Below are 54,548 nucleotides of genomic sequence, written 5' to 3'. Positions count from 1 at the left end.
TACGTGACTTTACCGAAAGAACCAAGAAGACCGAGATGGCGTTTAAACGGGCATCGCGATGAAGGAGGGTCATTGGAGGAAAATGAGTTCATCTCAAAAACAGGAACGCATTAAAAGGAAGCGCGTGCTACGATAATACACGAGATAACCACACAAGGCGTACACGCACACATGCCCAATGTTACAAGGAGAATGATACCCCGCCCATATAGCTTGAACGGACTGTTGGGGCAAGTGCTGTAAGCGAGCGTATATCTATGAAAGGCCGGCACGGTACACGAGGGGGGTTGGGTGTGGTGGGGTCAAGTGTGGGGGTACACCCACATCCTCCATGGTGTTAGGCCAGAGTGGAAGAGTAGGCCAAATACCATCTTGCTGGGGGGGCTCTTTATAGAGCACCGTATCGTGGAATCTCTGTTCACCAGCAGTGGCGTGAGAAAGCAATTTCAGGGACGGACCCTTCACTTTTTAAATAATTTCTAGTGCTCGACGGTGGGGTAGAGAGTGGGCATTCCCAGCGGGGTACACCGAATGCCCTCCAGTGAAAGGCCGTTCCGCCCAGCACAGCCGTGGGGCATGCAACTGGCACGCTCGGCTTGCCTGCCGTGTATATATAGACACGCAGTGCGTATTCTACACGAGTTATTTAAACTTTTTGCCAGGTCTTCTTCTTAGTGAATGAAGGCCGCAGAGCTGCGTGGTTTTGTATACGCACCGTGTACACAACAACTGTGTGTGTGTGTGTAACACACACACACACACAAGTGCTGTTAGCGAGCACCTATGAAGGCCGGAACGGCACACGAGGGGGTGGGTGGCCAGCACCACGCCCCGGCTATCTTTGTCTCCCCAGTGGCAAGCACCGGTGACGATTATCTGAACCGGTCCTGGGCCTTCCCTAGGTCGACTCAGCCTCAAATGAATACCCGGTGCGATGTGTAAACATCGCCACTAGGGAGACAAAGGCGGCCGGGCGTGGTGTTGGCCACCCACCCCCTCGTGTGCCCTGCCGGCCTTCATAGGTGCTCGCTAACAGCGCTTGCCCCTACACAGTCTGTTAAGCCTATAAGGGGGATCTTTGTCTTTGTAAACACACAAACGTACGAAACACATCACAGGACGAACACACACACATGTACGCACGATACGCATGCGTGCAACCGGCACCCCCCCCCCCTTGCCGGGAAATGGAACAGGCCACTGACAATCTTGGGAGTGGGGGAATCAGGCGGTCGGGATTTGGGTTGGGTAGCTGAGGTGGTGGTCGCGCTAACGTTGCATAGGGCTAGCCCACCACTCCCATCACACACACACAAGACAAAGATACCCCCGTGTAGCCTGTAACAAGACTGTTGGGGCAAGTGCTGTTAGCGAGCACCTATGAAGGCCGGCACGGCACACGAGGGGGTGCGTGGCCAACACCACGCCCGGCCAACTTTGTCTCCCCAGTGGCGATGTTTACTACACACCGCACCAGGTACCGTACTCATTTGAGGCTGAGTCGACCTAGGGGAGGCCCAGGACCGGTTCAGATAATAGTTACTGTTGTTGGCCGCGAGCGGGAATCGAACTCGCTACCCCACCGCTCCCATACTCTCATCACCCAACGCCCTTACACAAACACGCGAAACGGAACTTGTGCATCTCACACAGACGACTGCCTACGCTCCCGTTCGCCCACCATGCGTATTCTACTATGAGGTCACTGGCGCTCGACAGACTGGAGACCCCACGTGGCATCTCCGCTCTCGGGCCGAGCATATCCAATTACGTTCAGTGACCGATCAACCCCACAGATTATATTATCAGTTCCTTTGCTCGAGAAATCGGACCGAGTGAAAATTGTTGGCCGGAGTGGGGGGGGGGGGGGTTAAAGTTGTGTGCCGCTGGACGGGAGGTGATGGGCGGGGATTGGTGACATCATCGGTGCCGTCAGCCACGCCCCGATGGGCGCGGCTTGTGGGAGGTTTCCCGCATTCGGCAGGAGGATTTTGGGCGGTCGCTGTTTTTTAAAAGGAGCCTCAAGTAATCGACCACAACAACAAGTCAGTTATAACTTGTCGATTGATCGGGTTGACAAATTGTCGCAACCATCGGCCGTGGTCCGAACCTCGATGACAACCGTCTCAGCTCGTGAGCGTGATGGCGTACACGCCTGTGGTCTCGCGTGCTTTGGAGGCGAGGGCTTGTGGCGGATCACGAAGCTCTGTGAAACGTCCAAACCCGCTGGGCTGCACGGTGGCCGGGAGATGGCAGCAGCATCTGCACCAAACATTTGCCAACACGCCAAACGTTACCGAATGGATTTAGCGAAACATTCCAATGCAGGAGCCTCCTGTAAACGATCTTCATACTCGGTAAGGCTTTCCTGGATAAACAAAGGGAATTATTGTTATTATAATAAGTGGGGGAGGGGATAATTGGCTCATTAGCAGAAGGGTAGTGGGTGGGTCGGGGGAGAGTGGGATACCGGGCTTAGCCGACACTGCATTCGTCAGCGACTGCAAGCGCAAGCACTATGTGTACCCGACCACAATTAAAACGCAGAACCACACCAAACGTTCGCCAACGTTCTAAACTTTATTTTAAAACCGCGGAGCAACGCAACGCACGACAGAACGGTTCCGAAACGGTGGTCACGGCGTTGGGGGCCCCACGCACCGCTACCTCCCAATTCCAGCGTTCGGGAGGATTTCACAAGCGAAGCGAGAGTGGCCAACCCACCAAAAGACCCTGCCCCCGCCTCTACAACAACAAAAAACGCTCGCCTAAACTCCGCGTGTATCCCTTGCGGAATGTCCGGGGGGAGAGTAGGGGGGTGTCAAAACTGCGGCGAGTCAACGGCCAACACACACGGACACAGCCGGTGGCGGTGGGAAGATGCGGCCGTGAAATTTCCACGATCGAAAACGGTGTCCCCCCCACCCACCCACCGAGGTTCGCCGATGTAACTGGTGCGATGTTTGCACACCGCACCGGATATTCGTTTGAGGCCGAGTCGAGCTCGGGGAGGGAGAGCCCACGACCGGTTCAGATATTCGTCACCGATTTGAAAGGTGCGCAAGTGACCGATAGCCATCGACGTCACCGCCGCTGCTTCCTATGGCGGCGCACGACGATGTCAAGGCGTGGCACCGAACGCCGTCGTGAGATTTCTGACAAAAGTACAAAATATATATATTTTCTAAAAATTATAATGTAGAACTATTACGGTTCGGATTAGGCAACACGATTCGCCCTCGCTCGCCACTCGACGTGGAGTTGTCCCGATTCAATAGCCGGACGTCTTGACGCTACCGGGGTTAATGCGGCGCATCTCGTGGCTGCTGGGCTCGTGGAAGCGACGATTTCTCAATCTGCAGGTCCAGTGTCAAACGCCGTTCTCCGTTGACCAATCTTGTCTGTTCAACCACGATGCAAGTCGTTAACACCCTGCACGCACCTGACGATTACTAAATACGTCCCACGCGATGCGGATAACGCAGATCAAAATCATGACAGAGGATGATGCTAATATGGATCAGGGTACACCTTTGTCACTTTAAGAGACTGCATTAGGATTCTATATTCGATATGGAGCATCGTCGTTTAGAGGATCTTCATCTGTATTTGATCAAATACAGATCTCCCCCTTTTGACATCAGGACGTGTGCCGTATTGTCGAAAAATATGTTAAAAGGTCCAAGTTTACAGCCCTGAAGCAGTGATGGAAACTACACATTGCTAGGGCATGGGCAAGGCTATGCGTAACACCACCACTGTGGAACTACCCCACAAAGCTGGCGGGCCCGCTCGCTCAACCTACCAAGCCGCGTGGCATTAAATAAATAATAACACACGCATCATATCCCGACGTAAAAGAGGATACTCTTTGGTTCTTTCGGTAAAGTCACAAAAGTAGAAAAAAAATATTTGTTTTATTTTAAAATTTTCCACCTACATGACTTTACGGAAAGAACCAAAGGGTACGGATTCCTGCAGTCACGAAAGCTTCAAATCAAGGGTAAAAGAGGATCTTTCATTTCGAGCATCTTACTCAGAGGGCACGGGACACGTATGCAAAACCACGCGGCTCACGCGGCGTGCGTGTGCAAAATGAAGTCATTTGTAAATCAAAGAAACAAGAATGGCGAACCATGGACATGCCGCAGCGTGGTGGGGATCATGAGCGCCTCGGTCTGGGAAACCCCCCCCCCCATCCGACGGACACCGATGGTACACAACACGCGCACACCGGTGACTGACGCTCGCGCGCGACAACGCCACGGACGAACCGATGCGTACAGGGCCCTTCAATCCTCACCGAATCTTTTCGGGCCCCGCTGCTCGACCGGAGATGGCGCGCGACTTAAAAGGATTTGCGTTAATTGGACGCTTGATTCTGAGCACCGGCTCAGGTCGGCTTGTGTCACGCAGGGTAGTGGGGGGGGGGCGATTTTGCAACGTGGTTTTACCGAATTAAAGATTCTGCGAGAATTTTTTTTAAAAGTTGGCTAATTTGGACCGCAACACGCTCGCAACGCAACACGTGTCCCAACCCAAATGACATCAGGGGATCTTGAACGTCCACTGCACAGCAGACGGCGCCGTAGCTACGGCTCGTACACTCGCAGTGTATGAACCGGGGCCGCCGTTGGGTTCCGAACCACTGCAACCAGCGGTGAACAACGCTGCCGGCTGCCGCCCCCCCGGCCACTTCGAGACCGCGCAGCGCGAGGAAAATGCGACACGTAAACTGCTGAGGCTCGCAAGCAGTTACCGGGGCCGCTGAACCAGAGCGCAGACCCAGCTGAAGTAAATCCCTGGGAGTGTCGCCGCATGTCTAACGGAGGTGACGGGCCGCGACGGGGGCGGCGGGGGGGGCGGGGGGGGGGAGGAGACCGTTGGGCTATGATGTCGCGACCGCGGGAGTCGCCGGCGCCGGCACGGCCGGGGTCGGGGCGAGCGCCGGCAATGCGTCGCCCTGCGCGTGCTTGCGCTCGGCGTTGGCCGCGAAGAGGGCGTCCATCATGCCCATGGCGGCGAGCAGCTCCTGCTGGAAGGAGACCTCGCGCTCGATGAGCTCCGCCAGCTTCTCGAAGCGCTGCGCCACGACCCGCGACTTGTGCAGCGTCGAGCCGTAGATGTCTGCGGGCGGCGCGGGAGGACAATCTCTGTTTGATTTCGATTTAAAGCTTTCGTGACTGCAGGGATTCATCTTCTTGGTTCTTTCGGTAAAGTAAAATAATAAAAATAAAACATAATAAAATAATTCTCACGACGTTTCGGCCACAACGCAAGCAGCCGTCCTCAGGTGGAGAATAGGTCTGTCGAGAAGACATTCTACGTGACTTTACCGAAAGAACCAAGAAGATGAATTTCTGTTTGCTTTACTCGTATTCATCACCGCGAGCGCAACCTTGCATTCTTGTTTGTTAAAGTCTTCTAAACATTTCCTGCAGTTCACCCGTAAACATAAGGAACATCATAATGACTTTGTAAGGAGGGTAAACGAGCATAGCGACAACAACCAACAAAAATAATCAAAGTGGGCTTCAGCGGGACACATTGTTTGAAGGGATTATGGCCGAGACGACGTCACTGCGGAGATGGAGTAATGAAATCGGCTGTTATATCGCAGGACTGCGAGAGATGGAGGGTGGGGGGGGGGATGGCATAGGGAGGCCTTCATCCAGCAGTAGATTTATCACGGCCGACGACGATGACAATCAAGGCTTTCATTTCCACATTTGTACGACAGAGTTCTTCTAGACATGTGGCCGATTTCGCGGATTCAAAAAACGGTGTCTGCCCGCACGCCCAGCGAAGCAAGGGTTAACGGGCGCAGGTCGTCTCATTTCGCCGCAGACCAAACACTTGACGGATACCGAAGCCGGGGGCGAGGCGAGCTGTGGCGCGAAACCGCGAGTCGGTGCTACGTCTCACACGTCATTACAACCACAGGGAACACGCTGCAGAAAACGCACGGGGGGATTCACCAGTACCAGACAATGCCGCCCAGACCAATCGAACCGAGGTCGGCGCGGCTGGCACGTGCGGCGCGCTTCCCACGAGGTACGCGGAGGCACAAGAGCACAAACGAGATGCTTGACACACGCACGACGCACGCACGACGCACGCACGACGCACGCACGACGCACGCACGACGCACGCACGACGCACGACGCAAACACGACGCACACATGACGCACGCAAGTGCACGGCCCCTTTGTCAATCCACTGCTCGACGGGGGCGGGGGGACGACGACGACGTCTCCCTGCCTGCCTTGTGGGTCCTACGAGCTATGAGATCGCACAATGTTGATTTATCAAAGAACTCGCAATCGTCAATAACACTGCGGCCTTAAATGTAAAAAAATATCGATATGATCGGTGGCGTTTCAGGCTATGGCTCTTCTTCACAGCGTGTGTCAATTGTGCCTCTGCACCGCTGCCAGCGTGGCATCGCTAACCGTTGCCTTTAATATTGATTTATGTTCGCTGTGTTTTTACTTCTTCTGTACAACGGCTGTTTTTGCTTTTGATTTCTCTTTGCCTGTGTTTGTATCCGATATCTTGTTTGCTTCGTGGCAGCATATTGGTTTTTCATCACCGCTCTTTGTAATTTTTGTGGCTCGGGTCACTGTTGCAAATGAGACTCATCCCGTGGCCTCCAGAGTTCTCACCTGCTTAAACAATGAGATCAACTTGAAACTCTAGTTTTTAACACACCGGTTAATAATGATGATGTTAATTAACGTGCCAAATTTTGCAGACAATTCAACAACTCAGAGGTGCGGAGCCAAGCTCAGGGCTGCTCGAAATCCTGACCGAACAGACAGAGGCCTTTAGACGTTTCTTCAAAGTCAGGAGTGCATTCGATGTTGCGGATGTGCAAAGGGATACAGAGAGTTCCACACAAAGGGGGAGGCAGCAGAGAACCGCCGTGAGGCCGTGACACTTCGAGACCTTCGGTGTCCGAAGCTGATTCTGAGTGATGCTGCGTAGGGTTCTACCACGAGTTTCAGTGCAAGGCGAGAGTAGTGAGGCGAGGTACGGCGGTGGAGGCGGGGAGGGTAGGAGACGGACTCACCGATGAGGGCATCAGCAACCGTGGTGAGGACGGAGGAGAATCGTGGGTCCAGCATGTTCCTGCACGCGCATCAGAAGCACCGGCGACGCAAGCGAGCGGTCGTCGACACATTGGTGAAATTTCCACAATGATAGAAAATGAAACAACCCTGAAGTACCCACTTGTACCCCCTAACACTCCGCTACGAGACTTCTGTGGGCAACGGTCAAACCGAAACCGTGTTTTTTTTTTTAAGTCACAGGACGAGGGGGGAATGTAGCCCATTTACGTGAAAAACTACATTTCCTAGAATTTAATGGATTTGGTAATTGGTAACTGTGCCGAGAAGTTGAACTTGTTTCGCGACAGAACCCGGTTCCTATCTCAATCTAGTGAATTTACCGTCGAGAAATGCGCGTAAACTCATGCTTGATGTCAAATGGCAGCGATTTGACGACAGAAAATTTGCAAGTGTAGTTCATCCTATCTTCGTAAACCATTTTTCTATTCTCGTTATTTTGTTCTATATTATTCTCTTGTTTTGTTCGGGCTTACGTGCGATTGGGCTTGCACGCGATCGAGTTTCCACGCGATCGAGTTTTACGTACGGTCGACCTTACGTGCGATTGTTTAAATCATCGAGCTGTGTAACTCTCTCTGTCATTTTGCCGTCACTGCCGACCAGCTTGGGCCGGACACCAATGTCCATAGACCAGGTATCTGATTACACAGACGGGCGTCTATTAACTTAAGACACTTGGGAGTTTGCGCGCTCTCCCCCGGGGGTCGCGCGGATTAATTAACATCGACAGGTGCCTATGAACATAAGACGCTTAGGCACCTGTAAACGGTAAGCAGGAGAGGGCAACATTCAAATTCAAACCGGGGAACTTAATGGTAACCAGCTGGCGCCCTGACCTCCGAGCCAGCTGGCCGCTGAGTCTTGTTTCTTCCACGCACGCATGTATGGAAAGAACACGCAGACGCTTCGACCCCCCCCCACCCCCCAACCGGAAGGACAAAGCCAACGTCGCAGTCACGTGGGCTGCACTGCCCCCTATAGGCGCCAGCCCCAGCAGCCCCCTATTAGAGTAGAAGCCGGATGTTATTGTTACCGTCACCCCGCTTGTTTACCCCCAGGAAAGCATCACGAGTCACGTGACCCAACTCAAGTAGGGTCGTGTCATTTGTTTAGCAGTGTGGGGGAGGAGGGGCGATGATTGCTACGTAAATTTTTTGCAAGTTGGCAAATTTGAGGCATAATGGCAGCGATTAGCACAGTAGGACTTGCTCCGTAAAGTTGTTATTCTTTTATCTGTGCGTGTTTGTATGTATGTGCGTGTGAATTGAAGGAGGCTACTGAGCAGTTGGAAGCAGTCGTCCTCCAGCAACAACGGAGAGTAGAGAAGAGGAGCGACACTCACAACAACAAGCGGAGCACTGGGCGGATAAAATGCAGCAAGCTGGCACAACGCGGGGTACAGCTGGTGAAACGATGAGTCATCTCAGTCAGCCAACCCATGGCACCTGGGTCTGTCCCGAGACCTCGTCAGCGAGCCTTCGACACTTCACGTGGCCTGGCACAGGCGCCGTGGTGACTTCACCGTCACTTAGTGGTGAATGGCGGGTATTGGTGTATTGCCCCAACACTCTGTTAAGGCTACACGGGGGAACTTTGTCTTTGTATTGTTGAAAGTGAGTATGTTTGACTGTGTGTGTACACTCATAGTTGGCACAGTGGGGAGCACAGGTGGTGCATCTCTCAGTCGTATCAGGCAGGTAACCCACAACACCCGGGTCTGTCCCGTGACCTCTTTGTCAGCGAGCCTTCGGCACGTCACGCCGTCTCAAAGTGCACCTAACCCGGCACAAACTGTCCAGTGACATCACCACCAGTTAGTGGCGAGTGGTGACTGTTGTTGTTGTACACTTAAACGTGTATGTGTGTGTGTAGAATGTGTGGGGAGCGATAGGGTAGTGGTTAGCGTGCTATGCTGTGAACCTGGTTACCCAAGTTCGATTCTCGCTCACGGCCAACACCAGTGATAATCATCTGAACCGGTCCTGGGCCTCCCCTAGATCGACTCAGCCTCAAATGAGTACCTGGTGCGGTGTGTAAACATCGCCACAAAGGCGGTCGGGCGTGGTGTTGGAGACCCACCCCCTTCGTGTGCTATGCCGGCCTTCATCGGTGCTCGCTAATAGCACTTTCCCAAACAGTCCGTTAAGGCTATGCGGGGGATCTTTGCCCTTGTTAGTAGCACGTCCGTGTGTGCGTGCCCGAGCGTGTGCGTGCGCCCTCACCGCAAGAGGAACGCGAGCAGAACCAGCAGCTGCTGCTCGTCGCGCCCGGCGATGGCGCTCTCCAACGCCTGCCTGCGCGCCAGCTCCGCCATCACGCTCACCGTCACCTCCGGGTGTCGCGACGCCACCTGGGCCTGGCGGTGGCGGCGGAGCAGAAAGACACAAACGGGGGGGGGGGGGGGGGCGTGAGCGTATGGGATCGACGCGGGGGAGCCGCGGCTTGCCATCTGCCGCCTCGGGAGGCAAGGGTCGATCATCATAATATTATCTCCAGTCACATTTTCTTCAGCCTAGGGAACCCCCCCACTCCACCGCTCCGATGGTAGTTGGTCCAAGTGCGGCACAAGGTGCGACTCTGCGCCAGCCTGAAAAGTGCGCATCAGTTTGCCAGTGATGGGCAAATGTTGATATTGATTATTCCAATTAAGCAACCTGAGAATATTCGTGTACAAATTTTCGGACAACTATGCCTGTATCTATTTCCAACAGTGCGTTGGAAGACGTTTGTGAAGTTCCGAAAGCAACTGGCCTGCGAGGTGGCCAGAAAATGTAAGTAGAGCACACGGGGGGAGGGGGTTTGTGAACCCATCTGTGTGGCCCCCTTCTCCCCTCCCCTTGCGCCTGAAGCCCTGGCTTAGTTGTTACCCTGTCCAGGACTCTTGCCTTGCCTGGTGGTGGTGCGGAGGGGGGGGCTGGGGGGTGTGCACGCAGGTGTAGAGGTTTGTGCGTGCAAGGGCACAGGTGTGTGTGCAGGTGTAGAGGTTTGTGCGTGTAGGTGTACACTGGTACCTCGAGAACGGCGTCCAGTGCGTGCGAGTGCTGGAAGGTCCTGAGCAGCTTGTCGTACTTCTGCTGGTGAACCCGCGCCTGGAAGCTCACCTTGACATCGCCCTGCAGGGAAAACCGGGAGGACGCACGGCACTCTGGCTCGCTAAACGCGCGCACTTCTAGTTTACGTTCGATATGCTTTTGACCAGGCGAGAGAGACCTCAAAGAGACCAGGGCAGAGCCTCTTGTCGGCAAGAGTTAGCCGAGGTCACCGAAACGACAAAAGAAAACGACACATCAAGTGACAGCAGCAACGATGTCAATAAAAAAAATATATAAAAAAATATTCTACCCTTCCCACCCGGGCCCCGTCACACGCACACACGTGAACAGCAGGGCACGTGCGTACGTGCGTGCGTACGCGTGTTGTGCGCGCGGAAGTGGGAGCGCATAGCGCCACGGACCCGGCAGCCAGAGTTCGATTCCCCGTTCGCGGCCATCATTGGTGACGAAGGACTTAACCGATCCTGGCATTCTGAGCCTCCCTCCCCAAGTTGATTCAATGTGAGCACCTCGCACGGCGTGTAAGACATCAGCACTGGGGACACAAATGCCGCCGGGCGTGGAAATAGCCAATCCACCCCCTCGTGTGCTGTGTCGGCATAAATTACGTGCTCACGAGCGGTGCTATCCTCAACAGGGTAGGGTTCTTCAACTGATAACCCCACGGCCAGGTGTAGCTCGCAAAGACTCCTGGGGTCTGGTCATGTGCAAGGGAAAAAAATTGTAATAAACAAGTTTTTTTCAATGCACACGCTTTTTTATTTGCATTCAAAAGTAGAAAATACATTCTCGTGACCCCCAGAATTAATCAAATTTGATGCGCTGAATAAAAGTGAGTGGGGTGGCTTGCATAAAGCAAATGAAACATAGAAAAGAAACCACCAACTTTTATTCACCACATCAAATTGTATTAATTCTGGGGTTAAAATAATTTATTTTCTACTTGAGTGAAAATAAAAGTGTGTGCATTGAAATGCATTTGTTTTTACTGTGAAAAATAAGCGTAACTTAAAGGCCTTGGTTGCTGAAGCAGAGTGCTTGCAGTGAGGTGGGGGTGGGTGGAACTTGACATTAATCTGGGATTGGACTGGGAGCTGGTGAAGGGAATTGGAGTAGCGGGATGACGTGGTCTCATTTATGGAGACGGGTCAGAAGTATGGAAGCGGTATTTTGGTTCATCCAGACTTTGGAGACGAGCAATTTCGGTGGTGCCAGACATGCAATACGTCATCTGACCGACCCCCTGCCCGAGCGACCTTCACCACTTGTGACCAAAGTGTACCTATACTCTTAGTTCTTTCGGTAAAGTCACGTAGGTAAAAAATGAAATTAAAATTATTAATAAATTAAAAAAACACGACGTTTCGGAGGCAACACAAGTCTCCGTCATCAGGTGGGACCGTCACAGCCAGATTTGCTGCATCAAGTGAGGCAGGGATTCAAGATGCAAGCCGTACCTTCTTGGGCAGGTAGTCCTTTCCGCGGACGTAGTAACGGTAGGAGGCGCTGCGACGGCGGCGAGGCTCCGGCTTTTGGCGCTCCTCCGTCTTGCGGTTCCGAACGCTCAAAAGCCCATTGGTCATCCCAGCCACCAGCGTCTGGTCATCCGGCTGGGGTGAGCAAGGAAACCCAAAAAGACAAAGACACACACACATTCGAACAACAGCAGCCACCTTTTGACACTGAAGGGATAGCAACATCACCACAGGCTGGGTTCAAACACGTACACTCAGCCACGGTTGGCTACTACTGTGCAAAAGAAGATCAACATACGTACATACACTCAAGTATACAAAGAACCCCCGTATAGCCCTCAAAGACTATTGGGGCAAGTGTCTGTGTATGTATACTCAAGCAGAGCGCTATCCATTACACTACCACTCCATACATAAAGACAAAGACCCCCTGTATAACCTTAACAGACTGTAGGGGCAAGTGCTGCTAGCGAGCACCTATGAAGGCCAGACGGTACACGAGGGGGTGGGTGGCCAGCACCATGCCTGACCGCCTTTGTCTCCCCAGTGGCGATGTCTACACACCGCACAGGGTACTCATTTGAGGCTGAGTCGACCCAGGGGAGGCCCGGGACCGGTTCAGATAATCGTCACTGGTGTTGGCCGTGAGCGGGAATCGAACCCGGGTCGCCAGGTTCATAGCGCAGCGCGCTAACCGCTACACTACCGCTCCCACAGGCACGCACACATAAAGACTCGCATCAACGAGTCAATGTTTTGTTGCACTTGAGTGTTGTTAGCGAGTGTCTATTGAGTCCCATGCGGTATGGGGGCACTCACAGAGATGCCGAGGCTGAGGATGGCAGCCGGGTAGTCGAAGCTGTGCACCGGCTTGAACGTGGTCGTGCTCAACACCTTCACGTGCCTGCTCGCCACAAAGACAAAGGTCCCCGTATAGCTTTCACAGCGAGTAGGGGGGGCAAGTGCTGTTAGCAAGCACACAGTAAGGCCTGCACGGCACACGAGGTGGGTGGTGTGGTTAACACAATGCCCGGGCCGGCCTTTGTCTCCCAAGTGGTCAACGTATTGAAGGCCGAACGGCATGGATGCGTCATCGCCGTGTGGCTCAGCGCGAGGGGTCGCGGGGTCGCGGGTTTACGGGTTCACGGGCAGAGGGGCGACCTGTCAAGCGAGGCGGTGAGCAGCCGGTCGCCGGCGCCGTTGAGGGTGAGCGCCGTCACCGTCTTGTGGTGGTGCCGTAGGCAGGCGAGGAGGTGCCCTCCACGCATGGCGTCCCACACCTTCACCAGCCGCCCGCCTGCGCCCACGGACAGCCCCACGCAACGATACGGTCAAGCGCCGTTACACGCGACGTTCGTGCGCTGTCATGCGACACACGGAGGCACGGGAATTATAACAATGACTGCAGGCTTGAGGGCATATTACTCCGGACTTTTACGCGATCGTGACCCGTGTTTGCCTCTTGGATGTCTGCGTTGTGTATTTGCGTTCTTGAACGAATCAGAATAATGACGTGCAAGTACGACGATGATAATAACAATGATGTGTGTGGGGGTACAATGCTGATGACGATGAAAATGCTGAGCGGGTGCTACTATCACGACGATTAATGTGCGCGTGGTCTGTGACGACGATCACGATGATGTACGTTGGTGTTGGCGGGGGGGGGGATACGACAATGACGGCGATTATATAACGACAATGACGATGGTGCGATGTGCGCGGAAGCACTTGCCGGCCGACACGTAGAGCCCCTCGGAGGGGAAGGCGAGCACACTCTCGACAGGGAAGCCGTGGTCCAGCGTCAGCACCGCGTCCGGCTGCCGCACGTCGAACACCCGCACCATGTGATCGTACGAGCCTACCGGAGCGAGCAACACCGGGACATCAAGGTTGGGTTCACAATCTGAGCAACAGCCCTTGGTGCACCGCTGTATTCTGGTCTGCTCGCAGCCTAACTGGTTTGGGAGTCTCACAAATAAAATAAATACTTAGGTTAATTAGGAATCGCCGGTCAAGCAACTGGGTCGCAGGCATGGGTAACCACACGTGGCCCAAATGTGACTCCAATTACGAAAATATTGTCGAATCACCGACAAAGTACACATTTATATTAATGTAAGTGTAGGAGGTGGGTGGATAGGTGGGTAGCTCAGGGGGATAAAGCTGTTGGAAAGAGCACTGCTCCAGCAACACTGCGATCCAGGGGTGAACATCAGGTTTCAGCCACCCGTGATGAAACCAGGTTGTGTCCAGTGTCGTGAGTCGCTCGTCTTGGCCCGGTCACATTCAATTTAGCTCTCCACTCCATTGGCTAAAATCCAGCTCCGAGAATTAATTATACCATTTTGACTTTCAAGTGACGGCCATGGCTCTCATATGGTAGGGTGGGTGGGAAAGCGCTGGCCCCTACTGACCCAAGGTCACTTGCAACGATACCTGAAATAGTTCTGTGATATCCGCTTTTGGGGGTCATTACCTGAAATACAGGACGTTTGTACTGCTCTGCGAGAAGTCCTAATGGGTATTTAATTTCATATGATGCACGTTAGGACAATCAGGATGAAACTGGGAAAGAAAATGACGGATTTTTGTTTAAGGCATTAAGGGGAAAAATATTTTAAAATCACCGATGCATTTTCGGCACGATATCAGACATTTCGTTCCACGTGCTGCTGAGAGCTTCTTCAGGAACAGAAGGTTATTTAGGAACTTAACGATCTCCCAAGGACGTACATTGTAACATCAGGCATCATGCCGGAAGGCTACACACGGCACGGACGCGAACACTTAAAGCCGGGCAAATCGTCGCGTCCGTGCGAGGAGCTGTTGCACGCACCGGTGATGAAGAGGTTGGGGTTGAGGGTGCACGGGTGCGCCGACCGCACGTAGTCTCCGTGGCTAGCGAAGGACAAAAGCTGCGCGCCGGTCGCCACGTCCCAGAGCCGCGCTGTGCAGTCGTCCGATCCCGAGAGCACGCGCAGCCCGTCGCTCATGAAGCACGACACACGCACCGCACTGCTCGCACAGCAGGGTGGGGGGGGGGCAGAGGTCAGAGCACCGCGAAGCATTGCGCGCTTCCCACAGCCGTCTCAAACGCTCCCCCTTCCGATACTAGGAAGCCACTGGAGCAATGCACTGCTATATCTAGATTGAAAACTCCTTTCCTTAGAACTGCTTTTTTTATTTTGTTGTCCTTCCCCCGCACCCCTGATTAGCACGGTTGGCTATATACAGTGTGAAAGTTCAACATACAAACTACTACTCTATACTACACTACTGTACACTACACCACTATACTACATTGAGAACTAATTTCTTTAGAACCGCTTGTCGCGTGTTAGTTTGTTGGCCTTCCCGCACACCTCCGATTAACAAGGTCCGCTATGCCACGGCGTGAAAGAAGCTCAACATATAAAACAAATATGGTACGCAACGAGACTCCGCCGCGCCGAAGCCACGAGACTCACGCACCGCTTGTGCCCGTCAAAGCTACGCAGCGGCACCCGTCCCTGCGCCTCGAACACTCGCACCACCCCCTCTTCGCTGCCGGCCACCAGCAGGCGCCCGTCGGTGCGGAACGTTGCGCCGAAGGCCACGTCGCGGAACCGCGTGAACGTGCGCTGAGGCTCGGCGGAGTGGGCCGCGTACACGTGCACCTGGAGGCCGAGCAGGCCACGCAGAATCAAACAGTCAATCGGTAATCCTTCACAAAAGGCAGGTGAGACGGTGTTGTACATGAAAAAATAAGAATAGGTTTTACCCTTTGTGGCAATAAAACCGGTGTTAAGATGTTAGAACAACAAATAGAAACCTTTTGCAAGGAATCAAGTTCACGTTAACTACACGTACTTGTGGAGGACATGCAAGCAAACATGCTCTGATAATGTTATACACACACACACACACACGTGTACCTGCCTTGTGCGCGAAACACAAATCTGTCGATCAATGAATTTAAAATCCTTTTATTTCATCTAAGTAAGGCCGAGCTGTACACGTGCACAACATCAATTAATTCTTCATTTTAGTCAAGCGAGAGAGTGCCGAGACTAAAAGCCTCTTTTTTTAAGGAAGACCTGGGCCACAAAAGTACACTGGCGTTATCAAGTAAATGGTATACAGAGACAGAATATGAAGCAAACACAAATATCAGGACATTAGGCAATCAACCAACGATAAATAATGTAACCAGATGATCCTAGGAGAGAGAGCTTGTGACAGTATGTGTTGTGGGGAGGGAGGTCGCGTACCCTGGTAGAGGCGGACACGGCGAAATGGTGCGGAGCAGTCGGGGAGAAGTGCACGTGCGTGACGGCGCCATACTCGTTGATCTGAACCGGACTCTGTACGAGGACGACATGGCGGCGGCAGCGGCGGTGAGGTGCGCCATTATGAATGAGGCACGGGTGTCGCAGAGATACACAACAAGGATTCGCACGGTGAATCTGTATCAACGCGAGGGTAAACAGGGTGGCCGGCGCTTTGCGAGCGAGGTGGCAGACCGCGACAATTCAGATCTTCTCTGGACGTCTCATTGCATTCCATCAGTATAAATACAAATTCTGATTCTAAAAAAGATTAAGGTACGGCCCTACAATTGAGATACAGCAATGAAATCAGCTGGTGTGCAGGAACTCGGTGGAGTTCTCCGTCGCAAAACTGAGAGATGGAGACAGAATATGGAGGTCTTCATTCAGCAGTGGATTCATTCTGGCTGATGATGATCATGATGATCATGATGATCATGATGAATGGTAACTCACCCGATAAGCCTTCCAGTAGAGGGTCTCGCTGCTTATTTTCTCACCAAGTTGGGGGATGTTCTGAATGCGAGTTGGACGAAAAGAACCCATGGCGGCTATTCTGAACACGAAACAAACACAAAACAAATATGAACCGGTAACATTCTGAGCAAGCTTCGCATTTGCAACATTCATAAACAACCACGGCAGTCATCTGTGAGCAGACCTGGGGTCAATTATTATTAGAATTACAAAGGCAATGTAAATTACATGTACACTCACACTTGGATTGCGCAATTCATTACGAATTGCAATTCATTATGAATTGCACAATTTCATTTGACCTCAGGCCTAACCTGGGCATCTGCCCTGTATCATTGATAGCAGCAGGCACTCTCGATCACCTGCTTGATGATGCCAGTGGAGCCACACAGTTTGTTTTAAACTTCAAACCTAACACGAGATGGATGTGCACATAACCTGCCCCACTTTGTCAGGCCGCTGCTGTATGAGGACCTTCTCATAGCCGCGCAGGTCTTTTGGGGTTATTTGGCCTTACTTCACCTCGCCGGTCAATGCGAGATTGTGAAGGCGGGGAGCATAAACGTGGTGTTCCCAATTGTACATTGCAGCTTAACTAAATTGGCTAAGTACTGCAACTATCACGTATTCCGGGATGTACTGGTCACCGCCATGAGAATGTGGAACTTCCACCGTTGGCTCAAAATCGCTCTACCTTCTTGGACTCCTATTGGACATGGAAATGTTTGACTTTTTGATTTGCCGTCTAAAACAACGGCTTAGTTAAAAGTGTTAAATACAGTACAGTACGAGAGTACAGTGGCACTATCGATACAACCACTTGCACAAGGCAAATGTATTGATTTTCTCTCAAATTTAAGGCTCGATTACGCAAAATTATCTTTTCTCAGGTTTGAAGCTGGTTACAAACGTTTTATTAAAGTTAAACGACGAGACGAGTTCATTCAGCGAGAGATACCCTATTCTGCTTAAAGCCGGTGTACTGTACAACCTCACGTGGCCTCCTGTTTCGCGTTACATTTACCCGTTATTTTATTTCCGAAACACAAAGACACACAACGCATACAAACGTGTCCTTTTCTTGCACCACGTACACATTCCCACTCGAAAACAAACAAAAGACGCGATGCTGTGTATAAAGTGACCACGCGAGACCGAACAGTGGAGCCTCGGTCTTACCTAGCGACCCTGCCGCATTCGGTGAGAGGTCCCCGGCAGAGCTTGGTAAGATTCGCCGCCCCTCACAAGGCCGGGGTCCGGGCTCCGCTACTCCACGTGTGATCGGCGCGTGGAACGCCGCGTAATGACGTCACTCCCCGTGCGCGGTTGCGTCACGGCACCGACTTACTCGTGCGTCGTGACGTCATCGCGCTCGGTGTGATTGTTTTGCATATCGGTCACTGCTGGTTTCAACAAGCACGTGCTCGACGGGATAAAGCATCGCTTTAGTCGTTAATGTTTTTATTAGCATGTATATGTTTAAGTTGATTTGCTGACCTTTGCTATACTTTGCACTCATACCGTCTTTTTATTATCCTGACCCCGTGTCCCCACTGGACATCTGTGAAAAGGAGCTTTATAACTAATCGGATTCCTCCGGTATAAATACTAATTCTGATTCCAATTCTTGGGCGTATTCTCATTCGACTTAGCTCAAGAGCCCACCCCCCTTCATGAGCTACGCTTTTGGCCTACACTTCCACACTGTAACAAAGTTAACTCAACACACTGGCAGGACATCCGCAGAGGTGGTAGTCCCCACAGTTTTCCCCACCATATGATAACGTGCTTGGTGTTATCCATTGATAGTGCCGAGTGGACAGCCTGTGGAGGCGTGGCGGGGCTGATTTTGATTGCCGCGCCTGGAGATGGGATCGACCCGGTGAGCTCTGGCAATGCCTGTTCAGTTAGCTCATATTGGTAGGAACCTCCTGGTTACACCAGCCCACAGGGGATTATTGTGTCCGTCCGTCCGTCGTGCATCCAAAAATGGGAGGGGTGGGGCTGGGTGGGGAGGGGAGGGTGGGGAGAGTGGGGCTGGGTGGGGGAGGGTGGGGAGGGGCTGGGTGGGGGAGGGGTGGGGAGGGGCTGGTCACCCCGTGGTGCCCTTATAAAACTCAACGTTTAACCTACTCACGCCGGCTTGTGCCCGCCCTCACAGTCGGGCATATTTGCGGAATACACCACGCCGCCGTTGACCCTGGCCATTGACCGAGCAACCCAACGTTCCTACCAGCTCCCTCCGCAGGAATGTGTTTATACCACGGCGGCTCCCTATAGCAAACTGTGCAGAAAATAATATATACACATAGCTGCTAGTTAGTTGACTATTCATACGCCTAATTGAAACACGGTCAGCAGCAAACATGTAAAATTGTAATTATCGCCACGGCCCCATGGTGGAAAGTGCAGTCGACAACTCTTGTAAAATCTTTCTCTCTGGCCGCTCTGCTCACGTGCTATGAAACATAACCTATTAAATAGACTGGATATATTTCGTTCTCCTTCAAAGGCCACAAAGTGCAATTTAAAATCAAGTAGAGTTGTTTAGAAAACACGACGTACAACAAAGTAGGCAGAAAAAAAAGTCATGTTTGGCACCAAAGGAAATCAAAAACAAATATATATTTTAAAAGCCATGCAGGCAAATGAACATCAAATAAACTAAACTCAATTACCATCATGTCACTAGACACACACACACTTAAAACAAAAATGCTCGTGGACATCTTCCAAGACACACCATTCGTACAATCCATTGGCAGTGTGCGGTTTTCGCGAGTGTGCAAAATTGGTGGAAATCGCTCAATCAGTAACAAGCAATCTCGGCCGAACACAAACACCGACAAACGCCTTCGATTCTTTAACGGCGCCACCTAAAAATCGTCACTCCACGTTACCGCGCCGAGGGAACACAGGCAGGAAAATGTCGACACCACGCCAAAAAGTGTATCTTGCCCGCAAAACATCGCAGAAAAAAGGCACGACTCCCAAATCACGCCTTGTGTACGTGCCACGTCACCGCCACAGTTTGGTTGTACAACGCTCTCAGCCTTGTCAAGACCACCAACTCAAGAGAGAGAGAGATGGAAAGGTCCGCCGAATGTTTGCGAACATTTTTGCTTTCTTTGACGGGGGTCCCCCCCCCCCCACCCTTTACAGAAAGTGTTTGACGCAGGGTGGTGTCTGGCACAATTCAAGTGCGACCCGTCACACGAAAATTCTCACACAGCGTTGGGAAATCTTACAAGTGGCCGTCCCAAACCCCACGGCTCCCGCGCGGGTACAGCGAATGGTTTTTCGAGCATTGGCAGGAACTCACCTCGCACACAACTTCCTTGCTCTCGGTCACATCGAGACATTAGTGTACAGTAAAAGAGGGGTGGAATTATTCACCCCCCAACCCTGGCGAGTCGATGAGCATGCACCGCGATTCAATTCAAGAGGAGTCTTTTTTTACATTGTGGCGAATTCAGTGCTTCGAGTGGATGATGAGGATGACAGTCAACCCCATTAGCCGATATACAAATAGCAAAAAAAAACACGTAAGATTCGTACGCACGCAATAAAATGCAACGTGTTGAGGTTAGGAATCGATAATAATCGATTAATGATACATGTTTACACCACGAGTGCAAAGCCTGCTCGACATGGTAACATTGATCTCTTGACTATTGTGATACCAGGCAGGAAATAGGACGGTGTCTGATCGTACAAAGTCCTTTGAATACACCTTCACCTCTGCTATAGCAAAAAGGACAATAAAACAAATGAAATAATGATCTTGATTCAAACGCACACAACACTGGCCATGCATAGACTTGATATTGCTTCATTAATTATGAACACAGTGCGAGCACTCAAAGTTCAGAAGGAACACACGCTCATGCATCAGACCAGGGAAGGGATGGAAAACTTATAAGTGTCCCCACTCACTGGCACATGACGAACTCACCAGGTCGGCCGATCAAAAGACACGGGCACAGTTCCTTCATCCAATGTATCAAGCGAGTGGTTGACGTGAAAATGTTCGTGGATGCAGCGTTCACAGGCAAGTAGAATGTCTGTTGAAATGTAAGACTCATCTTGAGTTACGCTTAATATTGGTAGACATGCAGCACTGCAGTGTGTCGAAGCATGAAGGTAGTGTTGTCAAAATAATTTTTCTAGTTTTCTTAAAGTCCAAAATCAATAGTATTGAAAAGTGTGTTCACAGAAACAAAGCAACGTATGAAGAGAGAACGTGCCTAGGTATCAGACCGCGAGTCGAAAGTAAGGTTGAAAGTGTGAAACCAGAAATGTAAGCAAGAATAAATAAAACATTTAATCACCACTGCCCCATTGATTTTAGCGACACAGCCTTGCACGTGAAAGTGAAACACTCGGGTATAGGCGTGAACTGATAAACACACGTACTCGCGCAAAAGGAGGGATGTTTCTTTAAGTTAGTCACTGTGAATATGCAACTCAAATCTTGCCCTTTCAGCTGCAGAAATGAACAAAAACACGTTTTCCCCCCAAATTCACAGCATTCCACATTTGACAACTGTGTGTAGGAGAGGACTATACGGGAGAATGGGGACGGTGTATCAGTCCTTCCGTCCTCTCATCCAATAGCGGCAGTAAAACCTGCAGTGTCGGGCACGTCCAAGGTTTCGAGTCCGTATGATCATTGATGGGAGGGGGCTACATGACCGCACGCGTTTGCAATCTGAAAAATCTGCAAGCGCGTTATCATCGTTCTCAGCATCGGCAAGCGCATGTTCATCTTCACGTGCCGCGCTTGTGCCGATCGATACCAGGCATATCGCTGCCATCTTCATCACCACCACCACCGCTGCAGTTCACACTTACGGAACACTTTCCGGGGTGATAAAGCGAGTCTCAAATCACACGACGGGGGACCGCGCGCGTGACATTCCCATCTTGGCTCTTCATTAGTCCGTTACGTGTTAAGCATCAGCAGGAAACACAGCGGGGGGGCAACAAGCCGCGGTGGAGGGGCGACGACACAAAAAATAAAATCACGTAGAACCGAGCGATAATATTGTGGCCGACCCATTTTACAACAACGCAAGGCTTCTGCGACAGCTGACAACCGGCAGAACGAGACATTACGAGCAGACAGAAGACTTCAACAATGACGAGCTCGATGTCCACCACAGGCAGCCGGTCCGGACAGTCGAGGCTGTCGAGACTGTGCACGCTGATACGGACGCCACCGCCCCGGCGGTGGCAAAAGATGGTTGGAGGTGTGGGGGTGGGGGGGGGAACGGTTGGGGCCGGTCACGCGGTCACCAGATACTGGTGGTACATGAGTCCAAAGAGGCTGGTGGTGAACCAGCAGGCGCACGTCCACCACGTGAGGAAGGAGAGGATGCCCCGGTAGAGCGGAGCTGCGAACACGGCGCGCAAGCTCTGCATCGTCACCGCCACCTGGGTGACTGCCGCACCGGCATCGTCCACCAAACCCTCCGATGACGGGGCCTCCGCCGATGACGACGCGGATATGGGAGGTGGCGGCGAGGTCGTTGCAGCCACAGGTACGGAGGAGGGGCCCACGGGGATGGCAGCAGTGAAGGATTCCGGGAGAATTACCCAGGAGTGACCACCTGTGCACGAGGAAAGTTTGAGGCCAATGTTGAATTCAAAGTGCTATTCAATTGTCCAGCCCATGTTACCTGTCGTGATGATGGGGATGATCATAGCGCATCATGTGCTCCGAAAAGGGTGTTAAAGACCCAAGGATATCGTGTATATCACCCCACACGAACTGAATTATTTCAACAACAACAACAACAAAATAACAAGTCTTATTATTATGATAATAGCCTCTATTTACCCATGAAAGTATCACTGAGATTCAAGACTTCATTGAGGACGGTCCTGTATTGGGATGTTTGGTCAGTGTGGGAGGAAACTGGAATACCAGGACAAGACCCAGACATACCATGCGGTCACACACCCTTAAGCGCCACACGTACAGCCGAACAAACCCCTTGCTATACCGCCATCTCCTGACCAATTTGAAACTCAAGTTATCCACGTTTCCCTTTTAAATAATCCATGAATCTCAATGCGGCATTGCTTGGCTAAATCAACGACAATGGTTCAATCAAACTTAAATGTGCAAGACACACTGACATGAACTGCACGAGTCTAGAACCAGACTATTAAAAGCATGCCTGAAGCTGGGTTGGTGGATCGCACACAGATGGAAGAGGTCACGTGCACAAGATACTTAACTGAAGAGCTGGGCGGTGGTAACTATAAAAGGCAGCACAGCAAGTAGAGTAGTAGGTCTATATACGCTGTGTGTGCTCACACGTACCAAGGGTCTTGAGCAGAAAGACAAGATTCAGCAAGAGGACGAGTGGCGCCAGGTACTGCAGGGCGATCACGCACAGGTAGTAGAACACGCGCGCCACCTGCGTTCACAAACAGGACAAAAGCAACCCCCGCCCCCCCGTGTAGTCCTTATTTCATTTCTTTCCACTCTTATCCAACTCTTGTCGTCAAGTGCGGATTTTAAGGGATGGGTATGGGGGGGGGGGGTTTAAGAACTGGTTGAGATATCACTCGCCGCCGATATTAGCCATGGCCGGGTATTGAACTCTGGTGGCAAGGTTCATAGTGGAGAGGAAGAACAACTGCTCCGCTGCTCCACCTGTCTTTTAAGAAGGGGCTGATTCCCCAACCGGGCAGCTGTTGGTTAACGGAGTTGCACACGCCTCGACACTCCCTATAAATAGGCGGTCTGTTTATGGTCATGGCAGTAGTATTGGCTGACCAGCCAGTACTCAAACCTAGGATCTGTCACAGGCTTATTGTCAATGGGTGACGAACTAGTTACTAAAACAACAGATTCATCCAGGCCGAAACAATCCACGATATCCGTCAAATAAAAATTATAATTGTGGTAGTGCAATTGGCGGCGGTGCATGAGCACCACTAACAAAAACTCGCATTCGTCAATGGCACCTCCAATTAGCACGGTTAGCTACGTACTGTGCAAAAGAAGTTAATGATACTTTGGCACTGCCCTAAAAGGAACACAAATATATCACAGGTGATGTGTTGGCCAGTGACCCTTTTTTTATGCCGAGGATTCGGCAATGGCATCGCCGGCTGCAGAGACGTCATCTACTCCACGTTTTCCCTTATAGCCCCGAGTCACTGACAAGCGTGTTGCATCGTGCCTGTTAATGGATTACAATGAATAGCTTTATTTATCTTCTTGGTTCTTTCCGTAAAGTCACGTAGAAGGAAAGTAATAAAATAATAAAAGTAAAACATAATAAAATAATTATCACGACGTTTCGGCCACAACGCAAGCAGCCGTCCTCAGGTGAAAACCAGGTCTGTCAGGGAGACAGCGTCATTCAGACGTCATTCAGACGCTGTCTCCCCGACAGACCTGGTCTTCACCTGAGGACGGCTGCTTGCGTTGTGGCCAAAACGTCGTGAGAATTATTTTATGTTTTATTTTTATTATTTTATTACTTCCCTTCTACGTGACTTTACCGAAAGAACCAAGAAGATGAATCCCTGCAGTCACGAAAGCTTTAAATCAAAAAAGAGCTTTATTTATACTCTGTGCAAAACAGTCAAATGCCTGGCAAATATCATAGCTTGGAAAGTACAAAGTCTCATCAGCAGATTGAAGCAAATGACACTTCACGACTTCATGATCAGGGCTCCTCTCCCAAGCTGCCCCCGCCCCCCGCCTCCCCCGCCCCACTCCACCACCCCCTAATCAGGGGGTCGAAGCACCCTAACGCACCATCTTCTGCAGGTCACGCGTCCCGATGCGGCCAGCCTCGCGCTTCATCCGGTCCACTCTCTCCCGCGCCAGGTCAAGGTAAGCCTGCACACAGCCACCACAACCAGTGTCAGCCTGAATCCACTGCTGCGTACGAAAAGCCGCTCAAGTGCTGAAATTCCATCACTCTGGCATGCGATCGCATTTTGTCCCCTTGTGTTTCTATCTATATTGCCACTCCACTGCAAGTTTTGTTAATCAGTGCCCTTATTGTTGTATTTGTTCTTCAAGACGTTTCCATTAAAGTTTTAAGTGATAATCAAATATGCCTAGTGTGAGATGAGTCTCAGCAAATGAAAACATAAAATGCTTTCAACATCAGCCCTTTGACAATAAAATTATGGATGAAGGCCTCTACACACCGGGCTGTTTGACCATATTGGTTGTTCACCATCAAGCGAACGACACATTATCGTGGTATATCCATGTCCATAATTAAAAAACATATTTTCACGAGGACAAAATCAAGCACATTTACAGCTTACGTTATTTAAAGATTTTAAAAAAATATTTCCGATAGGAATTTTTAAAATCCCACTTAATCCACAAAATCACAAGCCAATTGTATAAAAACAATGCAATGCTTACGGTACTGTTGTACCGTGCGTTATTCGGCATGCCCAATAATACATTTTTTACTAATTTATTTTACTAGATAAGGCCCACTGACCAATATAGTTATTTTTCAGAAGCGACCTAGCCACAGATGATAGCTCAACGACGTAGCTTACCATGCAGAAATTGATAGCAGCCAAATACTCTAAATGCATGTCGATTCTAAATGTGAGGGGAAAAACCGGAGAACCCGAAGAAAAATCCACAAGAACACGGGTAGAGAGACACGCAAACTCCAGATATACAGGCGTCAGGGTCGGGATTGAAAACCACGCCCTCCTGTATACCAGGCGAGGTAGTTATTATCTCGCCACTGTGGCGGACAAAATCGGGGAGGAAGCGCTCAATTGGCCACGTGATCTCGAAGACGCTCCAAAGCTGGGCTTCACTCACGGTACCTGCAGGTGTGACCGCGTGAGCAGCAACCGCAGGACACACAGCAGCACGACGGCCCAGAGACGCACGGAGTCAAAGCCCTCGGGCGTCAACCTGGTGGAATTAAGAGATGGGCGATGTGAAACGATAAAAAAAAACGCACTGCGACGGAATCGCCTATCATGCAAATATTAGCCAATTCAAAAAAAGGGGCATGTCACAACCAGTGGGGATTACTCGATCCATGGATCGATTCGCAATGAATCAACACGGTGGTTAACCCACAAATTACACTCGACTTTGAGCTGGCTTCCAGATCGACTGGGTAGAATGAATACAATTAACCTCGATTCATGATCCACAATACCAAATACGGGCAAAGCCATGCCCCTTCGGGCCACATCACGCCAACTTTCAGAGCTCTGAGTGGCGATTTCGTCGGGTGTCCGATTTTATTGTACTGCACGACAGCGCCAGCTCACTCACACGGGCCCGGCTCCTCGCGCTGCAGCCCGGCTCACGATGGCCGTCCGCCACGAAAGAGACGGATGGAATTCGCCGTGACGGTTTTCGTTGGCCCGATCGTCATTTGTTTCGCAGTGAAATTGTTTAGAGCGGCGAGAGTTCGACGAATTGATGGGTGGCGAGCGTTAGGCAAAGGGGGTGAACGTCCGAAAAGGTTCAGTTGAGCGTCACGCGAGTGTCAAGTCACCGGGTCCACGGCACGTGCCGCCTACGAAGAATTATGACCGCGCTACCGTTGTATTGACAGCGTGAGTGGCGAGGGTACCCACAGGTGCAGTCTCTGTCCACGGCCCATGGGCATATTCATGAGGTAGTCTCGCGCTATGGGCTTCACCCACAGCAATGCCACAAGCAGCGGCGCCAGGAAGTTCAGGTGCAGCATGGCCCTATGTGCACACACGCAGGCGGCAATACATAAGGCAGGGCTCGTCAACAGGTGGCCCACAATCCAGATGTGGCCTGCAAAGATTCTTGAAGTGAACCGCCACAATACGGTCCAGCAAGACGTACAGCTCCACATTAGTGAGATGAAAAGAGAGAAACGAGACGGATGTAGACGCAACCAACGTTATTGAGATGAAAGAGAGATAAACAAGAGACAGATGAGAGACCTGGAGACAGAGTTAACTGTGGGGACAGGAATCTCACCCAGATGTCCCAGTTTGTAGCACAATGCACTCACCAATACAACATTGCTCCCCCTCCACACATGCACACACACACAAACATGCACACGTGCTTTCAAACGACTTCACTCCACAATATTCCCCCCGGACTCCAGACCCTTACTGCATGAACGGCTTATGGGCGTAGAGGGTGAGCGCGTCCAGGTGCATCTTGGCCAATCGGAGTCCGGGGAAGGTGAGAAACGCTCCAATCACAGCGCAGAACACGGCCAGCACCGCCTTGAAGGTCAGCTTGGAAATGGGTCCACTGAGCAGCAGGATGGGAGGGGCGGGGGTGGAGAGCGGTTTGGATTGAAGGGCAGTACCCAGGAGGGCAAGGCTGAGGTTCAGACTGAAAGCCTTTCAAGTAGAAGCCAGTGCCAAGGCCAGTCGTGGCCTCGGTGCTCTCGGCCGGGCCGATTAACGACAGCGAGCAGAGTTCACGTTGCAGTACAGAACTACGAAACCTCCCCACAATAAAGTTCTTAGAAAGCAATATTTTTTTTCGCAGATAAATTGAGCAATCCCATCAACGTTGAGAAGTTTGTATGGCGGGTTGTTATTTTGGCAAATTACACCCGACGAGTTCGAATCACGGCCCGAGTCTTCAAAGTCCCTGGACCGAAGACCTCTTGAAGCCAAGGTCAAGAACGAGAACTGAATTTTTTTTTCTTTCGAGGGCCCAAGGCCAGAAGGGCAGACGAGACAAGGGGAGACTGATTAATGAGTTTTGGCCCAGACCATTACACAAACTCCGGTTTTCTTCGCAGAAGATTTGTCTCGCCATAGAACAAGGAAGTTCACTGCATCGCCCACTTTCAGATGCGCTTCGCTTCTGCGGCCGTCTGGAATGCTCTTCCTTCTGATACTAGGAAGCCACTGGAGCTACACACTTTTACATTTAGATTAAACTCATTTCTTTAGAATTGCTTTTTGTGTTTAGTTTGGTGTCCTTCCCCCGCATCTCCGATTAGCACGGTTGGCTACGAATGGTACGAAAGAGGTTCAACATGCAGATATACAAGTCACAAGTCCCTTTTTTGCACTCACGCTGACTCCAGGCCCTGCTGATGCAGAAATCCAATGGCATTTTCCGAGAAGTTTGTGAAACCTGCAAGGAGTAGAAGACGTCACTCACAGAGGCCTCTTGCAAAGTGGAACAGACTAAACAAGGATTGGGTGTGGAAACGATAGCCATAATGTCCGCGTTAATTATCCGTGTGGAAAGTCTCAAGACTTTTTAAAGAGGGTCTTGAATCAGGATAATTGGCCAATTTCAACATCAGCCTGTCGATGGAGCTCGTGCAAGACGTTGAAGCAGTGTTGGCGGCAGCTGTTCTCCAACAATGGGAGGTGAAGGAGCAATACTCGAAATGAGCAGAGTGCCAGGGGGCTAAAATACAGCAAGTTGGTAGTGGACATAACACCTGCGCCTCTTCCGTTAACACTTTAGGTGGCCTCCGAGTTTTACCTAAACGAGCACGAACCCCGTGGTAACCTCACCACCACGTGTCAAAGTTGTTGTTGTGAATGCGTGTGTATGTGTGCGTGTGTATGTGTGCGTGTGTGCGTGTGTACCTTCGTCCAGCCCAAACTCCAGGAAGCGCTCGCTGACGATCAGCGTGCCCATGGCCTTGACGAAGAAGAAGAAGCCGAAGGTGACGCACAGTGATCGCTCGCCACCGCCCTCCGCCCCGAAGTACTGCCCCGTCAGCGAGAAGAGCACCTTCCTGCCGCCCCCACCGTCAAGGAAGACGCAAGAACTACAACTCAACTATTAAATACATTTTCATTTTACCAGGTGAGGCCCACTGAGCCGTACAGCTCTTTTTCAGAAGTGATCTGGCAACAAGTGATAGCTCAACGAAGTGGCTTAGCGTGTGGAAATTTATAGCAGCCAAATACTCGAAACGTGCGTTGAATCTAAATGTGGAGGGAAAACTGGAGGACCCGGGGAAAAATCCACGAACCACAAGCAGAACATGCAAACTCCAAATGTACAGGCGTTAGGATCGGGATCGAACCCACGGCTTCCTGTATACCAGGCGAGGTAGTTAACATCTCACCACCGTGGCGCCAACTGCGACCCCGCGATCCCCACGACACAAGACCAAAACATCTATAATCGCCCGACCTCCTGCACTCGACATCTTTCTACCCTGCTAACACCACGAGATCCGTCTCCCTCCCCACTACTCTCTTGCTGCAGATTATTTTCTGGTGCTGTCCATCGTTTTCATAAAGTATCCAAGCCTGTGAACTCCTCGATTCCAAATTCTCATCCCGGTCGTAAAGACTCCACCGCAGTGCAGAGGCCGTCGGCCATAGGTGGGGATACAGGCAGAACGCGAGGCTGAGCAGACACCAGACCAGGCCCAGGTTGAGCTCGCCGGCCGGTGCGGCGACTGTGTAGTAGGCCTCGGTGAGCACGTAGACGAGGGTCGCGTGCACCGCAAAGTCCAGCAGCCACTGGTACTCGGAGTAGTAGTGCAGCACTGAACGGGGGAACAGAGTGGCAGGCGGCGGGGGGAGACAGAGTGTTTAGTTAGATGCACTCTTCTTTCTCCACTCACACTGGGTCAGTTGGTGCGAGTACGTGTGGGTGTGTGAGTACACGTGTGTGAGTATGTGTGGGTGTGTGAATACGTGTGGGTGTGCGAGTACGTGTGGCTGTGTGAGTACATGTGTGTGAGTATGTGTGGGTGTGTGAGTACGTGTGGGTGTGTGAGTACGTGTGTGTGAGTACGTGTGTGAGTATGTGTGGGTGTGCGAGTACGTGTGGGTGTGTGAGTACGTGTGGCTGTGTGAGTACATGTGTGTGAGTATGTGTGGGTGTGTGAATACGTGTGGGTGTGCGAGTACGTGTGGGTATGTGAGTACGTGTGGGTGTGTTAGTACATGTGCATGTGCAAGTACGTGCACAGCCAGGAATGTTGCTAGCACCGTGCCAGATTCAATAGATACTCACAAAAAAAACAGCTCTTGCTCCACCAGCCTGTTAAATGGCTAATGAACAATAATTTGTATAATGTGTGTGTATGGGGACCAGTGGTTAGAACACGGTGGTGAGCACACCCATTACAATCTCGGTCATGACTAACGTCAGCTGAGAGCGATATCTGCCTGCGTGTGCGCGTGTGTGCAATAATCATGGCAACCCGCGTTAAAACGTCTGGCGGTGCACAGCACGAGCGACAAGGGGGTAGCTTTAACTTGGCCCGGGCAACCGAGCCTCAACAATGAGCACCTGGTGCAGTGCGCGAGTTGGCCAGATGTGAACCTGGCCACACACACACGCTCCCCTTACGGTTGACTTTAACAGGTGCTTGCTCACAGCACGTGTCCCTTGAGTCTGCATGGCTGCACGGAGAACATTTGTGTTTATTTGGTCTCACCCAGTGCGTCCATAGGAGACACGGGTTTCGTTTCCAGCTGCAGCTCAATGTCCTTGGGCACCGTTGCTGGCTTCCCGGCAGTCCCATTCTCCTTCCTGCACGTGTGTAAACACACACAGCAACACGCGGCATACACACACACAAGACAAACATCTCCTGTTTACACTGACGGGGGTGTTGTGGAAAATGCACAACATCAACAGCCACGATTCGTCATTGTGGCTGTGAGGTGTAAACATACACACACACTTTTCGATTTAAAGCTTTCGTGACTGCAGAGATTCATCTTCTTGGTTCTTTCGGTAAAGTCACGTAGAAGGGAAGTAATAAAATAATAAAAATAAAACATAATAAAATAATTCTCATGACGTTTCGGCCACAACGCAAGCAGCCGTCCTCAGGTGAAGACCAGGTCTGTCGGGGAGACAGCGTCTGAATGATGAATCTGAGGACGGCTGCTTGCGTTGTGGCCGAAACGTTGTGAGAATTCTTTTTATTATGTTTTATTTTTATTATTTTATTACTTCCCTTCTACGTGACTTTACCGAAAGAACCAAGAAGATACACACACACATATATACAGACAAGCACACACTAAACAAATGTCCCACGTTTAGCCTCATGGCAGAGGTGGGGAACCTATGAGATTTCATTTCAGATGGTCAGTGACCACATAAGGCTTACCACCTCTGAACGTTTGCATCTTATCTGCACTAATTGGGTACTAGTGGGATATATTTTTCTCCTTCCAATGAAACCGGGGTTTTAAGTGAAGCACGCTCAGTCTCTTCCGTCGCTGCAAGGGACTCTTTATACTCCGTCGACAGAGACGTTACTATTCGTGCCGTTATCGGATCATCTGAAAGTCCCATTGAGCCTACCATAAGGAAAGAGGTTCTCTGGCCCCAATCCGAATTTGAGAGCATCACAAGATGCCGAACACACCATTGTGCACCACAGGGAGTGAGGATGCACACAAACGAGATATATATATGGGGAAAAAAGACATTTAAAAAAACGGGGCATTGTCTTGACCTGGCACAGAAGCACAAGATCCGAAGCCACCAGAGGTATATTGGATAGAAGAATCCATCCAATGGGTTGCAGTAACAAATTCACAAAGATAACGATTTCCCCCCCCCCCATCCCGCTAATAGCATGAACAGACTGTTGGGGCAAGTGCTGTTAACGATTAGCACCTACGAAGGGCAGCACGGCACACGAGGGGATGGGTGGCCAGCACCACGCCCAGCTGCCCTTGTCCACCCAGTGGCGATGCTTACACACCGCATCAGGTACTAAGTCGACCTAGGGGAGGGCCCAGGACCGGTTCAGATAATCGTCACTGGGGGAATGGAACCCGGGTCGCCGGGTTCGTAGCGCAGAGCGCTGAACACTACACTGCCGCTTCCCACAAACCCACACAAAAACCCACGCGCGCACACACACTCTCTCCGTACCTGTCCTTCTTGAACTTTCCCTTGGGCACTTGCTTCCCGGCCAAATTCATCAGCTCCTCGTCTGAAGGGTGTCGGTAACGCACCAGGCTGCACGTGTGTGCACATGTGTGTGTGTGCAAGAAGGAATGGAACAGTTGTAATAGCAGGACACCCACAGCACGTACAAACAATACATGTACACGTGCGCATGTCCAATTTGTCACTCCACTGTTGGCGGAGGGCCTACCCACACCATGCAAGCTGTGCGGGTCGTTTGACCATACTTCACCATGCTGGTGAATGCGAGTTAGCAAGGGAGGAAGCATAGAAAGTTCAGTGCAACAACAGATGTTGTGGCACTGCTCTCTGCTGCCCACCATGTTAGCCCTGCAGCAGCCTACATCAAATTGCTGCACGGGGTGGTCACTCATCCAAGCACAACATCCAGGCTTAATCCCTCTTGGTTTCTGAGATCCTGATTATATTGATCACGTTCAGCTTGATTTGGCCACGGGTGCGCACAGAGTAATAACATTACTTTTAAACAAGCTACCGACGAGGGTGCCACTCGAATTTCAAGTTTGCTATTAGTCAAGGTTACGCCTCCTGGATTTAGCACTGGGAGTTTAAATGCAATATCTAAATATTTCTACTCTTTGGTTTTTTCGGTAAAGTCACGTAAGGTAAAAAATAATAAAAAATGAAAACGAAATTAAATGACAAGTTAAATAAATTAAATTAAAAATCAAAACAACTAAATTAAATCACGACGTTTCGGAAGCAACACAAGCCTCCGTCTTCAGGTGGAACCGCCACAGCACAATTACTGTAATGAATAAAGAGAGCTGTTTAGAGAACAGTGATTATATAGGGTAAGAGGGGGGGGGAGCCAAGGAGTGGGGGGGGATTAGCTGATTAATAGTTAAGATAAGGGTAAGTGTAAGACAAAATATTTGCTGCACACTCAAAAGAGTTTGAACATGAATTCCAGTCAATACGTAGTGATGGTATAGGCATAGATGCAGATAAGATGTGGAGGGGATCCCTGAGCAAACCTGTAAATATTATCAAATTTGAATGACATTTTCAAGCGTAGCAGCAAACGTAACAAATTGCAAGGGTGCAATTCCACGAAAACTGAAATTGAGTGGCACCCTACCACTACTCGCTACTCTTCTATTACAGTTGATGATGAGCACGTGAGAAGCTAGAGATCGTGTACCAGGCCAAACATGAGCCGGGTGTGATTCTGTACGCACCGTATAGGGTTTGCTACTTTTTGTGGATCTCTCACATTGAATGCGTGTGTGCACGAGAACAGGAGTTCGATGGACGACAAATCGAAGTTCATTACACGCCAGCACAAAACAACAAAAAATACGCGACGGCCAACACCGACACACACCCCCCCCCCCCATCCAAAACGATGTTTAATATTCAGCAAAGCAACTACGAAGACGCACACACAAGCGCTGCTGCAGATTACATAGCCGCGTTAACGACCGTGACGAAAATGGACGGACAATTTATTTTTCCTTTCAAAAACGAGCAGCCACCGCAAGAACTTCCGAGGATTTTTACGGGGTCCCCCTCATGAGCGCTGCATAACCAGCACCTGGTGACATGCGTCTGCTGACAGTTTGTGCCGCTCACCACAGCTGCCAACTTCTTGCCTGGAATCTGCAAGCGTGAGCAAAGCGAACATCGGGGGGGCCACATTTGCCCAGCACCCATCGAGTATCTTCACCTCTTGTAGCCATTCTCAATCCACTGCTGGCCTGGCTCGAGGAGCTTCTCAATGCCCTCTGGTCTCGTGCGGCAACGCCAATGCATCTCGCTTCACGAGCATTGCAAAATGTGTGGATGCCGCCCCTCGGTTTATTTTCCTGCCGGGTGCATCCTGCTTGAGTCCGCTCCAACTTTCCTCGCGGTAAAAGCGTTGCCTACGTGTGTCGCTTTGACATCGGAGGTGGGCGGTTCTCTCATTACTGCGGCAAGAGTTGGGGAAGCGAAGAGGATGGGCCACGGGGGGGTGGGAAGGGAGGATGGGGAAGGCGGTCGGCGATTCTCACCTGCCATTGCAGAGCAACCATCGGGCGAATGAGAAGTGGGGGGAGAACTTTTGCAGGAGGCTTGCCACCACCATGCTCAACACGAGCTGCACACCTATCACACCCTGCACCACACACACGCACGCGCACAGATTCCTTGGTTTAGCCATACCGATTGGCTCGGGCAAGCGCTGTTTTGAGGAGCACTTGTTAAGGTCTGCGCACAGCACACGAGGAGATAGTGTGTCTAGCACCATGTCCCACCAACATTGTCTCCCCACGTGCTGATGTTAATACACAGCACAGGCACTCATTTGAGGCTCAGTTGACCTAGGGTAGGCTCAGGATAGGTTCAGATACCAATCGTCACTGGTGCCATCCATGGCCAGGAACCGAACTCGGTTTGCCGTAGCACCCGATTCATTGTGCCCCCACTACCTGTAGATGATCTCCTCACTAACGCTGTACTATTATGTCACAAAAAACAAGAAAATCCCACTCCCCTCTGAGACCAGCGTGAACCAGTTCAACTCACCCTGCCACACGATCCCGCCCGCACCTTACAAACCCAGAAACACATATAACAACGGTGGCTTTTACCTTCGCCCTTCCAAAAACACAACTATGGAAACAAACCCTTATACGGGCTTCCAGGGGCGTGATTACAATCTGCAGTTTCAGCAAAATGTTAGGAGATTCAGCGAGGGTGTTTCTTAACCTTCTCCCTCTTGACGTTTACGAAGTTTCTGTGAAGACTTCACCGCCTACTCTTTGACAGGCAAATTGGGGACAAATTTTTTTGTATCAATAATAAACGAGAAGGAATAGTTTCGATCAATTACACGTGACTGCTGAAAGTGTGAAAGTTACATCACAACGTTACGCTTTGGTCAACCAGGCACGTGTACAATGCGATCAGCATCGTCACGTGATACTGGCCTACGTATCAGAGTAAGTGTTTGTTAGTGAGAACCTATTGAAAGCACCCCAACCACACACGATCGAAGGGGACAGCGCAGCAAAAGACACCACGTGATTTTGCAAAGCAGACGTGGAATTTTAAACAGGAGCTCTTTGGAACCAGGATCAATAAAGACAATATTTTTCACCGATTACATATTACTATAAAACTTTTGTGAACACATATATAAATGTTCCTCCAATATTATTCTTAAATGAGAATAATTATAGGCAATTACCCTTCTGCAGAGAAACATTGCCCAAAATCCTATCCACATTGATATATTTGGTTATAAGGCCGTGTTAAATCGCATAAACGGCAAAACGTGGTCAGTTTTAGTTCGACGCGTTTGTACACCACTAACAATGCGGTCGCCTAAAAATGTTCAGAGTAAAATAAATTGTCTCCATTTCCAATCCACAAAATGGTTGAAGAAGGCCTCGCTATGCCATGTCGGCCGTGGAGGCTTATTGACTCTTTACTTCACCATGCGGGCCGGTGAAGAGGGGGGGGACTGGACCGGCTCCGACATCACTCACCACCAATGTTACATGTGTGTGTATGCATTCATGTTGAACTTCTTTCGCAGCGTGCACAGCCAACCGTGCTCATCGGAGGTGCGGAAAGTGTAAGATGGGAATCGAACCTGGGTCACCGGATTCATAGCCAAGTGCACCAATGACTGTGCGACCAATCCACCCCATTTCAAGAGTATAACTCTGTTGTTTTTAAACTGGGAACAGCTAAATCTATTTTCAAGCAATGAGATTTTGCATCCCACCCAAAGGAGTGTTTTGTATTTGGGTGTTGGCACCTGTACACAAGGATATTAAGATAGAAAGTTCAGCGCAACATAAATCAACGTTGCAGTCATCACGCACACGCTGGCACACGCTGGCACCGTCACTCAAGGTGCACACAGCGAGTCGAATGACACTGCACAACCACGCGGACGTGCAGTGGCCACTAAGTTAAACACAGGAGCTGAACACGGGCAATACCACTCATATAATACATATATACATTCATGTACAGAACAGGCATTACATGTATATATAAAGAGCTAAACATAGAAATAAACTTCCAGGCAGCCAATGACTTACATATATTTACACACACCCACACACACCCTTGCACCTAAAACACACACCCCCACTCACACATGATGTTGGGCCAAGTGCTGATGGCAGGGATCTATTCAGGCCGGAACTTCCAACACCCCCCCCCCCGCATTGCACGCCTAATGCACGTGGACCTACATACACATCCCCATTTACTTGTCGAATTACACAGCTACACCTCTGCATAGCTACACACATACATGCCCAAAGAATTACTTAAACACACTCCTATTTTGCTGCAGACAAACCTCGTGCAATAACACACACATCCGTAACACTGACCTACGCAAATCACGCATTCCCCCATACTTACACATTTCACACACACCCCAATCACTTTCACCCATACACACCCCCAAACCCCCCCTTCACAATACCACCCTCATACATTGACTCCGACTCGGCTACACACATTGACGTCCCCCCATACATTGACCGACACATATCCACACACACCCCTACACAGATGCCCGTACCCCGACACACACATACACCGACACACACAAAGACACACCCATACATTGACCTCCACTGTCAAACATTGCCCCCTACTTTCACCTTCACACAACATCTCCCATTCATCGTCACATCGACAGTCCCACGGAAACCGACTCCGCTACGCCACACAACTTCACATCGCCCAGACATTCACCTACACGCACCCCAACACATCCATACACCTCAACATATCTCGATTATCACCATACATCGGCACACGCCACACACGGCCATTCATTGACCTACGCTATCCCCCCACCCCAATACATTCACCGCTGCACCTACACACACACGCACCCCGACACTCACAAGGAGGGAGACAGCTGCCAGTCTAACCCTGCTGCTGCTGCTACTGCTGCAGCTACTGACTGACTGCTCTCACCATGATCTCTTTGCAAGCGTTCCCGTGCCCAGCGCCGATCTCCCCGTGCCCAGCGTCGATCTCCACGTGCCCAGCGTCGATCTCCACGTGCCCAGTGTCGATCTCCCCGTGTCGCTCTCCCCGTGCCACTCTCCCCGTGCCGATCTCCCCGTGCCCAGCGCCGCTCTCCCCGCGTCCTCCCTCCTCCTCCTCCACCTGTCCCTTGGGGCTTCAACACTGAACCACAATTCCCACCACGCATAGGCGCGGAGCGGCCCGGTTCCCCGGCGCCATTGGTCCGCCGGTCACCGCGTGCCGTCCGCCCGCGCCAATGGGAGAGCCGCATTTGCTGATACGTGTTGGGAATTGTAAGTTGGAGGTCGCGCGGGGGGCGTAGGACCCCCGGTTCACGCTTCTCTCGCCCCACCCCCCCCCAGCCACTGCCGCGGGGCTGTTCGCAAAGCTGGCTGAAGTGCCTGATTAAAATATATACTTCTCGTACAGAAATTATACTGATTACAATTTTTTTAAGTTAAACACCATCATCATTGTAGTTTCCATTGAGCATATTAGTTAATGTTATTTCAATATTTTATTTTAATATTATTGTCTCAAGTATTGGGATCACGTTGAAATTTACATTTATCTGCTGCATGTCATCCACCTGCTGCAGTATATATATCTCAGTTTGTTATACTGTATTACATTAATATATTTAATCCTACAGTAAATGAACATCATGTTAATTTCATCAACATGTTAATTTCCACAAGGTATATCGTACAGTAGTAGTGTACAGTGCTATAATTTAGTGGGCGTGGTTATGAAAAAGTAGGCGGGGATTGCGCGAGTGGGCGGAGCTGACGTGGCTGACATTGGCACATCACTGGCACATCATTGGAAAATCGCTGAAATATCACTTAGCACATCGATATCAGGTCACTGGCATATAATTGGCACATCACTGGCACATCATTGGCACATGACTAGCACATCGCTGGCAGATCATTAGCAGCTCAGGAGCCTATTACTGGCACATCACTGGTACATCATTATAAAATTACTGGAATATCACCAGCACATCACTGGCACATAATTTACCCATCACAGACACATTGCAGACACATCACTGGCATGTCACTGAACAATCGCTGGCACATCAAAGACATCACAGACACACGTATCTCTGGAGCCCCCTACTGCCCACGTGGCGGTGAATGTACAATGTCACTTTACAGCGTCACTACTGACAGTGTTACTATGCACAGGCTCACTGCAGTGTGCCACTATTCCCAGTGTAAGTATTAACACATTCCTGCGGAGGGAGCTGGTAGGAACGTCGGGTTGCTCGGTCAATGGCCAGGGTCAACGGCGGCGTGGTGTATTCCACAAAGATGCCCGACTGTGAGGGCGGGCACAAGCCGGCGTGAGTAGGTTAAACGTTGAGTTTTATCAGGGCACCACGGGGTGACCAGCCCCTCCCCACCCAGCCCCACCCCTCCCACCCCCCACCCAGCCCCACCCTCCCTACCCAGCCCCTCCCCACCCTCCCCTCTCCACCCAGCCCCACCCCTTCCATTTTTGGATGCACGATAGACGGACGGACACAATAATCCCCTGTAGGCTGGTGGAACCAGGTGGTTCCTACCAGTCGCTTCAGTGTGCCACTATTCACAGCGTAACTATTAACAAGGTCACTAGAGTGTGTCACTATTAGCGTCACTATTCACAGCGAAAGTATTTCTATTTTGTCAATAGTGTCAATTGAGCGTGCCACCATTCACGATGGCACTATTCACAAGGGTGACTATTAACATTGGCAATAGGGTCAACATCAACCGTGTCACTTGTTCACAACGCCATTCACAACGTAAATAGCTATAGCTGCAGTGTCACGCGTGTAAATTGTTCACAACGCCACTAATCGCTGTACCACTATTTATCTTGAGCCAGGTCTCCAACCTGCTGAAGAGAAACATTTTAACAATGGGTTCGCACCATTTAATATATTTTTTTAATGCCATGCGATGTGCTTCTGCGTTGGAGCGAGCGACTTTTAATTGGAGGGTTGCGAGTTCAAGTCCTGCTTGTTGTTGTTGATTAACTCAAGGCCATCCAATGTCGACGAGATTGAGTTTCCACGAACGAGTGGTCAGCAGTGGTCGTCTTATCCACGGACTCCACAACATTCCACAAATCTGGTTGTCCGCCTGATGAAGCTAGCTGTAATTACTGGAAAAACGTCGTACTCAAATTGTAAACGTTGTGGCTTGGCTCTCTAACACACCGGTGTTGCTATACTGGTAACGAATTGGCATATTCTGTTTGCGTGACAAACCTTACTAATTGGCTGTGTCGGGTGGTGTCGGGTTTAACGACACATTTCACCCAAAAAACCCTCTATTATGGGAGATAAGAAGCCAAATGCCTCGACGCGTATTTGAGCAAGGACGTCGTGTTTGTGACCTCGTCCATGAGCTCGCCGTGGACTCGACGGCGAGTTTTGTGCACCACTTTAACTGCAGGAGCAATACTCTTTGTTTTTTTCGGCAAAAAGTCACGTAGGTACATTTTTTTTTAAATAAATGAAAAACAACTAAATTCAATCACGACGTTTCGGGCGCAACACAAGCGTCCTTCTTCAGGTGGGGACAACGTAGCGAAAGCACAACCACTTAAGTGTGTCACATGAAGAAGGACGCTTGTGGTTGTTGTTGTTGTTGTTGTTTGACTTGCATCCCACTGGGATTTTTGCACACAGTGTTGGTGTACGGTGTTTTTTCTGCAACATTTTGCTGTCTTTTCTTGGATTTTCTGTTTGCACTTAGTCACATAGTCACTTTAAGATGTTTTCTTGTTCATGTTTTTGTTTTTTGTTAGTTGCGGTTGCAACCGATTCAAGAGCCGAATGGCTCACAGGGCTATACCTAATAAATGAACTTGAACTTGCGTTGTGCCCGAAACGTCGTGATTTAATTTAATTGTTTTTCATTTATTTTATTAAATGTTTTACCTACGTGACTTTACCGAAAAAAAACAAAGAGTATGCATCCTTGCAGTCACGAATGCTTCAACTCTAGAATGCAGTAGCGATGTTCACACGCGTGGTGGCAATGTGAGAGAGGCGAGACGCAGCCGACGCAGGCAAGGGCGTTCATCACGAATCACAACACATAACAATAAAGGCAGCACATATCTTCCACAGGCCTGAGTAGCAGCCTTCTAGACCAATTACTACTTCCATAGCCATTTGTTTTGAAGCCGGCTTACTACTCTTGGACCGAGCTGTAATTGATTTTGGGTTTGGCCACGTGGTAGTTTCATGCCACGATTATTGTCATTAAACCGATACAGCAAGGCTGAATGTCAGGCCAGGCCCAATGCTTGACAATTGTCATTGCGAATGAGCTGACATGTTTTTTTTGATACTGCAAAAATGGTAAAAAAAAATAGAAAGAGATCAACTTATTAACAAACATAACATTAATATTAAATTATATCAAATCAAAGGATTATTCTTAACCTTTCTGCTCACGATTATGGTGAAACATGTAGATCCATTTATAGACACCCCACTCCATACTGTGCAGAATTTGAAGCGAAAACTTCGTTTTATCCCGAAGCCTCTACCCGTCTCGCACCAATCTCAATGCACTCCTTAAATCTATCAACAGTCTCCCCTGTGAGAGTCAGAGCCGTCTCCGTCACAACACTCAATCACCTGTTGAGAAGAAACAAATGAAGAGTCATGATAAACCAGTGTGGTATCTATAAATGGATCAACCCTGTGTTCCATTTATATGTACACTATTAAACTAAACTACATTTTTTTATTTTACCAGGTAAGGCCCACTGAGCTACGTAGCTCTTTTTCAGAAGCGACCTGGCCACAAATGATAGCTCAACGAAGTGGCTTATCATGTGGACATTGATAGCAGCCAAACACTCTAAACGTGTGTTTCTAAATGTGGAGGGTCTATGATAACGCATAGACCTGGAGAATAATCCATGCGACCACGGGGAGAGACACGAAAACTCCAGATATACAGGTGTCAGAGTCGGGATCGAACCCACGACCTCCTGTAAACCAGGCGAGGTAGTTCACATCTCGCCACCGTGGTGCATTTGAGAAACATGACAGACTTGGACCAGATTTGAATAATTGACACTCATAAGTTGATCATAGCCTATTGGTGGACAACTGCCGTTTTGCGGCGTCTGGATGCGATCGAAAGCCAACATTTTTCATCAGCTGGCCAAACATCCCAATAATATTCAACCATCCTGAAAACAAATATTTTTAAGACTCCATGAGGCTTCCGTGGGTGAATCAGTGGCAGTATCGTAATTAGTAGGTCAAACATACCGATTAAATGCATGGTTTTGACGGTTAAAACAGTTTGTGGGTTTGGACAGGGCATTTAGCTAGAGAAGGGTCGAGAGTGAAACGCGTCCCCAGAGGATGTCAGCTGTGGAGATGGAGCGATTAAATCAGTTTGCGTGCAGGCGCTAGTTGGATTATTACATCGCAGGCTCATGAGAGATAGCCTTGGCTTGGCAAGGCGCTTATCTAGCAGCGGACTGATCATCGCCGATAACGATGATGATGATAACGCATAGCACAATGTTCTTAAATTGCTTGCGATGAGTGTTCTCAAATTGCTTGCGATGAACACAACCACACGCAGCACATGCGTGGGCCACCCGACCCACGGGAGATATAGCAGCGTCCTGGGAGACCGTCAAATTGGGAGATACAGCCACGGTGGAGACACACGTGGTAAAGCTGGCGAAAAAGCAAGCAAGCAAGATACGAAACGAAGCCAAACACGAATTCCATCTTCACCTGAATTCCATTGGTCACGGCGGGGCCAGCTATTGTGCTGCCTGTCTAGCCACAGTGCGGCTGCCATCTCCACCCCTGGGCCAATGCCCCCACCAGTCTGACCCCTGTCCCCCCCCACCCCACCAACACGTCCCCTCCTCGCACAAAGGTTACGTTGGGATGAGAGGCTCCGGCACTGGCACGCTCAGCCTTCCCACGCCACCACGATGCCCCCCTCAATCCCTGGAGCTTAACCCGGCCACCCCCCTCCCACCAACTCCACCCCTCCCCACCATCACCCCCCACCACCCGCCCCATCCTTTACCCCCATGCCTCCTTTTTCTCAACGGCCTTGACAATATTCGCCACCTCCTTGCATAATACAGACGACGCGCACACACACACACACGCACGGGCGTGTTTGTGTGTGCGCGCGTGTGTGGTTGTGTGTGCATGAATAATAGACGGACGCATTGCTCGAGTCTGCATTCTGTAATGGGGAGGTGCCACCACCAGCAAAACGACCGTCGGCTGCATAACTCTCTGTCGCCGAATTGGCGAGCGTGTGAATGGTGAACGTTTGAGAATCAGTGGCCCCCAAACCTTCGTTGCGTGGACCAGTGGTGGTCCCCGCAAAGACCACTCGCGAATGATGGTCAGAGATGCAACGGTTGTGTATGTGCCCCGCTCCTCCGCCACAATTAAACCATATTTCTGAATGCACATTGCACACCTAATTAGGTTAGTCAGTGGAAATCAAGGTGATTGTTTTGATGGATTTTTTTTCATAATTACTGTGCAGCGCTTACTCTAGAGTAGTTTTCAGCTATGAAAAAAGTATGTTATTCGTGCGTGATGATTGGTGAAAATAATTTGAGGGTTGATGGTGCTTCAGCGGCTTTCAGAATGGTTGGGGACTGCTGTTTTAGATGTTCATCATGTCAGGAAAGAATAACTGAACTATTTTTTATTTTATGTTACCAGGTAAGGCCCGGCTTAGCTATATGGCTGGCCACAACTGATAGCTCAACGAAGTGCCTTATCACGTGTAAATGTATATCAGCCAAATACTCTAAACATATGGAAAGCCATTCAAATATGTATACACGTGTTATTTTAATTGTCAATTTTCAATGACAGATGGTACTTTTGTTTGCATATTTTTTAACATATGTTTTTACTAGATGGGGCACGTTCAGGGTGACATGGTCATTGGCACGAGGGACAACATTTACAACGGAGTGGAGACCGAGTGGAGGTAAGCAGAGCAGAGGAACGCTCTTCCTTACGATATTCGGAAGGCACTTTTAAATCTCGATTGACAAACTCATCTTTTTAGAGCTTCTTTTTCATGTTTAGTTTATTGAATCTTCCCCCGCACCTCCGATTAGCGTGGTTGGTCACGCACGGTGCGAAAGAAGTTCAACATACACACGGCGGAAAGGAACGGCAGCAGCGAGATGACATCGCAGAGTTCGGAGGGCACGACTGGACAGGAGAAACTAAGGAAAGGAGATACGGATATGAGAATGAAGGAGAGTATCTACTCATTTATTGTGTTACAACATTAAACAAAAACTGAACTTTTTTTTTTACCAGGTAAGACCCCACTGAGCTTTATAGATCTCTTTCAGATGCGACCTGGCCACAAATGATAACTCAACGAAGTGGCTTATCACGTAGAAAATAAATAGCAGCCAAATACTTTAAACGCGTGATGTTGATTCTAAATGTGGGAGGGGAAAACCGGAGAACCCGGAGAAAAATTCACGAGACCACAGGGAGAACATTCAAACTCCAAATATTCAGGCATCAGGGTCAGGATCGAGCCCACGACCTCCTGTATACCAGGCGAGGTAGTTAACATCTCGCGGCCGTGACGCCCACTGCTGTTTGCTCATAAGTCAATTTTTCAAATGCAACTGTAAATGTTCCCATGGATTTCTATTCTAGTTGTGCACATGCATTCGTCTGAAAGCACACGTGAAGAGAGAACAAACACTTTGCCGCATTTTGTCAATGACACTTCTATTTCATTCTATTTGGCAATTTGGGAGTGACCTCATCCCCAATCGCCACCTCACCTAAATGTCAAATTGCTTTCCAAGTTAAGTGATTGCATTACATTTATATATAGACTGTACTGTTTCTAGATTTGAAGCTTTCGTGACAGCAAGGATTCATACTCTTTGGTTTTTTCGGTAAAGTCACGTAGGTAAAAGAATAAATAAAATAAAATAAATGAAAACAACTAAATTGAATCACGACATTTCGGAGGCAACACAAGCTTCCTTCATCAGGTGTACTGTGTTTGTTTTTGGTATCATATGTATTTTAGTTTAGTTTGAATTTAAGGTTGCTATCATTTAAATACCTTTTGCACATGCAAAAAATCGATATGAAATGCTCAAATCGATTTAACTTTGCCGTGTGTATCCCTATTCACTTTCTACCACCCTCCTTGAATGTCAACTTTTCCCTTCAACGTATTGCATTTTAGAACCTGCACGTTCGCCACGGTTATGTTTTCCGTTGATGATGTTTGACCTGGCATTGTAACTTGTCGAACTTAAAGCTGTTTGCTGCTGCGATGAACGATCCTGAGAAAATCACGCCCGACGTGGAGATGGAGCGATGAAATCAGCTCGTGTGCAAGGTGCCGGGTGGATTGTGACATCGCTGGATCGTGAGAGATGGCCATGGCATGGTGGAGACCGTCATCCAGCAGTGGATTGATCATGGCTGATGATGATGATGAGTAAAGCAATATCTATGTTCATGGGTTGCATCTGTCGCCTGAACGGCAATCGCATGGGGGACGCAATAACATCACAAAGCACAGCAGACATCTTTCACAGAGTTCCATTTTAATGGTCGTTTCATATTTACAGTTGATATCTATACGAGTGAGTGACATGCATAGCAGCCGGGAATACTGTGTATATCAAGTAATGCACAATGACCCAGACATATTAATAAATATCATTCATTTATCTCAGAACACCTCATTGAGTCTCATGACTTTTCATCAGGAGAGTCCAACACTGGCATCATTGACCAAGTTCGTTGAAGATGAGTTTTAACTAAGGGCAACTCAAGATATTTCCATGATACTTGTTATTATTTTCTCATGCTCTTGGCTCAAAAAACCGGACTAAGTCACTTTTAGGATTGTTAGGGTTCATCGTTCATGCTTATTAACTGACAGAGCCAGACTAAGAGAAATGTCGGGTTCCTAAAATTCAGTGTTAATGGGTGAAGCTCATGGAACCAGACTCACGAAGATAGCTTAGAAAGCAATGTGTGGTGTATGTTTTCAGGTTGTCAGAGCAAAAGAGTGTCAAGACGTCTTAAACGCGTGTTTAGACAGTGATGAATATCCATATTGTGGTCTACGCATGCACGTAGCACAAACACAATTACACGCCATATTTGCATCAGTGAGACCACGTGCCTGCAAAACTAACTTTAATCACTCTCTCAAGTAACTTTTTTTTAAAAGCGTATAATATTGAAATGCACCAGTACACATGATTTAACAACAATCGGAATTTTTTTGTTTGTAGTGAAAGGCGGTGTCTCGTCAGTTGACCAGGCCTCATTAATTCAGAGGGGCCGTTCACAAAAGTGTGAGCGTGACAATTCTAGAGAGTCAGAAAATGTCATCACAAGCTCGGGTACAATGGGCTTCTCCGAGATGACCAGTGGTCAGTTGGCGTTTATTGGAATTCATGAGACCAAAAAGCATGCGTGCGTGCGTGCGTGCATGCACAACTTATTTGTTTTAAACGTTAAGATTTTACATTTTAAGTAACGTTTCTTATAATTTTCCCAATAAAAAAGGATATCATCTGGAGATTCTTCTCGTGGGTTTTTTTTTCACCACAAAAATCTGGAGATTCGAATATCAACCCGATTAAATTTCGATTTAAAGCTTTCGTGACTGCAGGGATTCATCTTCTTGGTTCTTTCGGTAAAGTCACGTAGAAAGGAAATAATAAAATAATAAAAATAAAACATAATAAAATAATTCTCACGACGTTTCAGACGCTGTCTCCCCGACAGACCTGGTCTTCACCTGAGGACGGCTGCTTGCGTTGTCGCCGAAACGTCGTGAGAATTATTTTATTATGTTTTATTTTTTTTATTTTATTATTTCCCTTCTACGTGACTTTACCGAAAGAACCAAGAAGTTCAACCCGATTGTTTTGGTGGTCCGTCATCGTAAAACCATGGATCTGCATTGCCCAATAATCTCACGTGACCTGTCATGGAACGGCTGGATTACTAATCCGTTGCAGGACCCACTTCATTCCTTCCCTTAGCATCTCAGGAAGCCACTGAGCGGATCGCCAAACGAGACGTCCCATTGCAAGCTTCTCCCGTCATACGAAATAAGAAGACTAATCTGTCTCAGGAGGCATCTACGAAGTTGGGGTTTACTTTACCGTGCCAAAGCCTTTGTCTTTAACCCCCAACAACGATTACACAATCTACGGAGCAGAGTTGCGACTGCTGCTATACCAGGGATTGGCAACCAAAATAAAAAAAATTGGCATTTTTTTTTTCAAACTTGGTGCAAAACTCTATATTTCAAGAGCTGCAATGCACGGTGACTACATTACATACACAAAGATATATTACGTCACGAAAAAGTCCGTTAAAAAGCCGCATGCGTCTCCGAATCCGCAGGCTTTCCGACCCCCTTGTGCTATACAAAGCGCAAATTCGGATGCGGTTGGAACCTCTGTTCCATATCTGGAGCGGGGCACCCAGCTCCTACCTCACTGCAGTTTATAGATTCCAACGTAAAGCGGCAGTCAGGGTGATTGATGATCCAGCACTCACCGATTCACTACAGTCACTCTGTGCCACCGCCTCGATTTTGAGAATTCCCTCCCATCGTCGTCTCTTTTCCCAAGTTCGCATAATGACCGTGCTCGATTCAAGAATCGTGACCAATGCGCCGTATCTATTACAGATTTGATTGAGTGCTGTTTGTTTCCGGCCGCGTGATGTTGCACGGGGGCCTTTGGGGACAAAGCTGTGCTCAGCAACTGCGTTAATATAAAGAAGAAAGATCCGGCCTCATTGATTCACGGTGTTCATCTACAAAAGTGTGAGCGTGACAATTCGGGAGAGCCAGAAAATGTCATCACCGGAGCGGAGACAATGGGCCCTCTCCGAGATGACCAGGAGTCAGCTGGGTTTGTGTTCCAACCAACGCATTACATTCCTGTGAATACGTAAAAAAAAATCTACTATAAATTTTCTGATTTACAATTTTTTTTTTTGTAATTATTTTCTTCTGACTTTTTTTTTAGCCCAGAAAGACTCAATACATTTTAGTGCAGTACACCAGATTTCATCTCCCCCTCCCCATCCCCTCCCAAAATTAAATAAAATGAGGTGACGCGTCAAAGAGATGGGGCCTCATTAATGCAGCAAGGGGTGAGGTCCTTCCACAGGCTGGGAGCGTGACAATAGGGCAGAGCCAGAAAATGTCATCACGAGCGCGGAGACAATGCCCTCTCCGAGATGACCAATGGACAAGGCGCAGACACTGCCGGCAGCAAGCAGCAACGGCGACAAAGCGGGCATTGATACCTGCGAAGGCGGCCCGCGTGAGGGATCAGCATGGGGGTCAGGAGTGCACCGCGTGGGTTACGGGGCGGCTGCGTCTCCCGCATTGTGCCGGTCGGGGTGGGTGGGTGAGGGGGGGGGCCTTGGCGCTCACACAGTCTCTTGCTTATTAATGCCGGGGGTGCTGTACGTGGTGTGGATGGTGCAGTGGGGGGGGGGAGGGGGGGGAGGCCACACGGAGACCGATGGAAAACATCTGACTAGGCAAATAAAAAAATGTAAGGGGCTGACATTGGAACTCTGAAAAGTGTGGACTTCAGAGGTGGACTTGAGTGGGATTCAAGATCACGGATAGTGTCGGACTGGGACTACGTCTAAGTGCAATCGGAATAAGGATATGGATTTATACTGGAGGAATCCGATGCGCTATGAAGCTCATTTTACACAGATGTCCAGTAGTTTCACAGATGTCCGGCAATGTCTGTGATTACCAGAGGTGTGGACTCGAGTCATGCGACTTGGACTCGAGTCAGACTCGAGTCATGATTTTGATGACTTCAGACTCGACTTGGACTTGCCTCATCTTTGACTCGACTTGACTCGGGACTCGAGAGCAAAGACTTGAGACTTACTTGTGACTTGCACAACAATGACTTTGTCCCACCAGTCAGAGGTGTGGACTCGAGTCATGCGACTTGGACTCGAGTCAGACTCGAGTCATGATTTTGATGACTTCAGACTCGACTTGGACTTGCCTCATCTTTGACTCGACTTGACTCGGGACTCGAGAGCAAAGACTTGAGACTTACTTGTGACTTGCATAACAATGACTTTGTCCCACCTCTGGCACTGATTACATCGCCCAGAATGTCACTGGTGGAAAGCTAAGCATGTGTTGAACCTGTATAGCTCTTGGATTGGTCAACAGCACGCTCACATCAGGTGTGTAGGCGTTGTGGGCGGTTCGAACGCGGCGCAGCAAAATCTATTCCTTCTTGATTTGAAGCTTTCGTGACTGCAGCAATCCATACTCTTTGGTTCTTTCGGTAAAGTCACGTAGGTAGAAAATATTATTTTATATTATTTTATAGAAAATATTATTTTATTTTATTTTCTACCTACGTGACTTTACCGAAAGAACCGAAGAGTATAAAATCTATTCCTGTTTCGTATTTCTCCTTCACCGACCCGCACAGACCAGCGTGGTGAACTATGGTCAAAACAGGACCCTGCGGGGTGGGCTGGTAGGAACGAATAACCAAATAATATAAACATAATGTATTATTACACTTGTTAAGCCAGGAAAGCCCCACTGAGTCAAAAGGTTTTTGTAGGGTCCTGCCAAGTGTTTGCAGTAGGGGTCGATGTTGATATACGGACGGACGGACGGACGATATAATCTATTGGTGGTCTGGTCCACTTCGTTCCTACCAGTATTAACCACTCAGTGTCTGCACAGCACGAAGAGGCCCTCGTCCGGCAGTTGAATCACAAACGACATGTGCACATGTGCAGACGTGTAATATGGTGGAGCGGTGGTGCAGCGATTAGCGCAGTGCGCTATCATGAATGTGGCATCGTGAATTAAATTTCCGGTCACGGCTAACATCATTGGCGAGTGACATTTGGACCGATTGAAAACTCGTTTCTCCAGAAATGCTTTTTGTCTTTCGTTTGTTTGTCCGTCTCCGCACCTCCGATTAGCACGGTTGGCTGCGTACGGTGTAGAAGAAGTTTAACATACATACAACCCATACTGACCAGCGTGGTGAAGTATGGTCAAACAACCTCATCATGACCGAAATGGCGTAGGGGAGGCCTTCACACACAGCAGTGGATTGACAAAGGGCTGAAAAGTGTTCAAATGTATTTCACTGCCCGTAATAATCTTCATCACGTGACAATCCAGGCATTCATGATAATGCACGATTACATTAATAGTGAACCGCTGGCAATGAATTAACTACCGTAATTAGTGTTCAGTCGGTGATACGAAATAAGAACAAAATGCCTCACATTCGGTAAAAAAAAACTTTTTTGGTTTTGCTTAAGAAGCAAAGAAACTACGGACGAACACTTGCTATTCTAAAAAAAAAATCATAACAATAAACCGAATCTATAGAGTGACACTTGCCATTATAATGAATGATAATGGCAAGCGTCAGTCCAAAGTTGTCACTCCTTCTGGTGGGCAGCCTCCTACTGGGTTTGGCACTCGATGAATTACAATTTATTTGGCACTCTTCCCCTCTCGGCATGATGAAGACCCCAGACACACGGCTTCCACACCCCCCCCCTACTGCTCTCACTCTCGCCCTCCCATCTCTCACTCTCTCGCCCGCCCTTGCCCGCCTAAACGTGGCGTTATTAATGGTCCCTCCGCATCCACCACGCACTCTGCCAAGTTTTAGCCGGCGACGTTTTTTCTCTCTCTCTCTCTTTCTTTCTTCACTCCCCCCCCCCCACTTTTTCGCAGCGACAACGAAAACATTTGACCCGCCTCTCAAACAACCCTTTGTGGAGACAGCTTCACCCCGTCTCTGGCAGCCACCACCCCCGGCCCTCACCCCCCCCCCTCAATACCCACCCCCTACCCCCCTCCACCTCCTCACCCAATTCACCAACTCTCTGGCCACGACGCTTGCATTTCCCCACCCGGCTCTCTCTATACCCCCCCCCCACACACACACGTCGCTTGCCCGGTGTCTGAAGGAGCCGTCACCGCCCGTGAGAGTTCGCGTGGCCAGACGGGATTGTTCTAGGGCGCCCGTGTCGTCCAATTCTTTATAAGAATACTTGCATTCATATCACGGCGTCATTCATGCCAACAGCCTCCCGCAACGCTGTACAATCATTGTGAATATTAGAACCAAATCCCCATATGCGCGGATGGCCACGTACGGCGTGAAGGAAGCCCGGCACACACACATACGTGTGCTCTTTTTGGTGATCGGGCTTTTGTTAGCGTGGCACCACAACTATGGAACGCCTTGCCACATGAAATCAGGAAATCAAAGTCTGTAGATATATTGTAAACCCATCTCTTTAAAAGTGGCCTCCCCTCTTCAGTTTGGTCGGTCGCCCCTCACTCTGTTTGTTTGTTTCACTGCTTTTCACGTATTGCGCATTGGGATCCTAGGATGGAAAGCCACATTATACATTTGAGTTATTATCATTAAAATTACTACCAAGCAAAGTAAAAAAAGATTAACTAGCAAAAAAAGATTAAAAGCGCAAACAACAAACACCTTATCAACCTGATTTGACCACGTGAGACTGGAACCCGGATTCAAACCTTGGATAGCTCAAAGCTCCACCACTCAGCATGCAAGCTAATACGTGTATTTGTAATCCAGCAGTGGATTGACCATGGCTGATGATTATTATGATCTCCGATTAACACGATTGGCGCACCTACGGTGCGAAAGAAGTTCAAGATAAAGACGTTATCATCATGTACGAATAAAGTAATGTGCTTTAGCTGAGTACAATTTCAGAGAACTGCTACCCACCAGTGTTGATCCAGAAGATGTCTCACCGAGGCCCATGGCTTTTTTTCTGGAGGGCCTTGCATCGAGATCAATGGCCAATTCCTTGTTCTAATCAGTGGCTGTACCGCGTGTTGTTCGGCACGATGTCCGACGTTTCGCTCCACGTCCCTGCTGGCAGCTTCTTCGGGAAGGTGTTCACGTTGCGACCAACATACTGAACAACACGCGCTATATATTTTTTTTTAAACGGAGAGATAATGACTGGAACTAAACTAAGATAATGACTGCTTTCCTTCTACGCGGGGAAGAAACTCCGGGAGTGCCCGGAGAAAATTCCGCCACGCATGCGAGGGGACACCACTCAAACGCTCCGCACAGCCCGACCTCGCGTAAGGTGCGGGATAAAGCTCATACAAAATGGGTTTATTGCAGCGACGAGGGATCTGTGTGCGTGCGCGAGAGTGTGCCACCGGGCCACGTTTGGCATTGCATTCGGTTCACGAGCGCTTAGTTCCACGCGGGAGACAACCAGAGCATCTGGCAGATATCTTCACGTGATCCGCCAACCCTTGCCTCCAAAGGGTCTGGACCGCAGGAGGCCCGAAAAGGCCACCGCGCGCGTCGACCGACGGCAGCTGCAGCTTCTGCTCTGCTGGGATGAACGGCGTGCGCACTGTGCCCTCGCGTGTGTCGCGACGAGTGGAGTCGATCCGTTGACGCAAGAGACAAGCGAAACTTTACATAGACGGCGGAGAGGATCGATGCTCCTACCGGGTGGTGTGACGAAGAGGAGCGGGGGTTTCACTTTTACGCCGAACGGTCACCATCGCTGTACGGAGCAACACATTTCGTCCGAATTCTCAATCTTGTTGTCGTAATCTCGGGTGGGGCGACACAGCGCCGACCATCTGCCGATATTAGGAAGCCGCTGGAAATTTTTAATCTAGATTTTAAAACTTCATTTCTTTAGAACTGCTCATAAAGGTCAAAGCGATTTTCTGTTCAAGTGAGCATCAGGCCTGAGCCATTCGTGGAAAATCCTCATTCCTATGGCAGAGGCGAGTCTATCCACAGGAAAACCACTGTTGACTGCCCCACACTGGCTTGTTGTCCTTCCTTGACACCTCCGATTAGCACGTTTGGCTACGTCAGGTGCGAAAGAAGTTCAACATACATACACACAACACGTTCCTTGCATTGAGCACGGTTCAGACAAAGATCCCCCGTGTAGCTTTAACAGACTGGCATTGGCCGTGGGGCAAGTGCTGTTAGCGAGCACCTATGAAGGCCGGCACGGCACACGAGGAGGTAGGTGGCCAGCACCTCTTTTTGTCTCCCTAGTGGCGGTGTTTATACACCGCACCAGGTACTCATTTGGGGCTGAGTTGACCTAGGGGAGGCCCAGGACCGGTTCAGATAATAATCGTCACTGGTGTTGGCCGTGAGCGGGATTCGAACTCGGGTCGTCGGGTTCGTAGCGCAGCACTACACAACCGCTTCTCACACACGTGCTCACAAAGACAAATATTCCCCGTATAGCGTCAACAGACTGTTGGGGCAAGTGCTGTTAGCGAGTACCTATGAAGGCACACGAGGGGGTGGGTTGCCAGCACCACACCCGGCCTCACAGGCGCACACACAGACACGCACAGACGCAGACACGCACAGACGCAGACACACAGGCGCATTGACCCACGGACACGCACAGGCACAGACAGACACACGGGCAGACATATAGTGTGGCTTGCCCGCCCTTCGTGACAACCTCCTGTCTTGTGGGCCGTGGGAAAGCTCCACCCACAGAGTTCACATCCACCACCCCCCTTCCCTCCCTTCATCCCCCCCCCCCCCCCCCGTTAACCCCTATCCCTCCCCACACCCCGTCCCAGCCTCCACCACCCCCTCCATCTCTCTCTCTCTATCTCTCTCTCTCCTCCAAGTCCCCCACGGTGCGTAATTAGTGAGCGGGCGAGAGAGAGAGAGGGGAATATGGAGTGAGCATTCATTGGTGTTGGCGTCAGATTTGTTAATCTCTGAGGACAAAGCCACGGTCTTATGCAATACCCTTCCACGTCCACGGCATTCCACGTCCCCCGCCATGACCCCCCCCCCCTCCTCCTCCTCTACCCCCTGCATACAAACATCACAACGAGATGGCTCTCCATCACCGCCACCACCACCATCATCAACCGCCGCCATCAGCAAGAACAACATCAACATTGCCAGGGACAACCAGGACAATTATTGCGACCATTATGGGCGCCACAGAATTACGTTGATCGTCATCATCATCAGCGGCAGTGGCCGCTATCAGCAGTAGCTCCATCATAAGCATCAAACACCACACAGATCAACACTGCCGGCATCGACAGAAGCATCATCATGATGCTGATGATCATCATCACCAGCAGCGCCACCACCAACATCACTGTCACCAGCACCGACAGACAAATAATGATTATACTTTATCATCAGCAGCAACAGCACCACCAACACCACGTTGGAACACCCGGAACATCACTGGGTTTCAGAGGCTAAGCAGGGTTAAACCTGGCTATTAAATGTCGTACAAACACTGCCTGGAAATTGTCAGGTGGTCAGGGGATGGCAGGCAGGCAATGGAGCTCCAAATCTGCCTGCGTTGAGGCTGCGAGTGTGGGGAGCGGTGGCGCTGCAGTTGAGCGCTATGAACCCTGCGAGCCGAGTTCGATTCCCGCTCACGGCCAATGCCAGTGACGATTACCTGGACCATTCCTGGGCTTCCCCTATGTCGACTCAGCCTCAAATGAGTACGTGGTGTGTAAACCAGACGGCCTGGCATGTTGCTGGCCACCCACCCCCTTCGTGCGCCATGCCGGCCTTCATAGGTGCTCGCTAACAGCACTTGCCTCAACAGTCCGTGAAGGCTATACGGGGGGTCGTTGACTTTGTTTGGTATCCCCTCGTATGCACGGCAGCGATTCTCTGGGCTCTTTGATTTCCATCCACGAATCAAACCCTCGTCAATGCTAATGCCCAAGCATGGCCAAATTGGACCCCTCTTGAATAAAGAGTCTTGAGACTCAGTGAGGCTTTCGTGAGTAAATAAAAACGCATTATTATCCACACCCCCAATCGAAGAAGGAAAAAACACACGGACATCATTTTGGCCAAAAGACGCATCATTAAAGACAACGATTCCCCCGTATAGCCTCGTTAGACTTTTAGGGCAAGTGCTGTTAGCGAGCACCTATGAAGGCCGGCACGGTACACGAGGGGATGGGAGGACAGCATCAGGCCGTTGTCTCCCTAGTGACGAGGTTTACACACAGCACCAGGTACTCATATGAGACTGAATCGATCTATCGGAGGCCCAGGACTGGTTCAATTAATAGTCTCGAGTTGTGGACGTGAGCGGGAATCAAACTCGGGTCGCCGGGTTTGTAGCGCAGTGCGCTATCCGCTACACGACCTCTTCCAGTATCATCAACATCACCACCACCACCACCATCATCACACCCACACAAAACATATAATCATCATCATCATCCCCACCACCAACAGCAGTAGTAGGAGCAGTAACAACACCCCATACTTGCCAATCATTACCGACATAAGGAATATGACTGGCAGATTGCTAACCCCTTCACCACAATCCGATTATCGACCAAAGCTAATTGTGCTAATTTATATATATATATTTTTCGCAAATTGCTGGTGGAAAGATTTTTCCTTCGCATTTAAAATCGGAATGCGATGAAAGGGCTTTGAAAATCGGCAGCCTCTCGCTAACATCGGTAGGGGGAATCCATGCGGGTCTAAGGATGGGTAAGCAGCAGTAGCAGCAGCGCCACCATCATCACCACACCGCCATCATCATCATCATCATCGCCAACACAGTCAACCATCATCATCAGCAGCGCCATGATCAACAGCGCCAACAACGTCAAGCAACAGCAGTGGCAGTAGCGGCTCCGGCTCCAACCGTGCCTCGTGGTTGAACTCAGGCCGCTTCGTGGCGCCTCTGAAGGATTCTTTGCCCTCTTCTTGGTTCTTTCGGTAAAGTCACGTAGAAGGGAAGTAAAAAATAATAAAAATAAAACATAATAAAATAAAATAATTCTCATGACGTTTCGGCTACAACGCAAGCAGCCGTCTTCTTCACCTGAAGACGGCTGCTTGCGTTGTAGCCGAAACGTCATGAGAATTATTTTATTTTATTATGTTTTATTTTTATTATTTTATTGCTTCCCTTCTACGTGACTTTACCGAAAGAACCAAGAAGATGAATCCCTGCAGTCACGAAAGATTTAAATCGAGATTATTTCCCCTGTTCAAGCTAAACGCGTCTCTTTCCTGCCCACAAAAGGTGCGAGTGCCAATGGAAACAAAAC

The 54,548-nt window shown here is 49.6% G+C and overlaps 2 protein-coding genes across 2 annotated transcripts; both read right to left on the bottom strand.

The window, feature by feature from the left end:
• Positions 1-2,561: 2,561 nt before the first annotated feature.
• On the bottom strand, positions 2,562-17,776 carry UTP15 (UTP15 small subunit processome component). Its single transcript, XM_078612618.1, has 13 exons — positions 17,628-17,776; positions 16,428-16,527; positions 15,915-16,007; positions 15,136-15,320; positions 14,501-14,679; positions 13,397-13,522; positions 12,823-12,958; positions 12,481-12,565; positions 11,644-11,796; positions 10,145-10,246; positions 9,356-9,489; positions 7,073-7,131; positions 2,562-5,127 (listed from the first exon to the last, which is right to left on the bottom strand). The coding sequence occupies exons 2-13, from the start codon at positions 16,515-16,517 to the stop codon at positions 4,889-4,891; spliced, it is 1,581 nt and encodes a 526-aa protein (XP_078468744.1). The 5' UTR covers positions 16,518-16,527; positions 17,628-17,776; the 3' UTR covers positions 2,562-4,888.
• A 1,278-nt stretch (positions 17,777-19,054) lies between these two features.
• LOC144731510 (transmembrane protein 161B-like) lies at positions 19,055-36,486 on the bottom strand. The gene is made up of 13 exons (XM_078612617.1): positions 36,298-36,486; positions 33,357-33,460; positions 31,306-31,392; positions 29,846-29,940; positions 28,789-28,945; positions 28,029-28,180; positions 27,501-27,561; positions 26,575-26,718; positions 26,055-26,171; positions 25,284-25,374; positions 24,232-24,315; positions 22,780-22,876; positions 19,055-22,060 (listed from the first exon to the last, which is right to left on the bottom strand). Exons 1-13 carry the CDS (start codon positions 36,298-36,300, stop codon positions 21,735-21,737), a joined length of 1,518 nt encoding a protein of 505 aa, XP_078468743.1. The 5' UTR covers positions 36,301-36,486; the 3' UTR covers positions 19,055-21,734.
• Between the last annotated feature and the right edge of the window lie 18,062 nt (positions 36,487-54,548).

This window comes from Lampetra planeri, chromosome 39, assembly GCF_965212315.1.
Source record: "Lampetra planeri chromosome 39, kcLamPlan1.2.h2, whole genome shotgun sequence".
Lineage (NCBI taxonomy): Eukaryota > Metazoa > Chordata > Hyperoartia > Petromyzontiformes > Petromyzontidae > Lampetra > Lampetra planeri.
Note: the sequence above shows the minus strand (reverse complement) of the source record. Positions and strands in the feature narration are given on the sequence as shown.

Coding starts and splice junctions, on each gene's coding strand:
- UTP15 (XM_078612618.1), bottom strand. CDS start 16,517: ATGGGTTCTTTTCGTCCAACTCGCATTCAGAACATCCCCCAACTTGGT. Junction 16,008..16,427: donor TCTACTGGAAGGCTTATCGG/GTGAGTTACCAT, acceptor GTCCTCGTACAG/AGTCCGGTTCAGATCAACGA. Junction 15,321..15,914: donor CCGTGTCCGCCTCTACCAGG/GTACGCGACCTC, acceptor CTCGGCCTCCAG/GTGCACGTGTACGCGGCCCA.
- LOC144731510 (XM_078612617.1), bottom strand. Junction 26,719..27,500: donor CAGCAGGGCCTGGAGTCAGC/GTGAGTGCAAAA, acceptor CCTGCTGCTCAG/TGGACCCATTTCCAAGCTGA. Junction 25,375..26,054: donor CGTGGACAGAGACTGCACCT/GTGGGTACCCTC, acceptor TAATTCCACCAG/GTTGACGCCCGAGGGCTTTG.